Source organism: Scyliorhinus canicula, chromosome 11 (genome assembly GCF_902713615.1).
Source record: "Scyliorhinus canicula chromosome 11, sScyCan1.1, whole genome shotgun sequence".
In the NCBI taxonomy this organism is placed as follows: Eukaryota; Metazoa; Chordata; class Chondrichthyes; order Carcharhiniformes; family Scyliorhinidae; genus Scyliorhinus; species Scyliorhinus canicula.
This window is the reverse complement of record NC_052156.1, coordinates 73,741,920-73,814,008: the sequence shown is the minus strand read 5'-3', so window position 1 is coordinate 73,814,008 and position 72,089 is coordinate 73,741,920. Positions and strand designations below refer to the sequence as shown.

At 45.7% G+C, this 72,089-nt stretch overlaps 2 protein-coding genes across 9 annotated transcripts in view; one reads left to right on the top strand and one right to left on the bottom strand.

Moving 5' to 3' along the window:
* The window catches only part of sumf1 (sulfatase modifying factor 1), a 244,552-nt gene extending 227,068 nt beyond the window's left edge, over positions 1 to 17,484 (top strand). For all 4 annotated transcript variants that reach the window (XM_038810755.1, XM_038810753.1, XM_038810754.1 and 1 more), the window contains one exon: positions 17,054 to 17,484. In XM_038810755.1, coding sequence (XP_038666683.1) covers positions 17,054 to 17,167 — 114 coding nt within the window. In that variant the 3' untranslated portion in view covers positions 17,168 to 17,484. The remainder of the gene's footprint in view (positions 1 to 17,053) is intronic.
* A 17,204-nt stretch (positions 17,485 to 34,688) lies between these two features.
* On the bottom strand, positions 34,689 to 59,806 carry setmar (SET domain and mariner transposase fusion gene). 5 transcript variants are annotated; one of them, XM_038810742.1, is made up of 4 exons: positions 59,542 to 59,804; positions 45,572 to 45,725; positions 43,798 to 43,968; positions 34,689 to 36,004 (listed from the first exon to the last, which is right to left on the bottom strand). In XM_038810742.1, exons 1-4 carry the CDS (start codon positions 59,574 to 59,576, stop codon positions 35,210 to 35,212), a joined length of 1,155 nt encoding a protein of 384 aa, XP_038666670.1. In that variant the 5' UTR covers positions 59,577 to 59,804; the 3' UTR covers positions 34,689 to 35,209. The 5 variants fall into 5 exon arrangements, with proteins under 5 accessions (XP_038666670.1, XP_038666671.1, XP_038666672.1 ...); XM_038810743.1 differs by lacking the exon at positions 45,572 to 45,725 and having other exon boundaries at positions 59,542 to 59,806; XM_038810744.1 differs by lacking the exon at positions 43,798 to 43,968 and having other exon boundaries at positions 59,542 to 59,803.
* Positions 59,807 to 72,089: the final 12,283 nt, after the last annotated feature.

Sequence of the window (72,089 nt, the reverse complement as noted above, 5' to 3'; positions counted from 1 at the left end):
CTAAAAGGTCTGAAGGTGGATAAGTCATCTGGACCGGATGGACTATAGGTAGGGTCCCAGAGGAATGGAAAGTGGCTAATGTAACACCACGATTTAAGAAGGGAAGGAGGCATAAGACGGGAAATTATAGGCCGGTTACCCTGACTTCGGTCATTGTTAAGATCTTAGAGTCCGTTATTAAAGATGGGATCGCGGAGTACTTGGAAGTGTATGATAAAATCTGACTGAGTCAGAACGGCTTTGTCAAAGGGAGGTCATGTCTGACAAATCTGTTAGAGCCCTTGAGGAGGTAACGAGGAAGTTAGACGAAGGGGAACCAGTGGACGTGATTTATTTAGATTTTCAGAAGGCATTTGACCAGGTCCCCCGTAGGAGATTGTTAAATAAGTTAAGAGCGCATGGTGTTAAGGGTATGATCCTGGCATGGATAGAGGGTTGGCTGACTGGCAGAAGGCAGAGAGTGGGAATGAAGGGGTCTTTTTCAGGATGGCAGCCGGTGCTAGTGCTGCGCCTCGAGGGTATGTGCTGGGACCACAATTTTTCACAATATACATTAATGATTTGGAATAAGGAACTAAAGACACTGTTGCTAGGTTTGCAGATGATACAAAGATCTGTAGAGGATCAGGTAGTATTGAGGAAGCAAGGTGGCTGCAGAAGTTTTGGACAGGCTAAGAGAGTGGGCAATGAAGTGGCAGATGAAATGCAATGTGGAAAAGTGTGAGGTTATGCACTTTGGAAGGAGGAATTTAGGCACAGACTATTTTCTAAATGGGGAAATGCCTGGGAAATCAGAAGCACAAAGGGACTTGGGAGTCCTTGTTCATGATTCTCTTAAGGTTAACGTGCAGGTTCAGTCGGCAGTTAGGAAGGCAAATGCAATGTTAGCATTCATGTCAAGAGGGCTAGAATGCAAGACCAGGGATGTACTTCTGAGGCTGTATAAGGCTTTGGTCAGACCCCATTTGGAGAATTGTGAGCAGTTTTGGGCCCCGTATCCAAGGAAAGATGTGTTGGCCTTGGAAAGGGTCCAGAGGAGGTTCACAAGAATGATCCCTGGAATTAACAACTTGTTGTATAAGGAATGGTTGAGTACTCTGGGTCTGTTCTCGTTGGAGTTTAGGAGGATGAAGGGGGATCTTATTGTAACTTGCAGGATACTGCGAGGCCTGGATAGACTGGATGTGGAGAGGATGTTTCCACTTGTAAGAAAAACTAGAACCAGAGGACACAATCTCAGACTAAAGGGACAATCCTTTAAAATAGAGATTAGGAGGAATATCTTCATTCAGAGGATGGTGAATCTGTGGAATTCTTTGCCGCAGAAGGCTGTGGAGGCCAATTCACTGAGTGTCTTTAAGACAAAGATAGATAAGTTCTTGATTAATATGGGGATCGGGGGAATGGGGATGAGAAAAATATCAGCCATGATTGAATGGCGGAGCAGACCCGATGGGCCTAGTGGCCTAATTCTGCTTCTATGTCTTGTGGTCTTTATGCTAGGTATGACTCCAACCAGCGGAGAGTTTTCTCCCTCATTCGCACTGACCTCAGTTTTGCCAGGACTCCTTGATGCTGCACTCAGTCAAATGCTGCCTTGATGTCAAGGGCCGTCAAGCTCATCTCACCCGTGGAGTTCAGCTGTCTTCACTTATGTTTGGAAGTTGTAAACCAGTCTGGAGATGAGTGGTCCTGGCCTTTTGAGTGAGATCGGTAATTGTGGCCGGATTCCATTGTCCTGGTTTTTATGAGCAGGTCAGACCGAGGCAACTTTCCACGTTCAGAAGAAGAGTCATATTAGACTTAAAACGTTAACTTTGTTTCTCTCACCACTGATGCTGCCAGGCCTGCTGAGTTTTTCCAACATTTTCGGTTTCAATTATAGATTTCCAGTATTTTGCTTTTCTTTCTGAAATTAGGAAATGCACACAAGAGGTGGTAGAAATTTCGAACTCTCTTCAACAAATGGCAATTGCTGTTGGATCAGTTGAAAATTTTAAATCTCAGATCGAAAGATTTTTGTTAGCCAAAGGTATTGAGTTAATATGGAACACACATGGCCATGTGGAGCTAGTTTGCAGATCAGCCATGATCTCATTGATTGGTGGCACAACAGGCTCAATGGCCCACTCCTCCTCCTGTATTCCTCCTGTAATAGTGAGAAGGCTTGCCAAAACTATGAAAGAAGAGCTTGCATCAAGCGGTTATCCGAATGCAACCATCATATGCCGAAGGAAATCGTTGTGGTTTGCACTCAGTCTTTGAAAATATGGGGCTGAATTCCCCCCCTCCCCCCCCAACCAACGCCGGGTGGGAGAATCGCCGGGGCGCCACGCGAGTCCCGCCATGCCGCCCCGGCACCCGCACACCCCGCCTCCTGGTGCGGCGAGATTCACGGCTGGCCACTGGGAGAATCGCCGCTCACCGTTTGTAACACGACAGGTTCCTGCCGGCGCCATCCACACCTGGTCGCTGCCAGCGGGAACAGCGTGGGAACGCTGGGGGGGCGGCCTGTGGGGGGGGGTGAGGGCGGCTCTTGCACCGGGGGGGCCCAAAAGGGGTCTGGCCATGCGACATCTTGCGGGGCGGCCGCCTGGAGGATGGCAACAGCGCATGTGCGGGTTGGCGGTGGCCAACCCACGCATGCGCGGGTGACAACGCGCCGCGCCATTTACGCGGTTCCGCTTTTACGCGGTGCAAGGCCCAGCCGATTAAATGACGCAACGCCGCTCCTAGCCCCCCGGGGGTGGGAGAATAGGTGGGGGGAGCGGGCTCTGCCGCCGGAGTGAAACACTCCGATTTTCACTCTGGCGTCAGGACTTAGGAGTATTCCTAAGGAGTATTCTCCGCAACGGCCGACGCCGGCGTGAAACCCGGAGTGAGGCCGCTCCTCGCCCCCTATCCCTCCGCTGCCCCGCAAGACTTGACGGCTTGATCTTGTGGGGCGGCGGAGGGGAAAGGGTGCGTCACTTAGAGACGCCAGCCCGACGATCGGTGGGCACCAATCGGAGGCCAGACCCCTCCTGAGTACGGCCGTGGTGCTCGATATCCTCTCCGCCCCCCCCACAGGCCCCAAACTTATCTTTCGCGTGATGTTCACGCCGGCAGCGACCATGTGTGGTTGCCGCCGGCGTGAACAGGTAGGGAACGTCAGGCCGCTCGGTCCATCCGGGCCGGAGAATCGCGGATTGCCGTGAAAAACGACGACCCGCGATTCTCCAAGCGCTGTGTCGCAAAATGCGACACGCCATTTTGGGGGGTTGGAAGAATCGCGGGGGGTGCCAGAGCGGTCCTCCCGCGATTCTCCCACCCGGCCTGGGGAGCAGAGAATTGCGCCCTTAGTCTCCCGATAGGAGAATTGCGCCCATGGAGTGGTGAGAAGGCAGATACAGTAAGCAGTCAGAAAGGCAAATTGTATGTTGGTCTTCATTGCAAGAGGTGAATACAGGAACAAGGATGTCTTACAGCGACCACTTACTGAAACCACACCTGGAGTATTGTGTGCAGCTTTGGTCTCCTTATCTCAGGAAGGATATACTTGCCACAGAGGAAGTGCAGCGAAGGTTCACCAGACTGATTCCTGGGATGGGTAGATATCAAATCATAGCATCCCTACAGTGCAGAAGGAGGCCATTTGGCCCATCGACTCTGCACGGACCCTCTGAAAGGGCACCCTACCTCGGGTCAGGCCCCTACCGTATCCCCGTAACCCAGTCCAACCTTTTGGACACTAAGGGTCAATTTAGCATTGCCAATCCAACCAGTCCACCACATCTTTGGACTGTGCGAGGAAACAGAAGCACCCGGAGGAAATCCACGCAGACACGAGGAGAAAGAGCAAACTCCACATAGTCAGTCACCCGAGGCAGTAATTGAACCGGGACCCTGGTGCTGTGAGGGAGCAGTGCTAACCACTGTGCCGCCCATTATTGTATCAGGAGAGATTGGATCGTCTGGGCCTGCATTCACTGCAATTCAGAAGAATGAGAGGGGATCTAAATGAAACAGATAAAATTCTGACAGGGCTGGACAGACTGGATGCAGGATATAGTTTCCTCTGGCTGGAGGGGGGGTCCAGAACAAGGGGTCACTTTCTCAGGGTACGGGGTAGGCCATCTAGGACTGAGATGAGGAGATACTTCTTCACTCGGAGGTGGTGAACTTGTGGAATTCTCTCCCACAAAAGGCTGAGGAGGCCAAGTTACTAAATATATTTAAGAAGTAAATCAATAGATTTCTCGACTCTGAAGGTGTCAAGGGGTGAGGGGAGAGTGCAGGAGTATGGGTTGACATAGAGGGCCAACCATGGTCCTATTGAATGACGGAGCAGTCCTGAAGGGTCGAATGTCTTACCCCTGCTCCTATTTTCCGTGTTTCTATTTCCGGTTCCATTATCCACAGATTAAAGTGGTCTCAGATTAACCAGAATTTACTCGAAAAAAGTCCTCCCTATCTCTGCCTTGATTTCTTTTGAAGAGACATGTGGGACTAGAACTGGGTGCAGAGGGAGAAGGAATTGAGGATATGGGTTGCTTTTCTTGGACGATTGAACTGGTAAATTATTACCTTTCATTTGTGAACGAGCAGACATAAAACAATTTCACTGGTGTGTCTGATCTGCTACAGCTCCCAACTGTGCAGCTGTTCAGCACTTCTAAAAATAGAGTTCATTAAAATCTGGTTCATTGTGGCTGAAGTGCTATCTTTCTCACTTTATTTGTGATCATTCACAGCTCACACAATTAGTTCGCTTGCAGTTTCTGTCTGATAAACAATTCGCTCTCCTGCCTCAGTTTCAAGCTGTTGTCCATATCTCACCTTTCCAGCCTGAGCCATCAGATAGATTACCTTCTTAACACTTGTTATTTTACCCATAATCTGATCATTCAGAGGTGAGAGTGTGCAGCAGAGTAGCTCTAATACACATTTCATTTCATTTTATGTGGGCAAGGGTCAGGTCACATTTTGTACCTCGGTTTCTGTCAACACACTGCAGATTTTCAGCATTCACCAGTTAGCTTCCTGTCCAACTTCCAGGCACTGTCCAACTAACCAGTTCACTGACCCTTCAATCCTCAGACATTGATCAGTTCACCAACTCTTTAATCCTTAGACACTGACCCTACTATCCTCAGACACACTGATCCTTCAATCCTCAGACACACTGACCCTTCAATCCTCAGACACACTGACTCTTCAATCCTCAGACACCGACCCTTCAATCCTCAGACACACTGACTCTTCAATCCTCAGACACCGACCCTTCAATCCTCAGACACACTGACTCATCAATCCTCAGACACTGACCCTTCAATCCTCAGACACACTGACCCTTCAATCCTCAGACACACTGACCCTTCAATCCTCAGACACACTGACTCTTCAATCCTCAGACACCGACCCTTCAATCCTCAGACACACTGACTCTTCAATCCTCAGACACCGACCCTACAATACTCAGACACACTGATCCTTCAAACCTCAAACACTGACCAGTTCAAGAACTCTTTTCAGTTAATTGTTCCACATGCTTTTCTCCTCGAATGTTGAATATTTGAAGAATTCTCTCATGACTTCAGTAACATTTTTGATTTTGACACAGTAAATTGCACCATATACATTTACATAAATGATAACCGAATTAGTTCAAATATCAACTGCTGCATATTTTGTTTTCCAACCATATCGCCATTATCCTGCGCAATAAAATGTCATATTCGTTGAATGAATTACACAATTATAATAAGGTTTTGGACTAGGCAAAGGAGGTTTAACAGTTTGTGCTTCCAAGCCTATAGACAGATTGCGTGACTGCCCCTTGACGGCCAATTAAATACAAATATTTATGTAAAGATATCAAAGGGTTGACCAATTTGATTCACCAATAACTTTGGATTGTAACTGAAGTCAGAGAGTATACTAATCTTATTTGGACATCTAAATTGATGATAAAGTTAATTACATTGGCACGGGAGAAGAGAAGGATCAAAACAGAAAGGAAATAAATTATTTTGTGTATTCTGTGCTCTAAACGGGCTTGAACCCAGTGAAAACTAAACTGCTCTCTTCAGAAAATGGACACTTTTAACAAAACTGTACGTGGCAGAAATATATTCACAATATGTGCCTCATAGTGGGACAAGCTTTTAAATTCCTCAGTCCAATTTTAGATTGTGTGGATCTGGCAGTGCACTCATGATGCAGCCTTCAGCAAAGCCGCAAGATCTGCTGTACCGTTAAGAGGGGAGGCGAGGCAGGTCCTCACGGGGATGGGATGGAAATAAGTATCAAATCTGACTCACTTCAGCCCACCACCTTGTCTTTGTCTATTCCACAACATTGACAGTAATAGCCTGTCCAGCTTAGCACCAGGCACTATGTTGGCAGCCTTTTGATGACTGGGCCCAGCAGCTCCAGCGTGCCCGAAAAATGGCGGTAACAGAGCAGCTAAGGAAGGAGTGTGGGGCACAGTTCACCACCACACAGGTCCTCAACAAGCAGTGAGGGAGAGCATGAAGATAGAAGAAAAAATGGAAAAGTCATGAATTTCTCCAGAAATCAATCAAAACAAAGCAGGCTCTGGGCACCAGAGAGTGAGCTATCTTTAAATGGGGAAAAGGCAAAAGGAAAATAATTATCAGTTGGCTATCGGTGTAGTTAATGCGCATTTCATTTCTTGCTGAAAGTAGTAGTCAGCCGCATGATCAAACGTATACGTAACAAATTGTAGATATTTTTTTCTTGTGTGTTCGCGACATGCAATCACATGCTATGCTCACTAAATGAAGTGCGTAACTGCAATCTATTCGAGTCGGGTATTGGAGTTTTGGTTGTGTGTGGTCACCAAGTCTAAGCTGAACCAGAATAAGCTGCCTCTTCAGGTCCAATTGAGTCCAGCTTTTCAAGTTAAAATATCAATTATTTTAAATATTTTATCTAACAATACAGTTTAGATTGTAATGGAAATCAAGGGCAGCACGGTGGTGCAGTGCACTGCTGCCTCACGGCGCCGAGGTCCCAGGTTCGATCCCGGCTCTGGGTCACTGTCCGTGTGGCGTTTACACATTCTTCCCGTGTTTGCGTGGGTTTCGCCCCCACAACCCAATGATGTGCATGGTACGTGGATTGGCCACACTAAATTGTCCCTTAATTGAAAAAAATGAATTGGGTATTCTAATTTTATTTTTAAAAAGTAATGTAAATCAAGCGAACATATCAATCTTATTTGCATAATTCAGAGAAAAGGGGATAAACAAGACCACAAGATAATCAGAGATAAGGAAGGCTATTTGAGCACTTCAGGGCCAATCTGGATAGATGATGTCCCTTTGCTTTACAACATCTACTTGATTCCTAGTTTTTCAATCTCTACTACTCTAACCAGAGTCCATTGCAGCTGTCAATCACTGCTTATGGTTATAACAAAGAAGATCAGGATAGGAGATTGCTTGATAATCATTCAATCACCAAAAGAATAAAGTTCCATACACATGGCATCCATGAAGGATTTGTAGTCTTTTTTTGCAGTTCGAGAGACTGCATTATAAATGATAATGTGCATAATTTCCATTGCTGCAGAGTTGAGGCAGCAAAGAAGATTTCCTGTCTGGGGAAAATTGGAAATCACCCAACTACAAATTGGCCCTTTGCAACATTCCTTATATTTTATAGTTACAGGCGGCTCCCTTAATGCTCCGATTAGCACTTCCTCAATACTCTGCTCCCTCAACGCTCTACACACTGCTCCCTTAACTATACAAATAGGGCTCCCTCAATACTTTGCTCCCTCAACACTCTACACACTGCTCCCTTAATTCTTCAAATAGGGCTCCCTCAATCCGTTGCTCCCTCGACGCTCTTGTGCGCTGCTCATTTAGCACTCTGCACACTGTTCAGCATTTTGCACCTAACCGTCTACACAAAAACAGGCCAAAGAGATGTTCTTTCCTCCAGGATTGGCCTTGATGAGACCTCTTCTCTTCTCATCCCCATGGCCAAGTGCACTAGGGCAATGCGTGCGTATTGTGCATGCTCAAATAACAAAGATTAGAAGGGCAGTGGCAAGAGGCAACACTGCAGCAGTCGCCCAGTTGCTGCCCAAAAGATACGGAACAAAGGGTGTCCCAGTAAGTCAACGAACAGGACACGGAATACAATGTAAAATCTTGGGTCATTTCTATAAAATATGGGATGGTTGGTTATTTTGGTGCTTTGAGACATCCTGAGGTTATGAAAGGCATGAGAGAAATGCAAATCCTTCTATTATTTGTTAATTCTTCGGATTTGGTATGTGGGGAAGTAATAAATTAAGCATATACCACATTTCTGTACTTTGAAAATACCGTTTTGTTAGTCCCTGATCTGCCCAATCGGTAGAATTAAAAATGATGGGATATTGGCCCAAAAGTCAAGGCAGGGATTAAATAGACTTTGAGTTCAGAATTTTCTACATTTGCATGTACGAGGAGGAAGGAAGTAAATGGAATGCTGGATTTGATTCTAGGGAATGAGGTGGATCAAGTGCCAGTAGGGAAAATATATTGGACAGCGATCATACTATCATAAAGTTTGGACTAGCTGTGGACAATAATAAGAGCAATTCAGAGTAAAACAAATTAATTGGGAAGGCAAATTTCAATGGGGTGAGAACAGATCTGGCCCTGGTAAATTGGAATCAGAGATTAATGGACAAAACTACAATTCAAGAATAGAACATCTTAAAAGAGAAGTTATTTTGGATAAATGCAAGGTACATTCCCACACGAGGGAAAGATAGAACAAACTAAGCTCCTTTGATGATAGATAGAGTAAGATGAAGCAGACACATGTTGTCTATGACAGATGTCAGATTGATAAGGCAAATAAGAACCAGAATAAATATAAAAAGTTTAGAGGGGAAGTGAAGTAAGAATAGCAAAGAGAGAGTATGAGACGATACCAGCAGCCAACATAAAAGGGAATCCCAAAAGTGTTCTATAGGTATATAGATAGGTAAAAGGATGAGTAGGGCAGGTTAGGGACCAAAAAGGGGATTTACGCATGAGAGACAGAGGGCATAGCTGAGGTACCGAATGACTACTTTGCATCTGGCTTTACCAAGTTAGAAGATGCTGCCAAATGAATGAGAGACAGGTGAGGCTCTGGATGGGCGAAAAGTGGACAAAAGGGAGGTATTCAGAAGGCTGGTTGTACCTAAAGTTGGTAAGTCACCGAATGCACCAGAGGATACTGGGGGAAATAATGGACATTGTGGGGGCACTGGCCATTATTTTCCAATCAATACAGGATGGTGCCAGGGGACTGGAGAACTGTAAAAGTTACAACCTTGTTCAAAAGAGGCTGTAAGGATAAATCCAACAGGGCAGTCAGCTTAACCACTGTGGTGGGAAGGCTTTTAGAAACAATAATTCGGGACAAAATTAACAGTGACTTGGCCAAGTGTGGATTAAATAAGGAAAGTCAACACAGATCTGTTAAGGGCAAATCATATACACTAATTTGATTTGAGTTTTTCAAAGAAGTCGCAAAGAGGTTGCTGAGGACAATATGTTTGGTTGATGTAGTGTGCATGAGCTTCCAAAAGGTGATTTTTAAAGTGCCACATAACTAGCTTGTCAGCAAAGTTGAAACCCACGGAATAAAAGAGACAGTGGCAGCATGAATATGACGCAGGCTAAAAGACAGGAAAAAAGAGAGGAGTGATGAATAGTTTTTTTTTGAATGGAGCACGATATATAAAGACGTTTTCCAGGGATCAGTATTAGGGCCACAGCCTTGCTTGATCTATATTAATGGCTGAGACTTGGGTGTGCAATGCACAATTTCAAAAGTTGCAGGCAGCTTAAAACATGGAGGTATTGCGAACTGTGAGGATGGTGAGAGACTTCAAGAAGACATAGGCAGGCTGGTGGAATGGACAAATGAGTGGCAGATGAAATTTGGCACAGATGTGTGAAGTGGTGCATTTTGGTAAGAAGAATGAAGAAAGTAGATATAAAATAAAGGATGCAATTCTAAAGGGGGAGCAAAAGCAGAAGAATCTGGGGTATATGTGCACAAATATTGAAGGTGGCAGGGCAGGTTGGGAAATAAATTAATAAAGCATATGGAGTCCTGAGCTTTATAAGAAGAGACATAGAGTACAAAAGCAAGGGTGTTATGGTGAATCTTTATAAGACACTGGTTCGGCCTCAACTGGAGTATTGTGCCCAGTTCTGGGCACCACACTTTAGGAAGGATGTGAAGACATTTGAGGGGTGCAAGAAGAATGGTTTCAGGAACGATGAACTTCAATTACGTTGATAGATTGGCTGTTTTCCTTGGAGAAGAGAAAATTAAGAGAGGTGTTCAGAATCCTGAGGGGTCTGAGCAGAGTAGATAGGGAGAAACTGCTCCCGTTGCTGGAAGATTCAAGGACCAAAGTACATCAGTTTAAAGTGTGAAGTTCCTTCACGGTCGCTGAGTCAAAATCCTGGAATTCCCTTCGAGGCAGCACTGTGGATATTCCTACAACAATGGACTGCAGCGGTTCAAGGAGGCAGGTCACCATGAACTACGCAAGGGCAATTAGGGATAGTTTCATAGAATTTATAGAATTTACAGTGCAGAAGGAGGCCATTCAGCCCATCGAGTCTGCACCGGCTCTTGAAAGAGCACCCTACCCAAGGTCAACAACTCCACCCTATCCCCATAACCCAGTAATCCCGTAACCCCACCCAACACTAAGGGCAATTTTGGACACTAAGGGCAATTGATCATGGCCAATCCACCTGGTCGGGCCAGCGACTGCCACATCCTGTGATTGAATGTAAAAAGTGTGATTGCCAATAGAACCCGAAGCATAAGGAAACACTATTTCATGTTGCAAGTGGTTAGGATCGGGATTGCACTGCCCGAGAGTGTAATGGAAGCAGATTCAATCCTGGGTTTTGAAAAGGATTTGGATAATTATCTGAAGAGAAATTAATTGCAAGGCTGCAAGAAAAGGCACCAACTGAACTAGCATTGTCATGATGAGTCGAATGGTCTTCTGTGGTGTAACCATACTATGAGGGCATAAGATGAAGAGATTTCAGGGGCGGAATTCTCCGCTCCCGCGATAAATTCGGGAAGGCCGTCGTGAACTCGGGCGAGTATCACGACAGCCTCGGAGGCCGCTCCTCTCACCTTATTCACCCCCACCTGGGGGGGCTAGGAGCGGCGCTCCGTAACTCTCGGCCACCGGGCCTTGACGCTTGCGCAAGGTGGCACGCCGAGAATGACTCGACGGCAGCACCTAAGTGACGTCAGCTGCGCATGCGCAGATTGGGCAGCTCCAAACCGCGCATGCGCGGCTGACTTCACGACGACTCAAACCCGCGCATGCACGGTTGCTGTCTTCCCCTCCGCTGCCCCGCAAGATGTGGCAGCTTGATCTTGCGGGGCGGCGGAGGGGAAAGAGTGTGTCGCTTTGAGACGCCGGCCCGACGCTCGGTGGGCACCGATCGCGGGCCAGTCCCCTCCCGAGCACGGAGGTGCTCACTTCCCTCTCCGCCCCCCACAAGCCTCAAACCAGCATTTGGAGCCGATGTTCACGACGGCAGCGACCAGGTGTGGTTGCCACCGTCATGAACCAGTCAGGAACGCTCGGCCCATCCGGGCCGGAGAATCGCCGGTCGCCGTGATAAGCGGCGATTCTTCCGAGCGGAGGGTGGGAGAATCGCGGGGGGAGCCAGGGGGCGTGTCGTGAGTCGCCCGGCCCTCCCGCGATTCTCTCACCCGGCGTGGGGAGCGGAGAATTCCGCCCCAGATGTCTGGTCTCAGTTTTCAAAAACAGCTTCAGTTTAATTTTGAGAAAAATTATTTCTTGACAGGCTGCTGCGATTTTGGTGATTAAAATGAAACCAACCAGTAAATACAGCACTTGGTGCAAGGAGGCTCCAAAAGGCACTGGTCTCGCCTCATTACAATCAGCTGCTTTTCCAGTTTATTTAAACTTTATCCACCCTGAACTGTTCCCTAGGTCCAAGCAAAGTTCTAGTATTTCAACCTCCACTATAATTGCCTTGTCCCAAAACCGCTCCAACTCTTTCCACCTTCAAAAACCTAGCTCTTTTACCAAGCTTTGGGTCATTTGTTCTAATGTCTCATTATGCGTCAGAGTCAGGTATTGCTTGATAGCGCTTCTGTGAAGTGCCTTCCCACGGTGCTGATTTTGTCTTTCAGTTTTTAAATTGTCAGTAGCACCATTTCAGTAATAGTTACCAGATGAGAATTGATGGATTAAGCTGTCTTCTTTCATGAATGTTCAGGGTGATGTTCCTTTGAGGTAGGCCCTCACTGGAGTTTTGACTTAATTAGTGCTGTGATGTTTGTGTAAAATAGATTTGTGTTCACATGCTAATCAGGCAATGATAGCACCTTGCAGAGCCACACATGGAGGAGTGGTATTTTTAACCACAAGATGCAAAAATGGTGCTCAGGTCTTATGGGGACAAATGGACAACACCTGTTCCTATTTCTTATGTGGGCAGCATCACCTTGTACCAGCTTGGAGAAGTGAAATCTTTTTTCTTATATAAATTCAGAGTACCCAATTACTTTTTTCCAATTAAAGGCAATTTAGTGTAGCCAATCCACCTACCCTGCACATCTTTGGGTTGTGGGGGTGAAACCCACGCAAACACAGGGAGAATGTGCAAACTTCACACGGACATTGACCCAGAGCCGGGATCGAACCTGGGACCTCAGCGCCATGAGGCAGCAGGGCTAACCCACTGCGCCACCGTGCTGCCCTGAGAAGTGAAATCTTGAGGTCCAAACGTTCATGTCGCGAGTACACCCTAAAAACCTCCAGTAAAGCAGAGGCACAAAGTAAATAACTCTAAAGTTCCCTATCAAATAAAATACACTGGAAGGATGGCGTACATTCAACAAATACATAACGTTCTTGAACAAAATGGACCCAATTCAATACCCTCCCCGTGTCAATTTCGGTGGCGGATGGGGTGCCCCGATTAAGTTCTGTAGAAGCCTTTTAATTTGCTTTAAATGTCTTTTTTTCAAATTAGACGAACACCGATTCAAAGATGTGCAGGTTAGGTGGATTGACCATGCTAAATTGCCCTTAGTGACCAAAAAGGTTAGGTGGGGTTACTGGGTTACGGGGATAAGTTGGAAGTGTGGGCTTAAATCGGGTGCTTTTTCCAAGGACCGGTGCAGAAACGAAATGGCCTTCTTCTGAATTGTAAATTCTATGATCTATTACCAGCATTGCCACAAGGGCAGGTATGATGGGTGGTAACTACTGGTCTTGCTGATGATGCCAGCATCTCATGAATTAATGTTTTCAAATGGCCCAATCCAAGGACTTGATTGCGTAATTTAAATGTTAATTCAAGGTCTCAAACTTTGGAATTCCCTCCATAAACCTCTCCTTCTGTCTCTCTTTGTTTAAAATGCTTCTTAAAACCTACCTCAGACCGAGCTTTTGGCCATGGGCTGCAATATGGCCTTATGTGGCGTTGTGCCAGATTTTGCTTCAACACAATCTTGTGAAGGTTTGAACATTTTCATTCCAGGCTCTATATGGAGTAGACATAAAAGATCCAAGGCATTATTTTGAAGAGCAGGGGCGATCTCTCCTGCTCTGGCCAATATTTATTCTACAAACAACATGACTGAAGCAGATTATCTGGTTATTACCTCATTGCTGTTTGACAGGGCTTGCTGTGTGCAAAATTGGCTGCTTTGTTTCCCTCATTATAACAATGGCTAAACTTCAGAAGTCCTCATTGGTCATAAGGTGATTTGGGACATCATTTTTAAACGCTAGTCCTTCCTACATTCACCATGCGCTAAAACAGATAACAATAGCATAGCCAAACTAGCTCCTGTCTATAGTATGTCTGCTTTGAGATCACTGCAATTCTGCTTTGAGATCACTCAAAAAAAAATAGAAAGCAGGCCAGACTTAAACAATTGAATGTTGAAATCTAAGTGGATTATTTATTTTTGAATCTAAGAATCTAGAGCTATTACTTGGAAAAGTCAATCAGTGCCAAATGTCTGGGGAATTGGATGTCTTATTAGCACAGGAAGATGTAGATTAATTAATGATGCTATCATTTTCCAGCAGTCACCTTGATGCTGTTCAGGGTACAATGAAGTATGTTGCTGTTGACTTTGTACTTTGACCAAAAACCCAAGTTTACTTTTATTTTAAAAATACCACAGCCGTCCAGTTTTAGATAGAGGAAATCTATTTCTGGCCTTAATGTGATAAGGGTTTGAGTAGGAAAAACTGACAGGAAACCAAATGTCATCTGTGAAAAAGAGACATGGTTGCTAGGTAATGTTACTACACTCAACTGTTTAAATTAGATTCAAAACAGTTGCTCACTTGGATTATTTACATTGCCTATCTGTCTTATTTTTTAGCCAGCCCTTAGCCTGCCTACAGCTGGTCAGCTATGGTTAACGGTAATTTATTTTGGCTACAATCAGTGAAAGTAAGAAAATATTGTGGTCTTCATTTATGTAGGTCAGTTCTAGACTGGAAAGTGAAACTTTTTTTTATACCATGTTAGCTATAAATAAAATGTGAAACAAAAATGTGCAGAACTCTTGTTCTAAAAGCAGCCGTGGGTTAGCATTTAGGAGGCAAGAATGGGATGTAACCCACATGTGCCATTTCGGAAGGGCAATTAAGAGTCCACTCCATTGCTATGGTTCTGTGGGCCACAATCATGGAAAGTCTAAGACATCTCAATATTCTTCCCCAAGTTGAAGTATGCATTTAGAGGAAGATCTAAGATGGATCCCCAGCAATATAAGCCACATTTTAGGATGTTGATATTTCTGGGGGGGGGGACGTTGGCTCATGTGAAACAGGTGCTTGATTAATCTATCATGGGCTGGATTCTCCCATCCCTCAGCCGTGTTTTTCTCGGCGGCGCATCGTTCGGCAGGGACAGGTTTCTGACACCCGCCCCTAGTCAATGGGTTTTCCCATTGTAGCCACCCCACACTGCAGGGAAACCCACGGGCAGGGGTGCGCTGCTGGAGGGAGCAAAACATTCCAAAGCCAGAAGAATTCCGGCTCATTTTTTAAAAATGTATTAATGTGACAAAGTATTTTGTAAATTTCTCATTCCGCTTTTTCTATTCCCTTTTTCCGTTGCCCCTTTGAAAACCGCTGTCAAAATATAACTAACAGCCTGTTGGGGGCCATCTATTGATTATGCCAACTGTAAGACATTCCCGATCACACATCTGGTTGCAGGCACACACAGGGAAGCGAGGGATAAAGTGCCTTTGCATCAAAGGTCTTTCTGAATAAAATGAACATCACTGAAAAATGGGTAATTTGTAGAAAATGTACTACATCGATTAGATTATGTTACGCTTTTATAAACAGAATTAAAATTGTCAGATTATATTTTGTGTGTATTCAAATTGAATGTGGAGTCTGTTGTGTTCTCACCGCTGATAATTAGCCAAATTATTATTATTTTTTAAGAACGGATCAATTTTAATTATGGAAGGTTTGTTATTTGGACAGAGCTGTACTATTGGCCAGCGCTGTGAGCATCGCTGGCAAGGCCAGCATTTGTTGCCCATCCCTATTTGCACCTGAAATTGAGTGGCTTGCTGGGGCCATTTCGGAAGGGCAATTAAGAGTCCACTCCATTGCTATGGGTCTGGAGTCACATGTAGGCCAGACCTGGTAAGAAGGGCAGATTTCCTTCTCTGTAGGGCCAGCTTTTACATGGTGACCAATACTGAGCCTAGCTCTGTCTTCCAATTAATTGGATTTAGAATCCACCATGGTGGGATTTGAGCCCATGCTCCCTGGGTAGTGGATTACTAGTCCAGCAACATTACTTTCAGGTGGTAATGAGCCGAACGGCAGAGCAGTTCTAGGAGCAAAATCATCTATTCTAGTTCCTGCGTTCCTAACAAATAATAGACCCACAATGCCTCTTCTAATGGAAAGTGGGAGAATGCCTGTCTGTTTCCATGATCAGGGACATTCTACTAAAATTATATCCTCATCAGTCACACTTTCACCTCAACAGTCACAATTTCCGAGCTTCTGCATTTCATGAATGGCAGAGTTTTAACAATGGTGCAGGTACAGAACGACCTGCATATTCACTTACACTTATCTTCCAAGGTGGCAGGACATGTTGATGAAGCTGTTTGAAAAATAAAATCTATGTGGGATCCTTTACTTTATAAATAGAGACACTGGACTGAATTTTAGTTGCTATGGGGAAACAGGAACACGTGCTTGCAGGCGTTTAAACCCCAAAAACTGACAATAAGTCAGGCACATGACATGATTCTGCCCACTTCCGGGTTTAACCTCTGGGTTGGCAGGTGAATGGGAGATTTCTGTGGAGCTGTCGGGTAATTCAGTTTAACACAGAATCCCCAATTAGCAGAGGATTTAACCCAACATTCCTCCTTTAACAACCAGTGCACAGGTTTCCTTAGGGTAAACCAGGCAAGAGCACATTTGAGGGCACTGCTTCAGTGAAACTGACAGGCTGGGAAACCTTCAAGGAGTGAAAGTGAATAGCTGCAGCCCTGCCTAGGTGAGAGGCAGGTTCTCACAGAACCTGTTCTGTGTATGTGATTTCACCAATTGACCAGCTCTTTCCGACTTCTTGGAACTTTAGTCACCTTGATTTGTATGTCCCTGTTGTGATATTGGAGTAAATAGGGAGAAACTATTTCCGGTCCCTAGTTGATCAGTAACCAGAGGAAACAGATTTGAGCTGATTGACAAAAGAGCCAGAGGGGAAATGAGGATTTCTTTTGCCGCAATGTTGTTACAATGTGGAATGCATCACTTAAAACAGAAGCGGATTCAGTAGTAACTTTCTTAAGAAGATTGGCTAAATACTTGAACATGAAAACATTTCATGGTTCTCGGGAAAAGCATGGTGTGTGGAGGAAACAGGAGTTTTATATCTAGAAGTTGTGATGAGCCAGGAGAGAATCTAAGTGTGCACAGACAATCCAATAGTTATACCAATCCAGCTCTAACTTTCAGATGTCTTTTTAGTCCTATTGCTATAGATACCGCTGTGCTGCTCGTAGTCAGAACACACCCGACAGTTCTGCCTCCAACCTGGGTTTCCGCTGTGCTGCTGATGTTCTGCCAGATTATATTGGGTGAGCCGTTTCCTGGGGAGAGCCAACATGAACCTGAGTATCAGCCTTCATAACAAAGAAGCTGAATACATGCCAAGAATGAACTTGCCCTCTCAGCAGTCGGCAACTGGAGCTTCCTGGACTCTACCAATAAGTTGATGAATGTACCATTCTCTCATTCTAGGATCTTTCTATTCGGATGGCATGAAGTAAAAGGCACAGCAGAGAGGCCTTGATATATTTGTCCTTTTCACTAGTGTCAGCTAACACCTTGCGACTCACTTAAGCAGGATTCTATCGTTGTTCATGCCAAAATAAAATCAATCCTCTTGCTTAAAAATGTCACAGTATGCTGCAAACTGAAGTAACACGGTAAAGCTGAGCTCAAAGCATTTTTAGACCAAACTTTCAGTCAATGGCCATATAAGACCAAGTCTGCTCTTCATCCGATGATGATATCGAATTGTCTAATGGAGGTTTGTTGTTCTTCTCAATAGTTTTATAATTTCTAAGGTACACTTTACATGGTATAAGTTCAGTCTCCAGTACTGGATTAAGAAGGTGCTAATTTTATGGCATAAGATCATCTTTATATAAATTATAATATTGATGATATGTAAAAAAAGAAATAGGTGGCATCTCTATAACCCCTTCAACTTGCTCAGCATTACTCAAAGGACTTCATTGTCAATGGTTTCTTTTTTGAAGTGTAGTGATCGTTGTAATGTATGGAAACACAACAGACAATTTTCATGCAACCAGGTCCCATAAGCAGCTGTTTTACCTAAGCTGGCTCAGAGATATATATTTGACACTCCTCTTCAACTAATGTTGTGGAATCTTTAACATCCACCTGAGAGCTGAGCCCGGCCCTCTGTGTAACGTTTCACTTGCAAGTCAGTGCCTCCAGCTTCCTCAGTCATGTACGGGAGTGTTAGCCCAATATTATTTGCAGAGGTCTCTGGACAAGGCATTATACCCACAAGCTTCCAATTCAGAGGCAAAAGTGAATTGCTGGTCACTGCTGCTTGCTAATGCTTGCTAGTGTGCTATGGTACTGCAGGTACTTATCTCCCTGGCACAGGAGAGGAAAGGGGAAAAACTGGGAAGAAAAATGTGTTTGGACGGTGGGTTGGGCATCATTTAAATATCAGTCCTGAATTGGTAATCAAGTTGGTTACTGACTATCAATAGGAATGATAAGGAAGTATGCTAATGAGTCTGTCATTGGGATGGCACAGTGGTTAGCACTGCTGCCTCACAGCACCAGGGACCCGGGTTCAATTCCGGCCTTGGGTGATGTCTGTGTGGTGTTTGCACATTCTCTCCTTGTCTGCGTGTGTTCCCTCCCACAGTCTCACTGCAGGTTAGGTGGATTGGCCATGCTAAATTTCCCCTTAGCGCAGGTTAGGTTATGGGGATAGGGTGGATGGGGAAGTAGACCTTGGTAGTGCAGACCCGATGGGCTGAATGGCCCCCTTCTGATTCTATATGGTCTCACTGAGGATAGATGATTTGACGAACAGAAGCTGGGATTGTTCCAATCCACTGCTACTAGATCTCAATTAGTATCCTTCATAAATTATTTTACATTGATATTTGTATTTGAATTGTAAAATGGAAACATCAGAAAGTGGGATTGCAGCACAAGTATTATTTAAACTACAAGAGAGAATCCCTCGTGTGGTCACATACTGATGACTATCAACATTTCAGTTTTTTTTTTCCAATTAAGGGGCAATTTGGTGTGGCTAATCCACCTACCCTGCACATCTTTGGGTGTGGGGCTGACCCATGCAGACACAGGGAGAATGTGCAAACTCCACCCAGACCTGGGGCCAGGATCAAACCCTAGTCCTCGCCACCATGAAGCAGCAGCACTAACAACTGTGCCACTGTGGCACCCATTTTCAGTTTAATCTGTTATAAAAACTTATGACATATTTGGGGTGTAATGGTAAAAACGTATATCCTGAAACAAGCAGCAACTCAAACCAAAGCGGATCCATTTGACTCCAACATTGGCAACTGACTTGACAAAGTGGAACACTGCATGGGTATATCTATTCATAAAAACAGAACAAATCCAATCTAGCCAATCACTGCCCCATCAGTCCACTTTCAATCACTAGCAGAGTAATTGAAGGTGTTCTTGACAATGCTATCAAAGGGCATTAATTCACTAATAACTCTGATGTTTAGTTTTGGTTCTGCCAGGACCGTTGAGGCTCCAACCCCTATTGGTCCACATATGGAAAAAGCCGAGTCATACCTAGCACAAGGGAAGATAGTTGTGGTTATTGTAGACTAGTCATCACATCCCAGGGACATTGCTGCAAGAGTTCCTCAGAATGGTGTCCTCGGCCCAGCCATCTTCAGCTGCTTCATCCTTCCCTCCATAAAAAATGTCAAAAGTCTGGACGTTTGCTCATGATTGTGCACGGTTCAATTCTATTGGCAATTCCCCAGATAATAAAGCAATCAATGACTGCTTGCAGCAAGACTTGGGCAACATTCAAGCTTGGCCTAATAAATAACGAGTAACCTTCCAACCACAGAAGTGCCAAGCAATGACCACCTCCAATAAGACAAAGGCTAACCACTTCTGCTTGATATTCAATAGTATTACCATCTTCATCCTGGGGATTGTCATTGACTGGAAACTTAACTGGTCCAGTTACCTAAATACTGTGGCTACAAGAGCAGATCAGAGATTGAGAATTCTGCAGTGCGTAATTCACCCCCTGACTCCCCAAAGTCAGGAGTGTGATGGAATATTCTGCACTTGCGTGGATGAATGAAACTCCAACAACACTCAACACCATCCAGTACAAAACAGCCCGCATGATTTGCAGCTTACCGATCACTTTGAACATCGACTAGCAATTCTGGAACATCCTATCTAACAGCACCTTTGCAGCACTTTCATCACATGGACTCAGTTCAAAACGATGCCTTATGTTCTGAAGGCCAATTAGGGATGAGCAACAAATGCTGGTTTAGTCACATTTCATGAATTATTTTTAAAAACCAATGTATGCGTACGTGCAATTGGGTTTGATAACATTGAAGATAAATCATTATTTTTGCAAGAGCACTGTTTCTACTTTTTAATTCTGTCTTTGCTGTGTTTGAAATTGTGGATTCTCAAACTCTCAAGCATGAGAATAACTTGCAAGATTAGCTGTCCTCTATTATATTGTATGTGTGTAATTACATGATATTCTAAACATATTTGCCACGATTCTCCCAAACAATTTCCGAGTTAATTTGTGGCGGCTTTTTCAGGCTCTGTCGGTGAGTTCCCCACCGCTATTCAATGACACTCGTCATGATATGCAAACATACAACCAATGAACATTCAGAATAGGACACAACCAATGGGCAGTCAGGACATTCAGAGATGACATCACCACAAGGGGGCATGACATAAACATTATAAATGGGATGAGGCACTCACACCCTGCCTCTTTCCACAGACAGACATCTAGAGAGTTAGACAGGGTTGATCAGCAGCATCACACCCCAGCACGTGACTTAGAGCAAGCTGGTACAGTTAGACTGAGTTACAACAGTTAGATTAGCAGAGAGTCAAACTCATTTGAGAACTGTGTTAATAGTTCAATAAACACGTTGAACTCATTTCAGAGTCTGGAGCATCCTTTAGTTAAGACTGCATCAAGTAGCAGCCTGTGTTAAACAAAGCAGCATAACCGCAACAACACTTAGTCACTTTTTTGGGACCTAGGGAATTTGTCACCGGTTTATCCCACATTTAGAATTTTCTTTTAGCACTGGGGAGCTGAACTCAGAGATCTGGCCACCATTTGGAAAGGGTGCCCTGATCTCTATGTGAGCCTTTGGGTCCCCCTCTCCTCCACCCATGGGCAATGTCCCCACCCACCCCCCCCCCCCCCTACACACACACACACACACACATGGACAATACCCCACACCCCCCCAAGTGAGGACATCCTCTTTAGGCCCCCCAAGCCCCCTTACAGCTCCCCTTCCCTTTTAGGACCCCACCCAACCTCCCAGAGGCCCCTCCTTACCTGCCCTGCACTCCCCTGCCCTTCAATCCCCCCACCCTCATTTCATGGGCATGGCCCCCTTCGTCACCTGGCCCTTGGCAGCACCACCCTGGCACTCGGGCACACAGGCAGTGCTCTTGCTGACTTGGCAGTGACATCTGGGCGCCTTGGCAGTGCTAGGGTTTAGGGGTGTGGCAATTTTGTTCAGCGGATCAATTATAGCAGTAAGGAGAGATGGCATCCTGGAAGGTTCTTCAAATGAAGTCATATGGGTTGAACTTAAAAAGCAGCCCCCCAGGGTGGCAGTGCCAAGGTGCCAGACATGTTCCAGGGGGAGGGCCAGGGAGCCACCCTGCACTTACCTGACCACCCAGGGGTCTCCAGTGGTCCAGGACTCCCCAGGTGTCATTCTGCCTGGTCTATGTTTGTGTGGACCAGCAGGGCAGCCAAAGAATTGAGGGAGGCCGCTGGATCCAGTGCGGGTAGGTCGTAAGTAGGTTTACCATTTGGGGCGGGGTTGCGACTCCGTCTCGCGGAACTTCAGAGAATCCTGGGAGGCGCAGAGCCTGTCGGGAGGCTCGCTGGAGGCCTTTCCTGTCATTCACCGCTCAAGCGAGAGCACAACGTGGCTGGAGAATTGGGCCCATTGTATCTGAATGAACATCCTGTCATTTGTTTCCATTATAAATTCCCTTTTGACATAATAAAAACTACGTTTGATGTCATGGTGTAATTGCACCTCCCACCACTGTTAGTGCTGTAGTGCACCAGTTTTATGTCTCCCCCTCATAAGCCTCGATGACAGAAACCTTCAAACCTCAATCAACTCTACTTTCTGAAATTGCTGTGTTTTATCATTTAGATGTGACCATTTAACTTGTATTGTGCATTTAAAGTGGTAAAACATCCCAAGCACTTCACAGGAACATGAACGTAACATGACACTGAGCCAAATAAGTGGGAAAGTGACCAAAAGCTTGGTAAAAGAGTCCCCTGAAGACTACACTCAATTTTGACTCGCTGAGTGTAACGTTACAAGGGGAACGACTGGTCTCCAGCACTTATTTCTATTTTTCTTGATCTGAATGACTTTTTACCAGAGCACTGAGTGCTGGTGACCTGATGGGGGCGGAATGACTCACAGCAGCAAGCTAATCATGAAAACTAGCTCTCAGTGTGCTTTGTTAATTCAGTACCTTCACACAGTTGGGGCTCAACAACTCCAAGCTACAGGACTAGCAGTTTAAACAACAGTACTACAGAATAAATAAAGGGATGTTAAAGTCGATAATTGTTCAGAATTTGATTTGCAGTAAAAAAGGGTCACTGAAGGTGACAGTAGCTCATTAACATCAGCTATCTTCGTGGCAGGTAAGTATTACTCTGAAGAGCTCCTTGGAGTTTGTGGCGCTGGCTGATTATAAACGCATGTTTGCTCTTCAGTGCCCTTTTCTCATTTATGGGAATACTGTTTTGCAAATGAATGCCATTCCATGCCTGAACCTACCTGGCAAGAGTTTTCACAGAAACACTATTGTGTTTGCTGCTTCATTTTTGTGTCCTAGAAATTATGTCATGGGCTCTCAACAGGCAGAAAAACATGCACTTATATTGCCCATCACAACCAAGGCACTTTATAACCAATAAAGTATTTTTGTAGTATCATCACTGCTATAATGTAGGAAACATGGCAGCCAAATTAGTGCAGAGCAGGATCTAAATAATCAGTATTTGGTGTTAGTTGAGGGATACATGTCGGGGTAACTCCCTGCTTCAAATTGTGCCAAGATTTTTTTTTACATCCACCTGAAAGGGTAGATATGGCCTCAGCTTCATTTCTCAGATCAAAACAAATTGCCTTGTGCTACACTGGGCAGTGCCAAGGTGCCCACATTCCAGGGAGAGCACCAGGGAGCCACTGTGCACTTACCCTGATCACCTAGGGGTCTCTGGTGGTCCAGGAGACCCCCCCCCCCCCCCCCGGGGTGCCATTCCACCTGGTCCAAGTTTGTGCGGATCAGCATTGACTGGCGCCTGGCTGCAGCCTCCCTGGGCCCAATCTATCCATATTATGTGCTCAAGTCACTGGATGGGGAGTTGAACCCATGACCTTCTGACTCAGAGGTAAGAGTGCAACTGCTAAGCTCAGTGGGCTCAGAGCTTGCTTCTGGAAGCAATTTTGCCCCAGGGAGCACCGACCCTGCACTGCAAGCAAGTATCTGGAAATGCTTCATTCTGTGTTGGCGAACAAGTGAATCAAGGAGCAGCCTGAGATTCAGAGCCCACAGCAGTGCTAACACCACACTGTAATTCATTGCAGAATGGTCGTGCTCACTTTATGTCCATTGCAGACAAAAATTCCAAATCAGTGGGCACAATGTGCCATGGAGATCTTAGTACTGCTTTGCAAGGGAGTATTGTGCCACCCCCAGTGCGAACTACGTGGTATTGTGTCAGGCAAAGAGAGCTCACAGGGATGTCGCTAGCATTTGCACTGGAAGGCTGTGAATGTGTACTATCCAGACATCACACAACACAACCATCTGATGGAATATCAGAATACTTCAATTAGACTATGCAAATCAAGGCGACAGATTTATCAATCAGCAAACAATTGTGAAGCTGCAAACTGGCCATGCACTAAAATTGCTCAAAAGCCCAGTACCCAATTTGCAGGAAAAGTAGTTTTATTTAAATACTTCTGCTTTCACAAATTGCCTGGAGTACTCTGGAGTGTTTTAGGGAGTGCTATGAGTTCTTGGATTCACCAGCAAGTGTTGCCGCCTCCTCACTGGGAGGGCAAAGGAGTAGGCAATCTGTCCATACTGTAATGTTCTTGTCGGATGGCCTGATTTATTACAAGTACACTTGTAGCTAAAGTTATAATCGATTTATTAACTTTAAATGTGGGTAAACTACATACAAGACAACAGATGAAAAACAATAAAATAATGCAAAGCAACCTCTTCAACTTCCTCCAGCCAATCTGAGGTCAGCTGGCTTTAACATTCACTTATATACTAGTGAGACTCCTATGGTCAGTCGGTGAATTACAGCACAACCATGATATCATTACATCCCTTTCTTTTAGAAGAATAAATTAATACATTATCATCAGTATAGTTGCATGTGATATCATGAGCTTATGAGTATTAATTTTTTTAAACTGATTTTGCAACTATACATATATATATAAATATATGTATATACACACACACAAGAACAGCAAACATAGTATGTACAAATAGTTCAAATCTACAAATTGAGTCGATCACGGTTTCTTTTGATTCTGGTTGATCTCAAAATTTGACCTTGCTACTCAGAACTTGTAGATTTAATGTTCTCCATGATATTCTCATGCTCAGGAACTGCTGAACTATCTAACACTGCAGCTTGCATTGATTCTGATATAGATTTGTCATCCATCACGTTGTGAAAGTCTTCTCTGGTTTTCAAGAGTGCGCGATGATTTCTTCTTAAACCCAACTCTTCCTCTGTCTGTACATTGTAGGAACAAGGTGCTACTTCTTCAAGTACAATAGCTTTTTTCAACCAATTGCCCGAATCTTCTACTCTCACAATGTCATCACTACTCGGAGGTGGTAAAGCTCTAGACTACCATATAACTGCATTTGTTTCTCTTTAATGTTTTGAATTTTCTGTAGTACCACTGCATTCTCCTAATTCTTCACAGGACTGATGTACTAGTGATGAATCCAAGCCCTCAGATACAATTTAGAATGGGATGGAATAAACTGTTCTTCACCACCGCACTCAGGTCACAAGCACCATAATATTTAATGCTTGAACCATTATAACCGTTCAAAGATATTTTATGATTTCTTCTAATCGGCTGAATTTTTAGACTTTTTGTATCAGTCATGCTGATTAAATTGACTTTGGCACCAGTGTCTAACTTAAATTGGACCACTGTGGAATTCACTTTGAATGGTAGCAGCCATTTGTCCTCATCAACCTCATTTATTTTAAATAGAGTATCAGTTTGCATTTTTTTACCCGCTGGAGAATTTTTGATGCCTCCAAAAAAATATCCTTCTGTGTTATTACTTCAACAAACAAACAATGATATTTCATCACAGGAGACTGTGTCTTCCACTGTGCTGACTGGTCTGGGGTTGAGCTGAGAGTAACAATTCTGAGCAAAATGATTTTTTCCTTTGCATCTGGAAAAAAACTTGACAAACGCTGGACACTGCCTTAATTTGTGCCTTTGACCACATATTTTGCACAGAAATACTTTGTCATCCTCTTTAACCTGTTTGTTGGTGTGTGAGGAGCTGCAGGAACTTCTCCACCTTCTAACAGAAATTTCCCACCTTTTTGGAAAAAAGCTAGCAAACAGAGTTTTCTCTTCCAAGAAGACACCACCATTTTTGGGAAACATTTCAGAATGCTGTGCTGCTAGCTCCTGAGCCATAATCAGCTCCGATTCCCTCAGCAACCGTTCCCTCAGCTTATTTTCATTCACACCAAACACAATCTGGTCCCAAATCATGGAAGATTCCACCACAGAAAAATTACAGGTTTAAGCTTTTAACTTTAAATCAGTGATGAAATGATTTATGGACACTCCTGTCTTTTACAAACATTATCTAAATACATAGCGTTCATAAATTTCATTCTTTCTGGGGCTGCAATGGGCATCAAACCTTCAAATGACAATTTTTTAAACTATCTTCATCATTTGCAAATTTAAATGTATTAAACATAGCAATTGCTTCTGGCCTTGCCTTTTTTAAGAGCATCATTACCGTATGTGAATCCCATTGATCTTTTAAATTTACTGCAGGAAGAAACAGATTAAATTGTTGTTTGAACACTTTCCAGTTACCATCCACTTTACCATGACAACTGAGACTCTGGTGGCTTCAACGACTCCATGCTGTTAACTCTGCAGTTTGCAAAATCTTAAAATCTCTGTGGCAGGCTTTTTTTCAGTGTTTAATACCATCCAATCCTGGTACCATGTGGTGTTCTTGTTGGATGGCCTGATTTATTACAACAACACTTGTAGTCAAAGTTATAAACGATTTATTAACTTTAACTGTGGGTAAACTATGTACAAGACAACAGACGAAAAACAGAAAAATCATGCGAAGCAACCTCTTCAACTTCCTCCAGCCAATCTGAGGTCAGCTGACTTTAACATTCACTTATATACTAGTGAGACTCCTAGTGGTCAGTCGGTAAATTACAACACAACCATGATATTACTACACATACAAAAGCTGCAGTAAGTGTGGGTACAACAGTGGTAGTGGCTCTGGCTCTGCAGCACGACAGGAAGATAAACTAGAGGCTGATGAGAGGGCATATTCTACCAAGCACTTTGCCAAATTGCAGCTGGATTCCTCCAAAGTACATTCAGTGCCTGAGCTGGCAGCTGAGAGTCTTGGGTCATGTATTGCGGTCTTTTTGTTGGTGCCATGCTACAGCTCTCTCTCTGTATTCCTCCTTGGGCAGCTTGGGCTGGCTGTCTAAAAGCAGGAACTCAGGGAAGGTTGGGTGAGGGAAATAGAAGTGGGGAGGGGGTAAGGGTGGGGTCTGTGGGTTGTCCAATTGCAGCTTACTTGTTATGTCAGATAGTAGAATGAGAGTGAACTGGAAGGGGAAAAGGCAGGGTAATTGGCGGCGCAGTGGTTAGCAGGTTCGAACCCGGCCCTGGGTTACTGTCTATGTGGAGTTTGCACATTCTCTCCCTGTCTGTATGGGTCTCATCCCCACGACCCAAAGATGTGTAGGATAGGTGGATTGGCCACACTAAATTGCCCCTTAATTGAAAAAACTAAGGAAGGGAGATGCCACCATCCTCAATGTTTCCAACAATGCCCAATGGCATGGAATCTGTCACTCCCGACCACGTGATACTAAAAACCATCTCCTCCCCAGAGCTGAGGAAAGGCAGGCTTTCTTGTGTCTTGCTGACTCTCTTCTGGTCCTTTCTGTTGTGTGCCACCTTGCCTTGCTGTGTAGCGGGAAGAATTTCAACAACTATCAAGTACTGCGAATGAGTGATTTTTTTTCTGCCATAGCTGAATAGCTGGAGATTTGTGGAGGCAGGGAGAGGCGAGTACAAGTCTGGCAGTATTAATATGTGTTTGAGGGTGAAGTAGAATATCTGGGCATTGGGCGCATACTCTAAGTGTTTGGGTGTGCTGCTGGGTGAGGATTATTCTGTGGTGGGTAGGAGATGAAATATGTGTATAAAAGCTGGAAACTAAATGTCAAACCCTCTGTATGTTTTGTTCACTTTTGGATTATGGGCATCGTTTGAACGGCCTGCATTTATCGTTCATTCCTCGTTGCCCTGTGGATTGAACCACTGACATCCAATAATGAATGTCTCAGCAACAAAAAGCAGCTCAAAACTGTCGATTCAGCGTTGCCTTTACTTTCAGAAGGAATCCTGTTTGAGTGGCTCAGTGAGTGCACCAGGTGATGTGTATGACATTCCCAGATCTGATCCCTGATTATCGCCATGATGGTTGATCCAGGTAGAACGCAGCACAGCTGGTGCTACATTTGGCTTTGGCTCCCTGAGCTAAAGAGGTCAGTAAGGCCTCCCTACCATCCAGAAACCCCTGCTGGAAAATGCCAGTACATAAAGAAAGGAGGACGCTCAGCTATTCTCTCCCAGTTCAACAGTTCTCCAAAAGCTTGCATTCGAAAATTGGCTTTTTGAGTGAAGTACTGCAAGGTTGCCAACAAAAAAGGAAGACGAGAATTATTGAGAGAGTGATAAAAGAACAGAATACAGACATTGCATTTTCTCTACTCTCTGTAGGAGTTATCATCATATTAAACTGTGAATAAGGGGAGGCTGGTGAAGCTGGCAGTTCTATAAATACTGGAATCACCTCGAGATCTAACAGCAATCAAATCGGGGATGATTACTGGACTATTTTCACAAGTGAGAAAACACATTAGTAACCCTTTAAATGACACATTGTTCCACTTATTACAATCCATAGAATCCCTACAATGCAGAACGAGGCTATTTGGCCCATCGAATCTCCGCCGATGCTCTGAAAGAGCACCCTAACTAGGTCCACTCCTCCCTATCCCTGGAACCCCACGTACTGATCATGACCAATCCACCTAACCTGCACATCCTTGGACAATGGGAGGAAACCGGAGCACACAGGGGAAACCCACGCACACACGGAGAGAATGTGTAAACCACACGGATGTGCAAATGTCCACAAGGCCAGAATAAAACCCGGGTCTCTGACACTGTGAGACAGCAGTGCTAACCACTGTGTGACCATTCATGGGTTTCTCAGCCTTTGTTTTAAATGTTCTTCTTTTCCTCTTTGCTATTTAGCAACCTCCCCCCCCCGCCCCCCCCCCCCCCCCCCCCCCGCCCAGCTGATAGCATTGAGAGCTTTCTCCCAATTCTGTCCCCAATATGCCACTATGCAAAAACTGCTTAGTAGGTGTTGCTCTGTGTTGAGAAATGACAAATTATGCTTTGGATCACAATTACTAACGCACTCACTGTGCAACTGTCTTTGCAATCACTGGTCTGGTATCAGCTTGTATCCTCAGATGACTGAAGCCACCCCATTATATCCATTTTCTTTCTGGAATAAGGTAATACATCCCCTTCACTGTCTATAACTGGTATCCATAACAATTTGAATGGCTATATCATATCATTTGGGTGAGTATATGGAAATGCCAGCCCTCCCTTTGATCCAGCACTTCTCGGCCTTTGTTTCTCTAATGGGTCTGATCATGCTAAACCATTTTCAGCAAAATGTATTTTGAACATTTGTTCTGCAATCATGTTTATTTTGTCATGGTGGAACAACACCACCTGGAGGTTCCCCTCCAAGCCACTCACCAACTATATCGCCGTTCCTTCACTGTCGCTGGGTCAAAATCTTGGAGCTCTCTTTCTAACAGCACTGTGGTTGTACCTACACCATATGGCCTCCAGTAGTTCAAGAAGGTGGCTCCCTACCACCCTCTCAAGGGCACTTAGGGATGGACAATAAAAGCTGGCCTGGCCAGTGATGCCCATATCCCGTAAAAGAATAAATATATTTTTAAGAAGCAGGTCGTTTATCACCTGTGCTGGAAAAAGCCCTAGGCTGAATTCTCCACCGGTGGGATGCTCCATTTTGCCAGCAGTCCGGGGGTTTCCCGACAGCATGGTAGAAAAGCTCTTCAGGTCCCTCAGCCAGGCCAAAGCCTTAGTTGGCACCGGGGACCTCCACCCAAGCAGTACTCACCTCTGGGCTATTAGTGAGGCAAAGACTAGAACATCTGCCTTCATCACTGTCTGCAGCACTGGCAAGTCCCAAACTCCAAAAATGGCCACCAACAGGTACATCTCCAGCTGAACAACCAAAATCCCCAATATCGTGTCAAAAAAGACCCAGAAACTAACAAGTTTGGAAAAAGTCCAAAAACATGTGTTTTGCCGGGATTTGCCGACTCCCTAGAGTTCCGCTCGCATCTATCCTCCACCCCCGAGGAAACCCACTCATACGAACTCTAGTCAGGTGCGCCCTGTGCACCATCTTGAACTGGATCAGGCTTAACCTAGCACATGAGGAGGTGATGTTAACCCTGTGAAGAGCCTCATTCCCCACTGCCCCCCCCCCCCCACAAAAACTCTCCCACTTCCCCGTTACTTTTTCCAAGAAAGCCTACTCCGTCGACAACATCTGCCCATAAATATCTGAAATTTTACCCTCCCCTAACTCAACCACGAACAGGATCGCATCCAAAAGCGAGGGCGATTGTACCGGGCAAATGAAGGAAGCTCCTTATGTAAAAAATCGCAAACATGAAAGTACCTGAATACATTCCCTCTCGGAGCTGGAACTTGTCTAAAAACTCATCTAAGATGGCAAATCTTCAAGAAACATAAATCTCTCCAACCCTTCCCTCTTCTATGCTCTGAATGATGAACCCAGGCCAGACGGCACAAACCTATGGTTCCTGCAGATCAGAGCCAACAGAGACATGGAGTCCAGTTTAAAATGCTGCCTAAATTGATTCCAAACTCTCAAAGTGATTATCACCACTGGGCTCGAAGTGAATCTAGCAAGGGAAAACGGGAGTGGGGAGGTAACCAGAGCTGTCAGACTCAACCCTATGGACGAATCCTCCTCCATCCCTCCCCATATAGAATCAGATCCCTGAGCCACCCCTGCACCTTATCGATATTTGCCGCACAATAGTAACAACAGATTGGGAAGTGCCAACCCTTCCAGACTGCCTGTTTTTTGCAGAAACGTCCTATGAACCTGAAGAGTCTCACCAATTCAAATAAAAGTAGATATCAATTTATTAACCCTGCAAAAGAAAGCTTTGGGATGAAAGACTGGGAGACACAGGAACTAAAACAAAAACCTCGGGAGAATACTGGTCTTCACCGTCCGAACTCTTCTCGCAAAGTTCAGAAAGAGGGTGTCCCACTTTTTTAAATTGGCCTTCACCCCATCCATCAGGCTAGCACAGTTATGTTTATGGTGCCAGGCCCAGTCATGGTCCACACAGATTCTCAGATAATGGAAGTTAGTCCTGGCTGGTCTAAATGGCAACCTCCCCAGATCGTTCCACTCTCGAGTGGGTTCACCGGAAAATATTCACTTTTAATATTCACTTTTGCCCATAGTGAGCTTGTACCCTGAGAAGGAGCCAAAACTCCTGAATAGCTTCATTATCTCCTCCACATTGGAGAGTGAGTACATGATATATAGATCAAATTATCCGCATATAAGAACACTCTATGCTCCCCCCCCACTATGCTCTGTCACCCTCCATCTGGTGGACGACCTCAATGCAATGGCCAGCGGCTCGATTGCTAATGCAAATGAACACATCGGCCTTGTACCCCTATTAAGGTGAAAATAACCCGAGTTCAGGGCATTAGCCCTCGTGATGGGGGCCCTGTACAAAACCCTAATGCATGTTATGCATTTTGGCCCAAAACCAAACATCCGAAGGATTTCCAAGAGGTAACCCCACTCAACACTAGCAAACGCTTTCTCAGCACCCATCGAAAAAATCACCCCTGGCCTGGGCCTTAAGGAAGGTGACAACACAACATTTAACAATCTCCTAATGTTGGCCGACAACTGCCAGCCCATAACAAAACCAGCCTGCTCCTCCAAAATCACCCCAGAGTAGGCTCCAAAAGCATTGCCAATAGCTTCGCCAACAACTTAGCATCACCGGTTAACAATGAAATAGGTCAATACAACCCACATTCCATGGGATCCTTATAATTATATCCTTATAATATCTATATTATTAGGTTGGAGGGACTCAAAGCCCCCAAAGTCGGAGACCTGGCTTATTAACAACGTAGCTAACTTTCTGTTTGGAGAAAAACAAGTTCGCCTTGAGAGGGTCACTGTTAGGGTTTGCCCTAACTTCGTCGACTTCTTTGCAGAAAATTAGCTGTCAGCAGAAGGGGGGGGGGGGGGGGGGGGGGGAGTTAGTTTAGTTTAGAGTAGGGGGTTAATAAAAATGGGACCTGTAAGGGAGCTAGATGGCATTTTGCACTATGTTTATAGACTTATGTATATTGTTTATTTTGTCATTGTTGTAAAACAAAATATACCTCAATAAAATGTTTATTAAAAAAAAAAGGAGCCTTGGCGAGTTCCTGCAGTGCATTTTGTAAATGGTACACACAACAAAGTTGTAGAGGGAGTGAATGTTTGTGGAAGGGGGAGCAATCAAGCGGGCTGCATTGTCCACGATGGTGTAAAGCTCCTTGAGTGTTGTTGGAGCTGCACTCATCCAGTCAAGTGGAGAGTATTCCATCACACTCTTGACTTGTGCCTTGTAGATGGTGGACAGGCTTTGGGAGGCAGGAGACGAGTTACTTGCCACAGGATTCCTAGCCTCTGTCCTGCTCTTGTAGCCACAGTATTAATATGGCTAGTGCAATTCATTTTTTGGTGAATGGTAGCCCCCAGGATGTTGATAGTGCAGGAGTCAGTGATGGCAATGCCAGTGAATGTCAGGGGGTGACGGTTAGATCTTTTCATGTTGGAGATGATCATGGAGATTAGCCTGGATATTGGCCAGGTCATGCTGCCTTTGGACATCGACTACTTCAGTGTCGGAGGATGTTGTAATGTAGGAAATTTGGCAATCAAATTGCACCCAACAAAATCCCACAAACAGCAAGGTGATAATGACCAGATGACTAGTTTTTTGTGATTTTGATTGAGAGATACATATTGGCCAAGATACCAGGGGTAACTCCCCTACTCATCTTTAAAATTGTATCGTGGGGCCTTTTACATCTAGTTGAGGAAAAAGACAAGGCCTCAGTACAAAATCTAATCTGAAAGACAACACCTCGGTCACTGAAACACTCGTATTATCCTCGACAGGTCTCAGCATAGACTATGAGCCCAAGTCTCTGAGGTAGGACTGAAAACTCACTGAGCCACAGCACAATCAAGTGGCAAAAGGTCTCCTACTTATGGTGTCCAGTCTTGTTCTGAACATTCTGGTTTTTAGCCGGTCTGGCCACTGTCTAGTACTGGATGGCTTTATATCTGGTATTTTGTGCCTTACTACACACTTCAATGAAGCAGCTATCCTTGTTCCTCACCCCATCGACAGCAGTCCCAAAGGCAGTGGAACACACAAGACAGGGTAATTTTCATCCTTCCATACCCCAGCCCATTATCTCTCACATCATCCCCACACAGTATTAGTGGCCTCCAAAAGTGGCCACAGTATTCCCACTATTTAGGGTTGTGCTGTCCACTATGTGCTGACAACCTATTCCTGGTCAGTTTACTGTGCTTCTTGTAAGTTGCAGCTTAATTTTGACTCGTTTCCGTTCATTGTGCACTGCATGTGTCAGCCGTCATATCCATAAAGATAACATGGCCTATCAAAAAGAGGTTAATGCTGCAAACTTTGTATGGGATCTTGGGATTATGGCTGTACTGACTGAACTACATTGCATAAATATAATAGGCAGAGCTGTAAATGGCCTGACTATTTCAGTTGCCTCTCTTGGGGAGCTGAAAGTAGTGCTGTTATTAATGGAATGTGGGACAGTGTATAATGTGTGCTGTTAATTGAACAGCCCAGTGCCCCACATCTCTTAGATAGATTTAGCGATAAACTCCAGCCACTTAGTTATATCAAAAAGAAACAGTTGCATTTATATAGTGCCATGATCACAGCTCTTAAAGACATGCTTTGCATACAATGAATTGTTTTGAAGTTCACACTAACTACACATCCCAGAATCATAATACTAAACAATGCAAGACACAGAGACTTAAAAACTAATACTGTCTAATTAAAAACCTACCTCTCCTGACCCAAGCTCGAGATGTCAGGAATGGATTGCAGGAGTAAATTACTGGGATGGATTCTCATTGTCCGACACTGGTAACGGATTTCCCAACTGGGCAGAGAATGGAGCGCCGGCCGTAAAATGGGATCGACGCTGAGCATCCCATTCCAATGCTTCCAGCAAGCTACACATCCCGCGCCGGCAGGAAGATGCAAGTCATCGATTTCTACCTGAACCACCCCCTACCCCCATTATGCACCAATCCCCCACAGCGGGAAATATTCCTTGCGGGATTTGGTGCAAGTTTTCTCAAGCATAGCCCTGACGCGATGGACCCCGTGGTGGATCAATGCATAACTGAGTCCATCGGAAGGCCTCCATCCCCCCAAAACACATATCCTGCCACCCTACACGGCCCCTCACCAACTTTTGAGCCCCCCCCAGATCCCCATCCGAGAACCCCCATCCCCATCCCCCCCCCCCCCCCCCCCCATCAGAGACCCTGCCTAAAACCTGGTAGTAGAGTGAAAAATCACTGCATTTTCACTTACCCCTCCCTAACATCTGCTGCCTCAAACAAAAGTGTTTCAAGCATCAGCTGTTAAAGTGTCAGAGGCTTCCACGAAAGCCAAGTGCTTGGTGGATTGTTGATCTATCTTTCCCTTCATGTTTGAATGCATCTCAAGTACCCTGCATTGATGCAAACCACAATGTTTATAAACACTGTTGCTATGATTGACAGCTCCTCACCACATCAAAAAGAGCCAAGCGTCTTCACTTTCTCTTTTTCACAGCATAAAAGCACTCCTCTGGCAGGCCCATGTGGGCACCCTCATCTCCCAGCTGCTTCATCATGGGGATGGATGTGGCCAATCTTAATCAGTGGCCCCCCAGGTGTTTGCATTCCTCAGAAGTACTACCCCGCTGCAGAGGAAACAGTGAATCAGCACAGCTCACCCCAACTAGAGGCCACCTGCACCATTGTGTTTGGAACCCACCCTGATTCTCTGCCTTTCTCATGGTAGAGGCCTTACCAAATAGCGTCCCCCCCACTGAAGTGCGAATCGCATGCAATTCAGTCCTGACAGCAAAAGAGAATTCTAGCCCATAACTTACCAGTTTGCCAACAAACGCAAAAAAGGGTAAAGTTCACATGCATATACCATGTAAGTATTCAAATCAAATGGCCAACAACAATGTCTATTCCTCATTTTTATTTACTAAACGGAAATGCAGTTCACAACATTTGGATTCCCAATTGGTCGGTGGTTGATGTATTAGACAACAATGAACTAGAAAACAAAGCCATTGGAAGCCTTTGTGAAGGTTCAACCCCAAGCCTCATCGCCGTCCCTTTCGCCCTTGGCCACGTAACAATAATCAGTGAGATGAGTCACCACGAAAAGATGAGCTGATGGGTGATAGAGGTCATCATAAATGGGGCAATTTATTCTGTCACACATATATTTGAATACTCATTCATGAATTAAACATTCTCTCTGATCGAAGGATCTAGAGATAATCCTAAAAGGAAGCAGTAAAATGGTCATTGAAATAGCTCATAGAAGTGTTTTTACTGCAAGCTAAACAAATGGTTGCACAGAATCTGTGACCAGTTATAAGTGAACCAATTAGTATTATTAGAGGTGTATACTACAGAGAAGTGCCAATCACAAACACTGTAGCATAAATCACAAAGCCAAATCTCGTAAACCAATGGCTAGATCACATTCGACTGGTCCTCCAGGTTATAGAGTGAACTGTCAAAAGGCAGAAAACCAGTGCATGATTGTGCACCACAGTAACATGATTTCAGGGCACGACCCTTTCCACTGGACCTTTCTTTAGTTGTACCTTCCTTCTGAAGATTGTTGAACTTTCCAGAGTAATCATATGACAGTTCCTCCTCAGCTGCAATATTACGAGCTGCAAAAAGAGCCAACCTCGGAACCAGGGAGTTGACACGGACAGGAACCATGTACAGATTGGGATCGCAAGAATGATTGAGGAATCGGCCAACATTGCCAATGTGGGTAGGATCGACATATGTCTCTAGTATTTTTCCATTGCTCAGGTGTTCTCTAACAGCTATGATAAAGTTCATGTCAACACAATTTTGGGACCGAATTCGCCTGCTGGCTTCTGGTAAGCTGATGACTTCACCCCCATACTCGCACACAAATCTCCCTCTCCTAATCGGTTCCAATGTGCGAAGACCCCATCCTTTCTTGGAAGTCTTGAACACCTGCAGTTTAAAGGTGAGGCCTCTTTGGACAAGCCTGTTCTTGCAGGCCTCACTGCACTTGCACATAATGTTACACTCAAACACCGGCCTGGAGTAGCCCGTCTCCTTGAAGTCCACCAGACAGAGGTTTTCGTCATAAGCTCTTAGGTAGCGTTGTAGACAAGTGCAGGCATCCTGCTCACAAGAAGAGACGAAACACTCACATCCTGGAAGGGATATTTCAGTGGGATCAAGATCTTCTTCTGGTCCAGCCACGTTTTCTGGTGTGTACTGCAAGACAAAAACAAAACAGTCTTGAAAATAAATTTATTTCACAAAAAAAGGCACTCAATCATAGTCAGTCTAAATGCATTACTCAATTACTTTAAGCTTTCACTTACAAAGCTTTGTACCTTTAAATGCTGCTTAAATACATCCACGCTGCGCCGATACGTTGTACAGACATTAGCGTTTGGGAATTCAGCATCCAACTACTAAAACAAAAGGCAGACAGCATCTGCTCATAATGGAGTCACTTTATTACTCCTATTGGAATGAACCTTTCAGCAAAAAGTGTTTTGTGCATTAAAAAAAAAGGGACGATATAACGTATAAAAATTAGAATTCCAATTATCGTCCAACACAATAACCTGAGCAACAACACCCTAAATACCACATCCCACACCTCATCGCCAACATCTCATGACCTCTAAAGCCAGATTTGCTCCTTCACTTAAATGTAAATTACAGCAGCCTGACCAAGGGAGAATTAGATTCCAGCTGACTGAGACCTCATTACCTATTTCTAAATCTGGATCTCGGTGTCTCTCAGTAGGACTTAATAATCTTGGCCTTAATTAACTTATGTAAATATGACTTTCAGATTAATGCCCTTGGTCTGTCACAGTTGGTCCCCGGGCTGGGTATGATGTGATATATCTATTGAATGAAGTGTGAAAGCAGGCCAGGCACATTAACCCCGGAGACCGTGTCCCTTTTCTTGGAAAAGGGAGAAACTGGGGAAAGGAGAAAATTATGAATAGGATAAATCCAAGTTTCGAAGTGCACTAGAAAAGAGGTTGTGCATGATTGAAATTGCTATTTCTAAAAATGGCACAATTTGTCCAGCACGTTGGGAAGGAGAGGTTATGTTAAAAAAAAGGTACTCAAGCATAGTCAGTCTAAATGCATTACTCAATTACTTTAAGCATTCACTCAAGTCTCCCACACTGCTGCTGAATCAAGAGGGAGGAGCTGGACAGTGACCAGCTTCTCCATGTGGCACTCATGCTTTTTAAAATTCATTCTGATGATGAGCACCACTGGCAAGATTGGTATTTGTTGCCCTTTCTTAATAACCCTGAATGGATTGCCGGGCAACTTCAGAGGGATGTTAGAAGTCAACCACGTCGGTGTGAGACTGGAGTCACATAGAGGCCAGACTGTTTAAAAACGGCAAATTTCTGTCCTGTTTATAACGATAGCTTCGTAGTCACTTATTACGCATACCACCTCTTTCAAATTCACACATTGCCATGGTGGGATTTGTCTTCATGTTCACTGGCTTATTAGTCGACTAACATAACTGCTGCACTGCTCCAGCTTCATTTCCAAAGCCAGCACTATTAGAAGTAGAGGGTAAAATCTACAGTCATCAGGAAAAAAAACTTGAGCTTCCAAAAAGTGTAACTTTTTTTTAAAAAACACAGCATTCTTTGTAGCAAACATGAGCTGAGGCGAGCTGCATTCATCACTCCAATTATAAATGGTGCAAAAGGAAAGATTTGGAATTTGCTGTAACAGGAACTGGAACTGGAACAGGAACTGTGACCACTTTGAACAAAATTCCAAGGTTCAAATCAATTCTGGTATTTAGAAAATTGTATGACAAATATAGTAAACCCAAACATTTTTTTTAAAAAATCAGCAGCACAATAATTGATTACTAATACACAAGAAATGTTGTAATGTGGGGGAGTGTTAGATTATTTTATATGAATTGAACCTGCAGCTTTGTGATGTGAATTCATTCTTTTTTTTAAAATAGCCATGTCAAATAGCCTTCACTTCACCGTCAGTTTTATTCAAGTGACATTTTTCTTACCCAGTGTGATGAATGTAGAAATTGTTATATATTAGATTTCACATTTTGTGGCAGTAATGTTATTATAAACCCTGGTTCAAACAGGTAGTATGTCTGCTAAAGCTGCAATTAAAGATTGTAAAAGGTGAGGTAATGATTGATTCCAATCACTTGGTTACAGATAAAGGGCTAATGGAATTATGTTTTGTTTGCTGGAGATTCCCTGGAGTGTAGAAATTTATGAGGGAGTGGTGTTTAGTCCTAGCTGACAGGTCATGGAACTTAGTGGGATACAGATGATGTAATTAATGGGAGGATCCAGGTCTGTCTGTAGTTTTGCAGACAGTTATAGGATTTCAAGTTGAACAGCAGTTTTTGCCAAATGCTGTTAGGTTGAGCAGAAGTGTACTGGATCTGGTCTTGAAAGGGTTTCTTTCCAAAAGTCTCGACACAGCTAAGCAAGTAACCTGTTTGATAACTATTTATAAGTGGCATTTGAAGCATATTGGGTTGCTTAATTGGAGTTAGTAGCAGGTATAGATAGTAAGTTAGGTACAGAGAGTAAGTTTAAGTTTTTTCTTGTGTTTAAGAACTGTTTAATTGTTAATTGTAAAGCTATTTTCTTTGATGTTAATATGGTTAATTCTGTGTTTAAATTAAAGTTTGTTTTAATATATTGGTCTGAGTCATCATCCTGGGGTGAAGTATCCTTTCCTCACAATTTCACAAATAGAAAAACAGTTTGGGATTCTCGTCTGATATTCTAACAATAGTTGAGTCTGGTCTGGTATCCGAACACTGGCCATTATGACACTCTTCAGTAGCTGGATGGAATTGGCACTGTGATGCAAAGTGACTGGACTAGTGAAATTTGCAGCTTCTGGTTAATCCAGGACTTGACAAAGAGCAGTGGTTGTTGTTCGTCCTCCTATGTCCCATGTTCAATCAATTCACAACTTAGGGGAAAGTGGAAAGATTTGCAGCTTACATTCATCGTTCAATTCTATCGGGTCAGGTTGCGTCGGTCGGACAGCCACTCATACTGATAGCAGATCACAATCCTAATTTGAGATCCCAAGATTTTAAGAGATAGAAATCACAGGATCCCAATGGACATCTGGAATTACAAATGCTGGGGAAAGCCCATTGCAGCAATGGATCATTAACGTTCAAGACTGTTGGTTTGCTGATAGTCTGGCATCAGTTCTTTTTGTGTTGGGTTAACCTTTGTGTCCAATGTAAATAAGATTTACGCTATGGAGTGGAGACTCCACTTTTGACTCCAAGTCAGATCACTGCAGATCAGGGTATAACTAACAGGGTATGTCCAGAATGAAGCGTTCAGTGCTGCCACAATGTGGGTTAAGCCCAACTTCAAAGTATTGACACCATATTTTTCCATTTGCCACACTACCAATCCTATTGGTACCTAACACGCTGCCACATTAGAACAGATTTTCTGATCATTAATCATGTGGTGCCACATTTCCTAAATTGTAGCAAGAGGCTACATATTAAAAGTATTTCATTGTCTGTAAAGTACACTAGAACAGCTCAAGCTGTGAAAGGTGCTAGGTAATTGCAAGCATTTCATTCTTTCAGTGCTCACTTTTCCAACATTCTGTGCCCGGTGGTGTTCGCATTTATTTTACTTATTACATTTACGGCTAGTGGAGGCAGTTTTATTATCTCAACAGTCTCAGTTCCATCCCTAGTCTCAGTGGTGAAAGGACATGGTGCCAACCTGCTGCACCACTCTATCACATAGAATACTAAATCCTCAATTGTAAACTCACACATATTATCCTCAAATCAGTCCAGATACTTACTAGGATCAGGAAGGTTGTTCAGTCCATCCTACTTCATCTAGAAAAGTGCTACCATCTCCATCATGACTGTTTTTGAATAATTCTATGGGTTTTATCTCCACATTTCTGACTGGGAATCCATTCCATAATCCAATCATTCTTTGTCGAGATAAGAAGGAATCAGTCAGGAATTTGCCTTTCACTAGTTTGAATCTGCAAGCTCTTGTCTTACGGCCACAGTTTAGCATCAAGTACTGTCCACTTTATTCCAGGTGATCAATCAAGGGTCTTTAAGACGTGGCGTGATAGAGCTCAGACATAGAATTATAGGACCTTTCAGAACAGGAGATCATTCGACCCATCATGAGCCTGCCATCTCTTTGAAGGAGCTGCCCAATTAGTCCAACACCCACCCCGCCCCACCTTTTTCCAATTGTCCTGCAAAATATTTCTGTCGCAAGTATATATTCAATTCTCTTTTGAATGTTACTACAGAATCTATCTCCACCAACAGTAGATTAGCCATAATGCTAATTCCAAGATGTATCTGAAAACGTTAGATTCCGCTCAGCTCTCTTAGAACACCATTAAAAACGACTGAAGATAGAAAAAGTTGATCCAGATCATCCACAAGAGTTTTGTGTCTGTCAAATGTTAGCGAAATGATCGGCCCCCCCTATCAGACACTCGGATGGGAAACTGGATTGCTCACTAAAGTTTGGCAGGATTTTTGTTTTATTTATTCACGGGATGGGAGCATCTTTGGCTGGGCCAGCATATATTGCCCAACCCTAATTGCCTTTAAACTGAATGGCCATTTCAGAGGGCATTTAAGACTCAACCACGTTGCTGTGGATCTGGAGTCACACGCAGGCCAGATCAGGTAAGGATGGCAGATTACCTTCCCCAAAGTACATTAGTGAACCAGGTAGGTTTTTACAACAATGGTTGCATCATTGTTAGACTTTTTAAAAATAAATTTAGAGTACCCAATTTTTTTTTCCAATTAAGGTGCAATTTAGCGTGGCCAATCCACCTATCCTGCACATCTTTTGGGTTGTGGGGGCGAAACCCTCGCAGACACGGGGAGAATGTGCAAACTCCACACGGACAGTGACCCAGGGCCGGGATTCGAAACCGGGTCATCAGCGCCGTAATTTGTTAAAATTTTAATTCCAGATTTGTATTGAATTCAAATTTTACCATCTGCTCTGGCGGAATTTGAATGGGGGTCCCAGACATTACCCTGGGTCTCTGGATCATTAGTCCAGCGACAATGCCACTACACAAGCGTCTCCCCTTGTCAAATAGTCTGCAATCTAATTTTGTCCAATTAATTTTCTTTCACTAATCGTCAGGAATCTGATTGGTGGCACAAAAATACCATGGTTAAATTGATTGCGCAAGGAAGCATCTAGAGGATGCAAGTCTGACATGGCTAGCGTACCTACGGTGTGATCCGTTGGATATTCCCACAGGGCTTTAAGGTAGAGAGTTCCAAAATTTTGGCACAGCAATAATGAAGTGTCCTGACCAGTGTCTGTCCCTCAGCTAACATCACTAATTTGATCATTATCACATTGCTGTTCACAGAATCTTGTTGTGTACACATTAGCTGTCCTGTTTCCTACAATACTTCAAAAGTATTTCATTGATTATAAGGCACTTTGGGATGTCCTGACTTTGTGAAAAATACTATATGGGCGGCACGGTAGCACATTGGTTAGCACTGTTGTTTCATAGCACCAGGGTCCCAGGTTCGATTCCTGGCTTGGGTCACTGTCTGTGCGGAGTCTGCATGTTCTCTGTGGGTTTCCTCCGGCTGCTCCAGTTTCCTCCCACAAGTCCCCAAAGACGTGCAGGTAGGTAATTTGGACATTCTGATTTCTCCCTCGGTGTACCCGAATAGGCGCCGGAGTGTGGCGACAAGGGGGTTTTCACAGTAACTTAATTGCAGTGTTAATGTCAGCCTACTTGTGACAATAAAGATTATTATATCAATTCAAGTCGTTCTTTCTTGCATGTCTGAGCTTATCAATTGCTGTGAGGCGCTTTGTGATCGTCAGCGAAGAAGAGCCAAAAAGCAAAATTCTTCATGCTGGTGCTGACCTGGAACACAACAAATTTCCATTTCTACTGTTGCATGTCTTGGAAGAAAAGTACAGTTCAGTGTCGATGGACTGGAGCCAGCACTGGCTTATTCACTCCTCCTTCTCACAATTTAATCCTCACTTAATTCCCTCATTTAATTTTCTGTTTTCTGCGTTCCGGTCATGTCATTATTAGCATATATTATTCATGTTTAAAACCTCTGCTCGGGTTATTTTGTTGTGTTGTTTTATTTAATTTTAGGGATTAAAGCTGCTGTGATATTCTGTCCTTAGGAAGCCAGCTTCCCTTGCCCTGTGGTCACATTGCGTACGTCACCAATGCTGCTGCCTCGCTCCAACAGGATGCCGCAAGCGGTTGATTGACAGTTTAGATATTGTACGCACAACTCAAATGTTGTCGTCAGTGCAAGTGTGGTTTGTGACTTCAGATATCATCACTACTAGCAAGCTGCTTGAAGGGCCAGTCAATTAGTAACAAAATCCTACGGGTCCACCAGCGACAACTTGATAGTCAGGATACAGAGTGTGATTCAGGCCGTATCGGAATCTTACAGCACAGGAGACAGCCATTCTGTCCGTAATTCCTGTCCTGGATCTTTGAAAGAGCCATTTGATTAATCTCATTCCCCCGCAAAATACAGCCTTTTAAAATATACACAAGTCACTACTGAATCAGACCACAACTCACGCAGCAGAACTTGGCCGCAGTCCTACAGGAATTCCTGTGCGGTCATCGCTATTCTCACACTCGACACCACCCGATGACAGTATGTCAGCCTCTTTCTCTCCTCACCTTACTGTGCCCGCAGTAAACTATTAATCACCTTCACCTCTTTACCCATTTATCAGCCTCTCTATTTGATTAAAGTGTCAGCTGTGGCTTAGCCGGTAACAGTCAGATCTCAGTCAGGAGCTCGAGAGTCCATGCACCGCTCGAGAAACTGGAGCACAGAATCCAGGCTGATACTGCAGTGTAGCACTGAGGGAGTGCTTCACTCTCAGAAGTGCTGCTTTTCAAATGAAACTTTAAATTGGGGCCCTCTCTGCCCTCACAGATGGAAATTTAATATCCTAGATTCTTTTTGAATAAAAGTGTTCTGCCAAGTAATAATAATCCTTCATTCAACAACACTAAAACAGATTATCTGGTAATCTATTGCTGTTTGTGGTAGCTTGTTGTGCCCAAATTGGCACCTGCGTTTCCTACATTACAACAGTAGATACAATTCAAAAGATCGCCATTGGCTGTAACGTGACTTGGAACATCCTGAGTTCATGATAGGCACTTTAGAAATGCTGGTCTTTCAGGAGCGAAGGGAAGGCGGCTCTGCCGAGAGGATAAGAAAGTACAAATGGCATCTATAGAAATATGTGAGCTCTTGGGAGAATACGAGCAGGCTTATCTTTCAAATAATACAATGTGCAATGGCACAAGCAGATATGATAATATCAGGGTCCGATAACAGTTGGATAACACTTAGCTGCAGTCTTGGTGAGAAGGGAAGCTTGATAAAGAATAGGATACAAAGTGAGGTGGGAGGAGCACCAAGGCCAGCATGGCCTTTTTCTTTCTTTCCAACTTCATACAATCATAGACTTCACAGTGCAGAAGGAGGCCATTCGGCCCATCGAGTCTGTACTGGTTCTTGGAAAGAGCACCCCACGTAACCCCACATTTCCACCCTATCCCCGTAACCATGCAACCCCAAAGTAACCAAAGGGAAATTTAGCATGGCCAATGCACCTAAGCTGCAGTCTTTGGACTGTGGGAGGAAACCGGAGCACCCGGAGGAAACCCACATACACACGGGAAGAATGTGCAGACTCCGCACAGATAGTGACCCAAGCGGGAATCGAATCTGGGAGCCTGGCACTGTGAAGCCACAGTGCTAACCACTATGTTACTATGTTGCCCACATCTTCGTTCTGACACAAAGAAGTAACTTCATTTTGACAAAAACTGGCAAATACAATGCTACATGACACAGCTGGATGAAGGAGATGATGAAACAGTGTGGGCTGAATTGTGTTAAAACATAAGTTTCCATCTCGCGGCCCCAGCAAAGTGCCTTGATCACAAACCTTGGAAGAGTGCCTCCTCCTCGACCAGCGTAATTGTGCATCACTTCCACCCACCACAGCACTCTGAGGGCCTCTAAACCAAATCGCCAGTTTGCTGCCAAATAATTGGTAGCTTGACGCCGAGGGGCTCACACTCACGGGGAGAGAGGCCAAACTCACTTCAGGCAGGACCTGGAACGGTATAGACAGTAGGTGGTCATTCCATTCCTCTGGGCAAGATCAAAAAACAAACCAATGCAGGAAAACATGGAAGAGAACGGCAGACGGGGCAGAGAGCGAGACAGGTAAATATGTAGAATGCTAATACTCTGTGCCATCCATTCCTCAGTTTGGGTGGATTGAGACTAAAGTGAGATGAATTTTCATATTATAACATGGAGATCACAAATAAAAATATAAAGTACCATTACTGGCACTTTGATAGTAATGGACCCGAGAGGAACATGCCATCTGGAACGCGCCACCACCATGCCATTCCCCCTCTCACCGTGATACCAATCAATCCAGTCGAAATGGTACTGAACAAGAACTGTGGTTGTAATCAGCTAGAATGTGCCCACCAGTAGCTTCTCCCGCACTGAGAGGCTGTTCCGGATCGATGGGTTATATACCTTCTCAGAGGGGCAGAGCCACAGGTGGAGCCAACAACAACATCAACACAACAACAGTAACAGTGAGTAAATACAATAATATAAACAACAGCCATACGTGGCTCACCGCACACCGTCAATTATTTTACCCTGGTGTCACCACCCTGCCGCCTGCCGCTCCCCCCCCCCCCCCCCCCCCTTGCTACCTCCCATTCCCCACAATGGTCAAATCCCATAAATGAAAGGGAAAAAACTTGGATAATTTAAAGACAAGGCTTGTGGTGACTGTAATATGCTGGGAAGAACGGGCGACCTTGGACCTTGATTCCCAAAGCTCCTCACCACTGAGATTTCTCTTTCTTGCAGGAATGAGAAATTTCCGCAGTTCTGCTGGATTTCAGATATTTAGATTTTGGAATTTCATCATTCTGACCATATCCCTGACCTCCGCTTCCTCCGTAGCCCGGGCGGGGCTGAACAACTGAAAGTGAAAGCATCAGTTGGAGACGGAAGATAAAGGAGAATTGTGAGTTTTCACAAAGAGTCATCCAGACTCAGATCAATAGCTCCCTTCTCTCTCCACAGACACTGTCAGACCTGACCTGCTGAGGATGTCCAGAATGTTCTGTTTTTGTTTCCGATTCCAGCATCTGCAGTAACTGGCTTTTATTTTAATGCAGAATTGTGAGTGGAGGAGCAGCGAGCGCGTGTGAGACAGATTCTGTGAGGAGCTGGCTCTTCCATTGCTGGTTGCTCTAGCTCCTCAAACCAACGGTTCTCTCTCCCCCTCCCTCACTTGCTGCTCCTCCAGAGACAGAATCTATGATTGGAGTAGCACCGATGGCCGGAAGAAGGAAGCCTGTGATTGGGGTTGAGGAGCTTTTTTTCTGGCCGGTCCCACACTGTCCCCACCCAGGAAATGTTCGGCTACAGTGTCGCCAATCGCTTCGACCAGAATCTAAACAAACAATCTGCCACATTCAACATCCTCCAAAACATCGAAGGCTATAATTTATAGAATCCCAACAGTGCAGAAGACGGCCATTCGGCCCATTGAATCTGCACCGACCCTCTGAAAGAGCACCCTACCAAGGCACACTCCCCCACCCTTTCCCCGTAATTCCACCTAACCGTTGGATACTAAGGGGCAATTTTAGCATTGCCATTTCACCTAATGTGCTCACCTTTAGGCTGTGGAAGGAAACCAGAGCACCCAGAAGAAACACACACAGACATGGGAAGAATGTGCAAACAGCATACTGACAGTCACCCACGGTCAGAATCGAACTTGGATCTCTGGCGAATTGAGGCAGCAGTGCAAACCACTGTGAAACAGTGCTGAATAAGAAAAAAAAAGGAGCAGCTCAAAACCAGAGTGGGGCTGACGTTAGGGTAGGGATCTGTCCCGGACCAGAGTTGGGTTACGGATCAGGTTCTCTCTCTCTCTCCCCTATGTTTGTGTTTCCATTTCCAGTTTATTTCTCTTCCCCCTAATTGCTCTCATACAGGTACTATTTCTTCCTCTACATTGGGATGACCAAACGTAAACAGAGTGACCGCTTTCTGGAACATCTCCATTCTGTCTGCAAGCCTGACTCCAAGCTTCCTGTAGCTTGTCATTTTAATTCTCCCCAAGTGGCCCACATTTCTTGCTCCCTCTCGGACCTTTCTGTCCTTGACCTGCTACAATAAACCAATGAAGCGCAATGCAAGCTCGAAGAACAGCACCTGGGGCGGGATTCTCTCAGCCCGGGGCCGGGCCGGAGAATCGCCGCGACCAGCGGCAATTGCGCCACGCCGCCCCAACGCGATTCTCTGCAGAGCGAAGGCGTGGTCGGCACAGCGGCGGTAGGGGGCCGCGCCTGCCGATTCTCGAGACCTCGGCATGGAAGGGTCCGGGGGCAGCCTGGGTGGGGGGGGGGGGGGGGGGGGGGCTCCATTGTGGCCTGGCCCGCGATCGGGGCCCACCGATCGGCGGGCCGGCCTCTTGAGCTGGGGCCTCCGTTCTTCCACGTTGGCCCCTGTAGCCCGAAACCATGTTGCATCAGGGCCAAAGCGGAGAATGGAGCCACTGCGCATGCGCGCATAGGCGCCAGTGCCACTGCGCATGCGTGGACCCCATGGTGCCCAATTGATGCCAGGATCAACAGCTGTAGCGGCATGGGCTACTCCAGTGCCGTGTTGGCCCCCTGTAGGGGCCAGAACTGCTGATCCGAAGGCGATGTTGACGCTGTCGGGAAATGCAACGGCGTTTCCAACAGCGTCAACACTTAGCCTCAGGATCACAGAATCCCGCCCCTCATCTTTCATCTCAGCACTCTATAGCCTTCTGGACTCAACAGTGAGTTCAACCATTTTTGATCATAACCTCTACCCTCCATCATGTTCTATGTGGGCTTTTCTTTAAAGTTTTTTGTTTGCTGGCTGTTACTTTTTCCCTTCAGTTTGCATTCAGATGACTGCTGTGTTGCCATTCATGCCTCATCTTTGTTTCACCACTATACCCAGTAACACTGGCTGCTGCATCATGGAACGTTTTTGTCATTTCATCTCTCTTGCCCGCCACCCATCATAGATCTTACCATTTGTTCATCCTGCCCCCCTCCCCTATTTTGGCTTAAAAACTCTTACAATTCAATTCTGATGAATAATCGACAAGCATGTTAACTTGTTTCTTCACTTCACAGATGCTGCCTAAACCTGCTGAACATTAAAAGCATGTTTTATTTTTATTTCAGATTTCTAGCATCCTCGGTATTTTGTTTTTGGGCCATTTCTTCTGAGCTGCCAGAGTCTAGTATTGCTCGGGAGATCAATCGGCCATTCCAGGGGACTCCCGCCCAAAACGGGCTGTTTGGTAACCCTGTGTCAGAGGCACTGCCCTTCCGATGGGGTGTCGGACCAGTAGTCCATCTGTTTATTCAGCTAATGTAATAGGTCCCATTTTGACCCAGCAGTTCAGAAGAACGCCCTGCTCAACATTCCTCTCAACCAACATCACCAAAAACGGACTAATTAGTCATTTATCTCAGTGCTCTCTGTGCTGTGAACCAAATGAATGTCACGCTTGTTTACATAACAGTGTCTGCACTTCAAGTTAATTTATTGCACTGAATCCCTGTGGGATGTCCTGGGAGATGTGATACGGTACTTTCGAAATGTGAATGTTTTCTGTTCTCAAAGGCAGTTTTCTTGGTGTACAGCACCATCTGCTGCTGTTCTGTTTTTATTATATTTTCCTGCTACAATGAGCCTAAAAATGCTCAGGCCTTCCAGAGATATATATATATATATATATATATTAGTATAGGGTCACCAAGAATCACATCCTCATCATAATCCAGATGTGATCTGTTTAATACAAAGTTGATCAATATAAATTTGTCTTTTCAAATGTTTTTTTCACCCTGTTGCAAATGAAACTAAACGTGCAGTTTTTCTTTTAGGACTCTCGCAGGTAAAATAATGCCACAGCCTTCCACTTGCTCTCACCCTCTAGCCTCCCCTCTGCTAATCTGCATTCCTAAGTACCCAGCTGTAGCCAGACAGAGCTGAATGTTTTCTCCTCAGACACTTGCTGATTGCCATTAAGGGGATGATCTACACTACAGGATGTCCCAGAGGACCACTAAGCTGACATAATCAAGATTGTGTTCGCTAAGTATCCCCTGTTGTTTGGAGAGTTTGTGTATAAGGCACGTGTTAACTTGCCAAGAGGTCAAAAGTTCTGGTCAATCAATGTCATTATTAGTTCGGTATCGAAACTACAGTGCATGCAGTTTGGCATCACCCTGTGGCTGAAATCTGCATTACACTTGCAATGTTCAACTCACCTTTGGTCAGTGTCCTTTATAAATCATGCAAAATACCAAACTATTTCAGACAATGTGGAGCTAAGCTCAACAAATTAAAAATATATATACTTCCTGACATTCATTTGCCATACAAATGCAATGCCAAGCTTGCAGTTTAAGAGTTTGTGCAGCTATATTGCTAAATTGTCATTTATTCTCTTCAATTTATTACAATTTCAAAATTGCTGTAATCCTCGAGATGCCTGCCTTTAGATTTCTCCAACTATTGCTTGGTCCCTCACCTCCCATTTCAGAGCATTTCATTGGCATCACTCCCCATGTCCAACTCACCCCCCCCCCCCCCCCCCCCCCCCCCCAGCCCCCTCCCCAGTTCAAATTCTTTCTTTGAGCCTGCTTTCCATCCCACCCACAGCCCTCCCTGGTCAAAGTCTCTGATGACATTCTGTGCGGTTGTGACCGCAGCTTATTATCCTTCCTCAACCTCTCCGAATCACTGACCACATCATCCTCCACGAACCCTAAGCCAATCCTTAAATTATGTATCTTTTCGAGCTATCTACCGAAACTCAACCAGAGAGTGTGCACCTTCACCTCATTCTGTCTACCGCCAGTGCAATCACTGAACTCTCCATCACTAACTCACCCCCACTGCAATCTTTGTTCAGGACCTTTCCACCTCCGCACTTACCCTCTCCAAGACTCTCCTTACTGGCTTCCAAATAAAGCCCAACACAAACTCCAACTTGTCTAAAACTCCATACCCCACACTGTGTCCCACACAAAGCCCTTCTAACTAACACCTCAATCCACACCAGCTTTCAATGGCTCCTTGTCAGAGTCCTTATCCTCAGATAGCAGGCCCAGCATGGCCCCTTTCCCTTTACCTGGCCCAGCACTGTGTCCCTGCTTGAACTCTCTGCGCGTTCAACTCTGCTGTACTGTCACTGCCAGACCATTTGCATGTCTTCCCTCATGAATTCAATGCCATTCATTCGAATCATGGAATTCCTACAGTGCAGAAGGAGGCAATTCAGCCCATCGAGTCTGCACTGACCCTTCGATAGAGTACGCTCCATAGGCCCACCTTCCCACCCTAACCGCATAACCCCAACTAATCTGCAAATCTTTGGACACTGAGGGGCAATTTAGTATGGTCAATTCACCTAAGCTGCACATCTTTGGACTGGGGAGGAAACTGGAGCATCCAGAGGAAACCCATGCAGACACGGGGAGAATTGAATCCTGGTCACTGGTGCTGTGAGGTAGTAGTGATAACCACTGTGCCACCATGCCACTCTTTCATTGTATGCTTATAATACACACTTGTAATTCCGAATATTTATTATTATTGAATTTCGTTTGCCATTTGTACATGCAATTTAGACAATGTTACATAAAAAAGTGAAAAGAGACCACACCCTCCCTCGAGCTGACTCCACCATTCAATGCGTCCGTAGCTGATCTTGGGCCTCAACTTCATTTTCCTGCCAGCTAACCATATCCTTTGATTCCCCGAGAGACCAAAACTCTGTTTATCCCCGTCTTAAATATAGTCAACGAGGGAACATCCACAACCAATAAAATGTACCCTTCATTTCTTAGTCAGATTCCTTTCTCAACTTTGTCATCAGCAAGCTCAGATTTGTTTTTGATAGTCAGGTAATTAATTGTGAATTACAAGCAACCGATTTTTAATGACTGAACTACGTAAAAGATTATAATAACGGCACCAACATCTCTCTTCTCCCCCCCCCCCCCCACTTCAAAAATACAAGTTAGCTTATTTGGCTAAACACAATTTATGATCTAAAAGAACTGTTTCAGCAGTGATGAGATATGTACCATATTCCATCCTCAATAAACCAATATAGTGTCAAAGTAGATTAAGCAATTTCATTCAGTCAATTTATACAATTAGATTTTTAATCAAATCATATAGTAATTTATGAGTTTGTAAAAGCGATTAACCTTTCTGCACCTGTGTTCAAAAGATACTGAACGCAGACGTACAAGAGTAGGATTCTTTACAACATTTACAGGCTGAAGTCCTGATAATAATGCTAAATAAAATCCCCCTCCTGTTGGACATTACACCTCTCACCAATAGTCATTGATTCCTTATTCCTCCATCTACAAGTTTGCTGATGACACAACCATAGTGGGTCATAGAATCATAGAATTTACAGTGCAGAAGGAGGCCATTCAGCCCATCGACACTGCACCGGCCCTTGGAAAGAGCACCCTACCCAAGCCTACACCTCCACCCTATCCCCGTAACCAGGTAACCCCACCAAATCTTTTGGAACACTAAGAGCAATTTAGCATGGCCAATCCACCTAACCTGCACATTTTTGGACTGTGGGAGGAAACCAGAGCACCCGGAGTAAACCCACGCACACACAGGGAGAACGTGCAGACTCCGCACACATCTCAAAACAGCGGGTCGGATCTCAAACAACAGTGAGTCAGAATACATGAGAGAGATAGAGGACCTAGTGGCATGGTGCAATGAAACCAATCTCTCCCTCAATGTCAGCAAAACTAAGAAGCTGATCATTGACTTCAGGAAGCGATGTGTCATACACACCCCTGTCACCATCAATGATGCTGAGGTGGAGATAGTTAACAGATTCAAATTCCGAGGTGTACACATCACCAACAATCTGTCCACCCATGTTGATGCTACGACCAAGAAAGCACAACAACGCCTATACTTCCTCAGGAAACTAAGAAAATTTGGCATGTCCACATTTACTTATACCAATTTTTACAGATGCACCATAGAAAGCATCCTATCTGGCTGCATCACAGCCTGGAATGGCAACTGCTCAACCCAAGACCGTAAGAAATTAGAGAGTCATGAACAAGTCTCAGTCCATCATGCAACCCCACCTCCCAACCACTGACTCTGTTTTTATCTCCCGTGGCCTTGGGAAAGTGGTCAGCATTATCAAATACCCCTCCCATCCGGGGTATTCTCGCTTCCAACCTCTTCTCTCAGGCAGAAGATACAAAAGTCTAGGGACAAGAGCAGGGGAAGTGAAGCTAATTGGATAGCTCTTTCAGCACAGGTACAATGAGCCAAATGGCTTTCTTCTGTGGTGTATGATTCTCAGCCATGATCACTCATTTAATCCCCTCTCTATCATTTGCTCTTGACTCACTCATACTCCAGTTCTATTCATTGCAAGGCTAAAGTCTGATCTACAGGCAGAGCAAGTACCAGCTTTAACCAGTTTCCCAGGATAGGAAGAGCCGTGGCTGTTTTGGGCAATGTTAGCTTCTGTGGTCAACTCTAACATATCCAGAATTATAAGATGTCACCCAGTGAGGTGGACCCTTCAACATTTAGATCAAATTATTAACAAACTTGCAAAATGTGCAAAGAATTGGCAAATTAATTTCAACAGAGATTGAATACGAGCTATTATATTTGTATAGGTGGCATCTTATTTGGAAAATAAGGATCAAATGGGGTAAAAGTCTTTAAAATTGTGACGGGTTTAGGTAAAGTAGACAGAGGGGGCGTGTTTCCACCTGTGGAGTACAGGCCATCGTTATAAGATAGCCATCAAGGTGTAAGATGGGACATTCAGAATAAGTGTCTTTACCCAAGTAGAGTGGTGAGAATGTGGATCACACTACCATACAGCATAGTTGAGGTAAATAATTGAGATGCATTTAAGGGGAATCCGTAAGCATATAGGGAGAAGGCAGTAGAGGGTTATATTGATAGACAAGAATGGAAGGAGGCTCTCGAGTGGCACATAAATGCGGCAGAGATTGGTTGTGCTGTCCCTTTTCTGTGCTGAATATTCAATGTATTTCCCCAATTCTGACTTTTTCCCTTCAGATGTCCAGTAAAGTGTCAAGGGGCAATCTCAAAGAGTCCACCTATCTCAGAATGCACCTTGCACACCACCTTCAAAGCAATACTCCAATCAGTACAGCTAATAATCTTGCCAGGCCATGAAGTCAAAGTGCTGGTCGTAAAAAGTTCCTAAATGCCCCACTGGTATGTGAATCTTGTTCAGCCTGGTGGCGCTTTTGTGCTGCTTCCAGCTCACGGCAATGGGAACAGGTCCCATGCAGTGTTCGGAGTGTGAACACAGTTCGATTACCCTGGGTTCTTTTTTTAAAATGTTTTTATTGGTTTTTCTCATTTTACGTCAGTGTGTGTGGAGCACACTGTGAAGAGCACGGCCATCCGGTAACAGTCCAAAGATGTGCGGGTTAGGTGGATTGGCCATGCTAAATTGCCCGTAGTGTCCTAATAAAAGTAAGGTTAAGGGGGGGGTTGTTGGGTTACGGGTATAGGGTGGATACGTGGGTTTGAGTAGGGTGATCATGGCTCGGCACAACATTGAGGGCTGAAGGGCCTGTTCTGTGCTGTACTGTTCTATGTCTAGATATAAGACATAACAGCAGTCTTAATCTACCAAACATATTTACAAGCTTCCATCTGGGGGGGGGGGGGGCACGTATAGGTGTGGTCGGTGTGTGTATATCTTTGTTCTGTCCTGGCACCTTTTGGCCCTGCTTTTGGGTCCTTCCTTTGTGGCTATTTATTTGACCATCCGCTGTCTGCCTTATTGGTTTCCACCCCCTTCCCCTTCCCTTTGTGTTTTGTGGCCCATCTGTGGATCCCTACCACCCCTCCCCCTTTCCCCGCTCACATGGCTGTTGGCTACAAACAGCTGGGGAATGGCTTCCATGTTTTGTGGAACATAAGAACATAAGAACTAGGAGCAGGGGTAGGCCATCTGGCCCCTCGAGCCTGCTCTGCCATTCAATGAGATCATGGCTGATCTTTTGTGGACTCAGTTCCACTTTCCGGCCCGAACACCATAACCCTTAATCCCCTTATTCTTCAAAAAACTATCTATCTTTACCTTAAAAACATTTAACGAAGGAGCCTCAACTGCTTCACTGGGCAAGGAATTCCATAGATTCACAACCCTTTGGGTGAAGAAGTTCCTCCTAAACTCAGTCCTAAATCTACTTCCCCTTATTTTGAGGCTATGCCCCCTAGTTCTGCTTTCACCCGCCAGTGGAAACAACCTGCCCGCATCTATCCTATCTATTCCCTTCATAATTTTAAATGTTTCTATAAGATCCCCCCTCATCCTTCTAAATTCCAACGAGTACAGTCCCAGTCTACTCAACCTCTCGTCGTAATCCAACCCCTTCAGCTCTGGGATTAACCTAGTGAACCTCCTCTGCACACCCTCCAGTGCCAGTACGTCCTTTCTCAAGTAAGGAGACCAAAACTGAAGACAATACTCCAGGTGTGGCCTCACTAACACCTTATACAATTGCAACATAACCTCCCTAGTCTTAAACTCCATCCCTCTAGCAATGAAGGACAAAATTCCATTTGCCTTCTTAATCACCTGTTGCACCTGTAAACCAACCTTCTGTGACTCATGCACTAGCACACCCAGGTCTCTCTGCACAGCAGCATACTTTAATATTTTATTGTTGAAATAATAATCCCGTTTGCTGTTATTCCTATCAAAATGGATAACCTCACAATTGTCAATATTGTATTCCATCTGCCAGACCCTAGCCCATTCAATTAACCTATCCAAATCCCTCTGCAGACTTCCAGTATCCTCTGCACTTTTCGCTTTACCACTCATCTTAGTGTAATCTGCAAACTTGGACACATTGTCCTTGGTCCCCAACTCCAAATCATCTATGTAAATTGTGAACAATTGTGGGCCCAACACGGATCCCTGAGGGACACCACTAGCTACTGATTGCCAACCAGAGACACACCCATTAATCCCCACTCTTTGCTTTCTATTAATTAACCAATCCTCTAACCATGCTACTTCTTTACCCTTAATGCCATGCATCTTTATCTTATGCAGCAACCTTTTGTGTGGCACCTTGTCAAAGGCTTTCTGGAAATCCAGATATACCACATCCATTGGCTCCCCGTCATCTACTGCACTGGTAATGTCCTCAAAAAATTCCACTAAATTAGTTAGGCACGACCTGCCCTTTATGAACCCATGCTGTGTCTGCCCAATGGGACAATTTCTATCCAGATGCCTCGCTATTTCTTCCTTGATGATAGATTCCAGCATCTTCCCTGCTACCGAAGTTAAGCTTACTGACCTATAATTTCCTGCTCTCTGCCTACCTCCTTTTTTAAAGTGGTGTCACGTTTGCTCATTTCCAATCCACCGGGACCACCCCAGAGTCTAGTGAATTTTGGTAAACCATCACTAGTGCATCTGCAATTTCCCTAGCCATCTCTTTTAGCACTCTGGGATACATTCCATCAGGGCCAGGAGACTTGTCTACCTTGAGCCCCATTAGCTTGCCCATCACTACCTCCTTAGTGATAACAATTCTCTCAAGGTCCTCACCTGTCATTGCCTCATTTCTATCAGTCACCGGCATGTTATTTGTGTCTTCCACTGTGAAGACCGACCCAAAAAACTGTTCCGTTCCTCAGCCATTTCCTTATCTCCCATTATTAAAACTCCTTTCTCATCCTCTAAAGGACCAATATTTACCTTAGCCACTCTTTTTTGTTTTATATATTTGTAAAAAATTTTACTGTCTGTTTTTATATTCTGAGCAAGTTTACTCTCATAATCTATCTTACTCTTCTTTATAGCTTTTTTAGTAGCTTTCTATTGCCCCCTAAAGATTTCCCAGTCCTCTAGTCTCCCACTAATCTTTGCCACTTTGTATGCTTTTTCCTTCAATTTGATACTCTCCCTTATTTCCTTGGATATCCTCAGTCGATTTTCCCTCTTTCTACCGTCCTTCCTCTTTGTTGGTATAAACCTTTGCTGAGCACTGTGAAAAACCGCTTGGAAGGTTCTCCACTGTTCCTCAACTTTTTGCTCCCAGTCTACCTTAGCTAGTTCTTCTCTCATCCCATTGTAATCTCCTTTGTTTAAACACAAAACACTAGTATTTGATTTTACCTTCTCACCCTCCATCTGTATTTTAAATTCCACCATATTGTGATCGCTCCTTCTGAGAGGATCCCTAACTATGAGATCATGCATCAATCCTGTCTCATTACACAGGACAAGATCTAGGACCGCTTGTTCCCTTGTAGGCTCCATTACATACTGTTCTAGGAAACTATCGCGGATATATTCTATAAACTCCTCCTCAAGGTTGCCTTGACCGACCTGGTTAAACCAATCGACATGTAGATTAAAATCCCCCATGATAACTGCTGTACCATTTCTACATGCATCAGTTATTTCTTTGTTTATTGCCTGCCCCACCATAACGTTACTATTTGGTGGCCGATAGACAACTCCTATCAGTGACTTTTTCGCCTTACTATTCCTGATTTCCACCCAAATGGATTCAACCTTATCCTCCATAGCACCGATGTCATCCCTTACTATTGCCCGGATGTCATCCTTAAATAACAGAGCTACACGACCTCCCTTACCATCCACTCTGTCCTTCCGAATAGTTTGATACCCTCGGATATTTAACTCCCAGCCGTGACCATCCTTTAACCACGTTTCAGTAATGGCCACTAAATCATAGTCATTCACGATGATTTGCGCCATCAACTCATTTACTTTATTCCGAATACTACGAGCATTCAGGTAAAGTACACTTATGTTGGTTTTTTACCTCTGTTTTGAATCTTAACATCTCCAGTTTTATTCCTTTTAGGATTACTGGGCCTATTCACTGAGCTCCCCTCAGTCACTGTACCTTGTACTGTCGCCCTTTTAGATTTTTGACTATGTCTTCTCTGCCTTGCACTTTCCCCCTTACTTCCTTTTGCTTCTGTCCCTGTTTTACTACCTTCCAACTTCCTGCATCGGATCCCATCCCCCTGCCACATTAGTTTAAACCCTCCCCAACAGCTCTAGCAAACACCCCCCCAGGACATCGGTTCCAGTCCTGCCCAGGTGCAGACCGTCCGATATGTACTGGTCCCACCTCCCCCAGACCAGTCCCAATGCCCCAGGAATTTGAATCACTCCCTCTTGCACCATCTCTCGAGCCACGAATTCATCCTATCTATCCTGACATTCCTACTCTGACTAGCTCGTGGCACTGGTAGCAATCCTGAGATTACTACCTTTGAGGTCCTACTTTTTAGTTTAACTCCTAACTCCCTGAATTCAGCTTGTAGGACCTCATCCCGTTTTTTACCTATATCGTTGGTGCCTATGTGCACCACGACAGCTGGCTGTTCACCCTCCCCCCCTCCCCCAGAATGTCCTGCAGCCGCTCCGAGACATCCTTGACCCTTGCACCAGGGAGGCAACATACCATCCTGGAGTCTCGATTGCGTCCACAGAACCGCCTGTCTATTCCCCTTACGATCGAGTCCCCTATCACTATAGCCCTGCCATTTTTCTTCCTGCCCTGCTGCGCAGCAGAGCCAGCCACGGTGCCATGAACCTTGCTGCTGCCTTTCCCTGGTGAGCCATCTCCCCCAACAGTATCCAAAGCGGTATATCTGTTTTGCAGGGAGATGACCGCAGGGGACACCTGCACTGCCTTCCTACTCTTGCTCTGTCTTTTGGTCACCCATTTGCTATCTCCCTCAGTAACTTTCACCTTGACTTGCTCAAGCTTACTGAGTGCGCTTTCTGTCTGTCTTTTATGCAGACCTCAGCTAACCGATGACTCAAAACTACATAAACTTCAAAGAGAAGAATACAATGTGCACCTTTGTGCACCTAAACAGGCCTCAGGTGACTGACAGATAACTGCCTCTCAGCAATTAGGGTGGGGGCAGCTTCAGCCAATCAGACACTAAGCTACACACTGCACTTTTAACTGAAAAACAGCAGAATTAGATTTACCACTCACCTTTCCTGATTACCTCACTGCACCAAACTACCAAGTTGCAATTCCCACTCTGGATGTGCCTCACTCGGCTGTGTCTCCTTGACTTGCGCATGCTTACTGAGTGCGCTTTCTGTCTGTCTTTTATGCAGATCTCAGCTAACCGATGACTCAAAACTACATAAACTTCAAAGAGAAGAATACAATGTGCACCTTTGTGCCCCTAAACAGGCCTCAGGTGACTGACAGATAACTGCCTCTCAGCAATTAGGGTGGGGACAGCTTCAGCCAATCAGACACTAAGCTACACACTGCACTTTTAACTGAAAAACAGCAGAATTAGATTTACCACTCACCTTTCCTGATTACCTCACTGCACCAAATTACCAATTGCAATTCCCACTCTGGATGTGCCTCACTCCGGCTGTGTCTCCTTGACTTGCGCAAGCTTACTGAATGCGCTTTCTGTCTGTCTTTTATGCAGACCTCAGCTAACCGATGACTCAAAACTACTTAAACTTCAAAGAGAAGAATACAATGTGCACCGTTGTGCCCCTAAACAGGCCTCAGGTGACTGATAGATAACTGCCTCCTAGCAATTAGGGTGGGGACAGCTTCAGCCAATCAGACACTAAGCTCCACACTGCACTTTTAACTGAAAAACAGCAGAATTAGATTTACCACTCATCTTTCCTGATTACCTCACTGCACCAAATTACCAAGTTGCAATTCCCACTCTGGGTGTGCCTCACTCCAGCTGTGTCTCCTTGACTTGCGCAAGCTCCCTTCCGACCCCTAGATGAAGAAATTTGATTTTCTCCAGTTGCAGAAATTCCAACAGGTCGGACAGTCAGCAACATTGGGTGGCGTTGCTGATCACCAGCCGAGCAGGATTCTTCAGCAGGTGATTAGGGAGGAAAAGGATAGGGCATCTGTCCTTCCCCCCCCATAAAGAGTTCTGGTTGGCCTGATACCCCGAAGATTGCCACTTGTGGGCACGGCTCCACCCTCGCCCTCATAACCTTGGACATTGCCTCAAAGAAGGCTGTTGAGAACTCGACAAATCTCAACCCTGGGGAATGCCCAGAACAGGTGGTTGTGATTCGCCAGATCACCCTGGCACCGTCCACCTCTCAGAAGAACCCACTCATTCGGGTTCTGGTTAGGTGCATTCAGTGCACCACGTTCAGCTGCATTAGGCTTAGCTTTGCGCATGTGGAGTTGGAGATTGCGGTGTTTAGTGCTTCGTTCCAGAGTCTCCACCCTACTTCTATCCCTAGTTCTTCCTTCTCTTTTTTCTTTGTGTCATCCAGCAGGCAGTGCGCTTCCTCCAATAGTTGCTCGTAGAAGTCCCTACTATTTCCCCCTACCTAAGTCGCCTGCATCTAACAGCTTCTCTACCAGTGAGTGTCCCAGCATCTGTGTGCATCATTGTTTTTGATCTTTATGTGCTATATCTCGTTCCCTTTGGGCAGTTGAAACCTCTCCGTCAGTTTTTCTAGCGTCTCTACTCTATCATCCATGTAAAAGTAACTAACTGTCAATGTCCCCCTTCCTGCCTAAAGGTTGCGTCCATTGTGGCTAGCACAAACCTGATTCTTGCAGATGGGGGCCATGGTGGATATTTCGGTCAGATCAAAGTGCTGCCTTATTTGGTTCCATGCCCCGAACATGGCTATTTTCACTGAGCTTGTTGAGTGCCTGGCTGGCGTGAATGGGAGTGCTGTTGTGGCAAGAACGCTGAGGGACGCCCTATATGGGCGGCACGGTAACACAATGGTTAGCACTGCTGCCTCACAGCTCCAGGATCCCGCATTGAATACCGGCCTCAGATGACTGGCTGTGTGAAGTTTGCACTTTCTCCCCGTGTCTGCGTGGGTTTCCTCCGGGTGCTCCAGTTTCCTCCAGAGTCCAAAGATATGCAGGTGGATTGGCCATGCTAAATTGCCCCATGGTGTCCAAAAGGTTGGGTCGGATTATTGGGTTAAGGTAGAAGCATGCACTTAAGTAGGGTTCTCCTTCCAAGGGCTGGTGCAGATTCGATGGGCCAAATGGCCTCATCCATTCAGCTTCCAGCTCCCTCACCCGGCCTCTCACTCTGCTGTTGCTGCCCAGTGAGTAGTATTGTCGGTTTGGGATGGCCAGGCCTCCCATGTTTCTTTTTCTTTGCAAGGCTTTTTGGGGGGGTCCTTGGATTCAACCCACCCTCCAAACAACCCCAACGCCATGATCATTTTCTTTACTGTGTTTTTAAAAAAGGCCTTCAGGGATGATTACCATGGCTTCTGGCCGGTTTTAGTAATGCAACTTTCAGGAATTCAGGAAAAACATAACATTTGCAAACTTTCAGTGGCATTTATGTCAGGATTGGGATCAAAACAGAAGTTTTTAGAGACAACAAATGACAGCCTCACACTGTACATCTGCGTTTCACCAGTTTAAATTGGTTGAGTTACGCTGCGTGATGCTGCAGCCACTAAAGCAGTTTAATGGGAGATGAGTGAAAGACCTCGGGTTCTGCAAATTAATGCTGCGGTTACCTGCAAGGGAGGCAAACAGTCATTGTCCACTTCATTCAGGACTGGCACTGGCAGGTTCTCCAGGCCGCCGCACAGATCAGAAGCCAGAGCCCGGGCACTACTGGCGGCGGTCATTGCACCCAGTGGCACAGGCTGGGTACAGAGGGCAGGCCTGGGCTCTTGCTATTCACTCACATCCATCCTCCAAAGCTCACTGCTACTCGCGGCCTCAATGTTTCCATTTTCCACACGCACACCGGTCACAATGTTGCCCCGCGTCTGACCCCGCCCTCCCTCCATGCTGCAAGCCCATTGGCGGCCAATTGTGTCACTCATTCCATCCTCCTATCGTGTGCTCCACTCCGCAGTCCATCAGATAAAAGGGCGACATCTTCCTTTAAAGCGACAGCGCTAGGCTGAACTTTCAACACTTCACAACCACACACTTTTCTATAGCGCCTTTCCCAACCATAGGGAGACACGTTACAACAAACAAAACTCTTTTTGAAGTGCAGCCACTGTTATAATGTGGAAACGCAACAGCCAATCGGCACACAGCAATCTCCCCACAAACAGTAATGTGACCATTTGTTTCAGTGATGTTGGACTGAGAGATAAATATTGGCCAGGACACTGGGACGAACGCCACCTGAGAGAGCAGGAAGATTCTGGTTCAATATCTCCTAATTCTGAAAGCCGGCACCTCTGACCGCAGCACTCTTGAGTCAAATAATTCCAACATTGCAGAAGGAGGCCCATCGGGTCTGCACCGACTGAAAGAGCAACCTACCTCGGATCACTTTCCCACCCTGTCCTCGTAGCCCCGCATACTAGCCTGAACATCTTTGAACACTGAGGGAGAATTTAGCATGGCCAATCCACTTAACCAGCACATCTTTGGACTGGGAGGACACTGGAGAACCCAGAGGAAACCCATGCAGACACAGGGAGAATGTGTAAACTCCACTAGAGTGTGGAGGCCAGAATTGAACCGGGTCTCTGGCACTGTGAGGCAGCAGTGCTTTTTTTTTAACAAATTTAGAGCACCCAATTCTTCTTTTTCCAAATTAGGGGCAATTTAGCGTGGCCAATTCACCTACCCTCCACATCTTTTTGGGTTATGGGGGTGAGACCCACGCAGAAACAGGGAAAATGGGGAAACGGGTTGGGATCAAACCCGGGTCCTAGGTGCTGTGAGGCAGCAATGCTAACCATCATGCCATCCACTGCTGCCATGTACTGTCTGCCTCGATTGGTGTAAGGGAGGACTCAGACCCTCAACTTTCAAACTCTAAGATGAATGTGCTACTGGGTAAGTCACAGCTAATTTCTTTGACTGTGTTGTGTATGGCATCATTCACAATGAAGCAAGTTGAGAGAGAAATCTTTGTGATACACAGTCCAGAATATTCTGGCCTTTCCCGCTGGCGAGATCTCCCAGTTCCGCTGCCGGCAAACCCTGCCGTGGGTTTCCCAGCGGCAGGGTATGCATACAAAGGGAAATCCCATTGAAACAGGCGGGACCAGAAGACCCCTCCATCAGCCAATGGCAGTCTGCCTCCGCTGCGGCGGAATATGCTGCAGAGGGCGCGCAAAATCCCACCACACACTCTGGTGCGGAGAAATGCTGGCTAGCCTTACTCTGTCAGACATTCATTCAGAGGCTGCAAAACCATACCGTTGCCTACTGCCAGGTCATCCGGCAATTGAACACCCTGTTAAGAGGCTATGGCCCTTTATTTTTGAAGATATGATTTAATTTCAACTTTCAAGTGGCTGGAACCGTTACAGTTTGAACTGTGACAGAGCAAACTGTTTTAAATGCAAGGGCACATTCCAGGTTGAAGGTGAGAAACAATCAAATCACTCTCAGCAGAGTATGAAGAGAGAGATATTCCCTATAATCCAGATCCTCATCGAAACTCATAAAATTGCAAACTCCACTACAAGTGACGGGGATGTGCTGAGTCACACACGTGGCCCTCCTCCGTAAAACAACAAAATAGGCACTTTTGACCGAACTTAGCCCGCAAAATTCGACTGAAACATCCCCACACCCTCAACAATAATATATACAGCAAAAATGCCAGGAGGCAGCAGCTCAAGAGGCCGCAGGGACACCAAGAACTGCGGCAAGGGACAAGAGCAGTGAGCAAGCGGGTCAGTGGACCCACGAGGCGAGGGGCCCTTGGCCATCCCAAGAGAGGGAGACCGGCGACCCGAAAAGCGAGCTTCCATCCTCCCCCTCCAAGCGATGGACAGAAGACATTCCTCACCAGGGAACTGAAGGAGGTGAGGGACAACATCAAGGCCGAGATAAAGGTCGCAGAGGTGCTAGCTGGCATGCAGGTGGCCCTTGACAGCATGGGAAAGAGACTGGAAGCCCAGGGGAGCACGATAAGGGAGCTGGAAAAAGCATCGTCAGACCAGAGCAACGGAATCGTTACCCTGGAGGCCAAAATCAAGAGGTTGGTGGCAATCCGGGGGAGCCTGAAAGGGAAGGTCGAGGTGTCAAAACATCCAAATAGTGGGCCTGCCGGAGAGAATCGAAGACAAAGATCTAACCAATTATGTGGCCCAAATGCTGGGTAGCCTAGTGGGGAGGGACAGCTTCCCAAGCTGCCAGAGATCGACAGGGCTCACAGGTCGCTCTGACTAAAGCCCAAGGCAGGGGAGCAGCCGAAAGTGGTAATAGCCAAGCTGCACGAGTACCAGGACCGGGAAAGGATCTTTCGCTGGGCAGGCAGACTAAGGCATTTAACTGGGAGCGGCATAAATCCAGGATATGAGGCTGACCTGGAAAAGCGCAGGGCAGAATTTAATCAGGCAAAGCTGGCCTTATATAAAAACAAAATCAGATTCGGGATGCTATTCCCAGCCAGGCTCTGAGTAACATTTCAGGGCAAGGAACATTATTTTACTGCACCTGCAGAGGTGGACGAGTTCATCCATAAGAACTGTTCGGACAGACATGAAGAGAGACAGTGATGAGGAATTGTTGCTCGTTATGCTTTTACTTAATTGCTCTGTTTTAATAACCTTTGCTCTAGAGTAGCCAGCTATCTTTCTCATACCACCACGAGGTTCAAAGCCAAGTGCTGATCAATAACTCAATACACCAGTTAGTAAGATTGAAATCAATACACATTTATTATACACACAGTCAATCAATACTCATGCATAAAACTCTACTAAACTATCACAATTACTAAAAGCCTGTACTTAGCTTCGAATGGCCCACCAGGTCAGAGGAACAATGGCCTTTGTCCGTGTCTGATTCTGTCGGCATCGAGCCGGTACGGAATAGTAGCTAGGAGCGCCTATCTCGTAGCATGCGTTGATCTGAGACTTACTTGGTTGATGCAGCTGCTAGGCAGGTCTCTCCTCGTTGAGAGCCAAGGCCAAGAAGCTGTTAAGCAGGTCTCTCCTCGCTGAGAGCCAAGGCCAAGAAGAACAAACTGAACTTGGGGACGCTATCTTATAGGTCCCAGGGGCTTCGCTCCCTTTTGGGCGGACCCCAGACTTGGTCCCAATTAATTGGACCAGGTCTCAATCGTTCTCATCGATTTTCTCCAATACTGGAGTTGTTCCCTGATCGTTGGGTGGGCCCTATGTGTCCGTTGGCCTGCCTTTGTCCTAGCTCCCACTGGCGCCGGGGAGCCTGTCTTGGTCCCGATTGTTTCAATGTTTCTGATTGTTTCTGGAGATCGCTCATTAGTATGTAAATGGCTACTGGTTTTGGTTCTGTCTGGGTTCTGCGAACCTTAATACACAGGAAACCTTGCACCTGCTTGTGTTCCCTGTACCTGGCCAATTTTCCCTGCACTCTTTGCGGGCATCCATTTTGGAATCGGGACGAGGTGGCTACAGAATGCACAGAGGAGGTGGAGGAAATGAATGGACAATTTTGCGCAGGACTACATCGCTCATAGAAAGGAGGGGGCAAGAGCAGCAGGGTGCAGGAGAGGGTGAGGAGGAGATAGTAGGGACACTAACAGAGCAGGAGTAGGAGGGGGTCAGATCAACCCTGGGAGGGGGGCAACCACACTACCGGGAAAGCTAGTGCTAGGAGGCATGATTGAGAGGGGGCCGTGGTGCATCTCATGCTGAGGAGAGAGCGTCTGGCAGGGGGTGGAAATATGGGGGGGGGGGGGGGGGGGGGGGCGAATGAGAGGGGTGAGGGGAAACAAAATCACAGGGGAACAAAATGACAAGGGGGAGGAAGGGCTCTGGTTTGGCTTCCGCAGGTCACTCTCAGAAATGTGGAACAAGATGGCACTGCAGACAGCGACTTTGGAGGGTCCCTATAAAAAGGGAAATGCCGGAGGGGGAGTGCAGGGGCTCACCCACATGGCATACACACAGGGGTACAAACCCCCCATCAGGAATATCACCTGGAATTTCAGGGGACTAAACGGCCCAGTGAAAACATCCAGAGTCTCCGCCCACCTGAAAAGTATGAAAGCCGACATAGTCTTCCTCCAAAAGACTACCTGAGGGAGAAGAACAACTGAGGGTAAGGGAGGGTTGGGTGGGATATACCTACTATTCCTGCTACGGGATGAAGGTTGGGTGTATCCATATTGATAAGTAAGAGGACGGCGTTTACTGTGACAAGGACGGTTATGGACCAAGGAGGTAGGTACATCATGGTCAGCGGTGTCCTGGATAAGGCATCGGTAGTCCTGGTGAACATGTATGCTCCCAACTGGGATGACACAGACTTTATAAAGAAGACTGTGGCAGAAATCCCCGACATTGACACGCACTGATTGATCATGGAGTGGTGGGGGGGGGGGGGGGGGAGCGATTTTAACTGTGTACAGAACCCACTGACGGACAGGAGGTGGAAATCTGAAGGGGGCGGTCCTGAGATGGGACCTCTTAAATCCAGACAGCGAGGATAACACTTTAATAGCTCTACATAAATTAGTTTATTGAGGACTGAAACTAAACATAGGGGGGGTATCAACGAGAGCCGGGGGGGGGGGGGGTGAACTGGTGGTATGAGTAGCAGCCAGAGAAGGGAGAGAAAAAAAATGTTGGCTTCCCACTGGCCCAGACAATTAACAATAGTACATATTGTCCATACAAGGTCCATGGTGTTGTTGAAAATTAAATCGACTCGATCAGCCTTTTCGTTGCCCGTGACGTCCTGGCAGACCGCCGCAGTGGAGTTGGTGACGTTGGTTCAGCCGATGGTGGTGGTTCCGCTGATGTCCTGGAGTCCGGGAGCGATGGTCCTTGAACAGTCTCCGTCACCCGGGCTGGTGCTGGAGACACCATGGATGGGGAAGGGGTGGCCTGGGTGGGGCGCTGGGGGGAAAAAACCAGGGGGGGGTCTGTGGTGAAGGGGGAGAGGGCCGCACGCCGGTGGGTGCCAGGTCCAGGAGGGAGACCGTGTCCTGCCGACCGTCGGGGTACTCCACATACGCATACTGCGGGTTAGCGTGTAGTAACTGGACTTGTTCCACCAACGGGTCGGACTTGTGCACCCGCACATGCTTCCGGAGCAAGATGGGTCCGGGGGCGGCCAGCCACGTCGGGAGAGGGGATCCGGAGGACGACTTCCTGGGGAAAACAAGAAGAAGTTCATGAGGTATCTGATTTGTTGTGGTACAGAGGAGTGAGCGGATAGAATGTAGGGCATCGGGGATATCCTCCTGCCACCGGGAAATAGGGAGATCTCTGGTCCGGAGGGCCAGTAGTATGGTCTTCCAGATGGTACCATTCTCCCGCTCGACCTGTCCGTTACCCCGAGGGTTATAGCTGGTCGTCCTGCTAGAGGCAGTGCCCCTGTTGAGCAGGAATTGACGCAGCTCGTCGCTCATAAATGATGACCCCCGATCGCTATGTATGAATGCAGGGTAGCCGAACAGGGAGAAAATGGAGAGGAGGGCCTTAATGACGGTCGATGTAGTCATGTCGGGGCAGGGAATGGCGAAGGGGAAGCGGGATTATTTGTCGATTACCGCCAGGAAGTAAATGTTGCGGTTGCTAGAGGGAAGGGGCCCCTTGAAGTCAATGCTGAGACGTTCAAAGCGGCGGGATGCTTTGATCAGATGTGCGCGCTCGGGGCGGTAGAAGTGCGGTTTGCACTCTGCGCAGATGTGGCAGTCACGGGTTACTGTCCTGACTTCCTCGATGGAGAAAGGCAGGTTGCGGGCCTTAATGAAATGGTAGAAACGGGTCACCCCTGGATGGCAGAGGTCCGCGTGGAGGGAACGGAGGCGGTCTATCTGCGCGCTGGACAGGGCATCAGGAGGCTCATTGAGCTTCTCAGGACGATACAAGATCTCGTAGTTGTACGTGGACAACTCGATCCGCCACCGTAAGATCTTGTCATTCTTAATCTTGCCCCTTTGTGCATTATCAAACATGAAGGCCACTGACCGTTGGTCTGTGAGGAGGGTAAACTTCTTGCCAGCCAAATAGTGCCTCCAATGTCGCACAGCTTCGACTATGGCCTGGGCTTCCTTTTCCACAGAGGAGTGGCGGAGTTCGGAAGCATGGAGGGTTCTGGAGAAGAAGGCCACGGGTCTGCCCGCTTGGTTCAGGGTGGCCGCCAGAGCTACTTCTGATGCGTCGCTCTCGACCTGGAAGGGGAGGGACTCGTCGATGGCACGCATCGTGGCCTTTGCGATGTCCGCTTTGATGCGGCTGAAGGCCTGGCAGGCCTCTGTCAATGGCGGGAAGGTTGTGGTTTGAATAAGGGGACGGGCCTTGCCGGCGTAATTGGGAACCCATTAGGTGTAGTAAGCGAAGAAACCCAGGCAGTGTTAGAGGGATTTGAGGGTATTGGGGAGAGGGAGTTCCATCAGGGGGCGCATGCGTTCGGGGTCGGGGCCTATCACTCCTTTACGCACTACGTAGCCGAGGATGGCTAGACGGTCGGTGCTAAACACGCACTTATCCTTATTGTATGTGAGGTTAAGGAGTTTTGCGGTTTGGAGGAATTTCTGGAGGTTGGTGTCATGGTCCTGCTGATCATGGCCGCAGATGGTGACATTATCAAGATACGGGAAGGTAGCCCGTAATCCGTACTTGTCGACCATTCGGTCCATCTCCCGTTAGAAGACCGAGACCCCAATTGTGACACCGAATGGAACCCTAAGGAAGTGGTAGAGGCGCCCATCTGCCTCGAACGCGGTGTACTTGCGGTCACTCACGCGGATGGGGAGCTGGTGATTAGCGGACTTAAGGTCCACCGTGGAGAAGACTTTGTATTTCGCGATATCGTTTACCATGGCGGAAATACGGGGGAGAGGATACGCGTCCAGTTGCGTAAACCGGTTGATGGTCTGGCTATAGTCGATGACCATCCGGTTTTTCTCCCCAGTCCGGACCACCAGCACTTGGGCTCGCCAGGGACTGTTGCTGGCCTCGATGACCCCTTCCTTCAGCAACCTCTGGACCTCTGACCTGATGAAGGTCCGGTCCTGGGCGCTGTACCGTCTGCTCTGAGTCGCGACGGGTTTGCAATCGGGGGTGAGATTAGCAAACAAGGAGGGGGGGTCCACTTTGAGGGACGCGAGGCTGCAGACAGTGAGGGGGGGTATAGGGCCGCTGAATTGGAAGGTCAAGCTCTGCAGGTTGCACTGGAAGTACAGTCCTAGGAGTGCCGGTGCGCAAAGGTCGGGGAGGACAAGGAGTTTGTAATTTTTAAAAACCTTCCCTTGGACCGTGAGGTCCGCGATGCAGCAGCTGGTGGTGCGGACGGAGTGCGAACCTGAGGCTAACCCGATTTTGTGTTTTACAGGATGGACAGGGAGCGCGCAGCGTCTTACCGTGGCAGGGTGTACGAAGCTTTCCGTGCTCCCGGAGTCCAGCAGGCAGCCCGTCTCGTGGCCGTTGAGGTGGATCAGCGTCGTTGTTTTCGCGAGCGTGCGTGGCCGTGACTGGTCGAGTTGAATGGCTGCGAGCCGTGGAAAAGACCATCCTCGTAGTCGTCATCGGCCGAGTAGTTGCTAGCAGAACCTTGCCAGTCCAGGATGGCGGTGCCCAGGATCCGCACGTGGAGTCGGGGCCCCAAGATGGCGGCGCCCAGGACCCGCACGTGGAGTCGGGGCCCCAAGATAGCGGCTCCCAGGATCCGCACGTGGAGTCAGCACCCCAAGGTGGTGGCGCCCTGGACCCTCACGTGGCGAACGGGGCCCAAAATGGCGGCGTCCGCGGGGCCCTCGTGGTTGCTGGGGGCTGGGTTAGCGGTGCCGGAGGGCCGATGGGAGCGGCTGAGAGCGGGGGTACAGAGGCGCGCAGGCCAGGCGCAGGGGCCCGGGGGTGGCGAGGAGAGATTTGCGCGGTGCGCTGGAAGGGCCCGGAGGAGAGGGGGAGGCGCGCAGGCCGGGCGCAGGAGCCCGGGGGTGGGGGGGAGAGATTGGCGCGGTGTGCGGAGGGGGGGATCCCCGGTTGCTGCGCGGTACAGCAGCGACTGATTTGGCCTGGCAGACGGATGAAAAGTGGCCCTTCTTCCCGCAGCTCTTACAGAGGGCGGAGCGGGCCGGGCAGCGCGGGCAAGGGTGTTTGGCGAACCCACAGAAATAGCAGCGGGGCCCTGCGGACTTGTCGGGGCGTCCCGCAGCGCAGGCCTAAGGGGGGTCGGGAGCGGCGGTTGGCGGTGGGGACCCAGCCTCTCGACCAATCGGGGAGCCGTCACATGACTGGTCTCAACCAATCGGTCGAGAGGCACATGACCGACCCGGGCCAATGGTAAGCCAGTGTTCTGCAACAATGGCAGACAGCTATGCAAATCATACCACCACACTGCCTAAAATAAACTTCATTGGTCAAGGTATAATCTGTAGCTACAAGGATTGGACCGAGACCAGCAGAGGCGGGGCTACTGATTTTTGGAAATTGTATAACTATTGAACCTAAAGCAATGTAAATCAAAGTTGGTTTTGGCACTTATTCAAATCACGCTCTCTCGTACATTGACCAAGCTTGAAAAGTAAAGCTGTCTTAACCAGAGTTTCTGACTCCATGAGTCTTTGTCTTAGCTGAGCCGTAATTAAGGGACAAGATCCTCTCAATACTCAGCTCAATACTCAGTCTCTGAAAACATTCCTACAAACCCTAGAATGGGGTAAACAACAGGCATGGCCAGCGAACTGGGAACACTGGAACAAATGGGGGCAGTGGACCCATGGCGGTCATGTACCCAGGTGAGAAGGAATTCTCATTTTTCTCACCACTACACAGGGTGAGAAAACACAGCACTACATCCACATTGACTTTTTTGTAGTGGGGAAATCAATGCTTCCAGAGATAGTCAGAGCGGATACGCCACGATTGTAATCTCCGACCACACTCCATGTTACATGGATGTAACCAGTGGCGGACTGGCCAGGGTGTCAGTTTGCCCGATGGCAAGTGGGCCCCTGATGAAGTGGGCCCCCTATATCAAATAAAAATGCAATAAAGAAACAAACACAGACAACTCTTTTAGTAATAAAAAGGAATAAGAAAAAAAAGAGAACAGTACACAAATAAGCAGTGCATGAAAAGGAACGAAGCAGGGGAGGTAGTGGAAGGATGTGGAATAGGGGGGCCTGGGTCGGGCATAATTAAGAAAATTCCATGTTTTCAGCAAGAGTGTGTGAATTTAAAGATAAAGTTACAGTTCGTGATTTGAGATGGTTGGCAACTTGAAAGGATATCAAGCAGTACATAGGGTCGTGAGGTCACCGAAAAGGAGAAGCGGTACCTTTGACCGTGAATCATGAGGTCAAACATATTGAAGTGATAAGCCATGATCGGTAAACTCAAAGGGTTGCGACTTGTAACACTACACTGGTATCAAACTGGACATGTTAACTTTGGTCGTGGGACCATTCGTAATGTCTTACTATAGTCGGACCAAACTTCTAAGTTTCAACAGTTGTCTCAGTTGTTTGCTGGTGTGAACACTGGACAGTGGATTGTCTCCTCTTCTGAAGCTGCATAGGCCACAGTAGTATTGACTAATGAACATAGCCTATTGAAGTGTAAGTAAGTTATTTTATATTTTTTATCAAGTAGGTGTTTATCTGGCGTTCCTTCAAGTTATTCTTGCAATCATAACTATTCATTTTTCCCAATGTGGGCTATTTTTAATTAAGTTTTTATTTCAGGAATATTACCCCTACCAGCATGGAAAAGAAAAAGCATAAATTTGGGTCACTAAAACGCAAAGAACAAAAAGAAGCAGAAAGGAAGGAATCAGCCAAGCGATGTAGGCCTATTACAGAGTTTATAATACCACAAGCACAATCCACATCAATATCCAGTTCTGCAACAAATAATCAAGAAGCAAGAAACAATGTTCATGGTGATGATGCAATGACATGCGAGTTGCAAGAACAGAGAAGAGCTACTTTGAATGTAGAGACAAATACAAGTGCATCCATTACTAATCAACCCAGGCCCAATATTTCTTCTGGCTTCCTTGTTCCGGTATCTGTACTGCCTGTAGTTGCAACATCTGAACACATAGCTTCAACTAGTGACAGGGAATCAGATATTCCTTCAAGCATAAATGACTTGGTTTCTGAAGCACATCCTGTAAATGAACCTACTCAAGAAAATGAAAGATCAATTACTTCAATATCCACCACGAGCAAAGATAAAACAGTTTTTTGCTGAACATCCACTTCAGCCACTTGATGATCTGCCATTTGATGTTCGTTTGTATGAGAGGAAAATTATGAATGACTCAGTCCCAAGAAAATGGCTAACATATAACAAAGAAAATAGATGCTTATATTGTTCATACTGCTCAGCCTTTGAGTTTCCCAACACTTGTAATCCATCACCCTTTGTACGTGGTTTTAGTGACTACAGGCGTATTAGCCAGAGCTTGACTTTACATGAATCGACAACAACAAATGTCAGAAATGCTCAGCAATATATCAGTGTGGTTAACGATGGCACCTTAGATAATTTTTTTGCAGCATCACTAATTAAAAGCCCGAGGGGCAACACGGTAGCATGGTGGTTAGCATAAATGCTTCACAGCTCCAGGGTCCCAGGTTCGATTCCCGGCTGGGTCACTGTCTGTGCGGAGTCTGCACGTCCTCCCCGTGTGTGCGTGGGTTTTCTCCAGGTGCTCCGGTTTCCTCCCACAGTCCAAAGATGTGCGGGTTAGGTGGATTGGCCATGCTAAATTGCCCGTAGTGTCCTAAAAAGTAAGGTTAAGGGGGTGGGATTGTAGGGTTCCGGGTATAGGGTGGATACGTGGGTTTGAGTAGGGTGATCATGGCTCGACACAACATCGAGGGCCGAAGGGCCTATTCTGTGCTGTACTGTTCTATGTTCTATGTTCTATTGAAGCAGTGAAGTATTGTCATGAGGATTATAGACATCATAAAGATGTTAGGCAAGCAAGCACTTCGTTTTCGAGGTCACAGAAATGAATCGGCCTACACTCTAGATAATGAGGTTCTGAATCATGGCAATTTTTTTGCTACAGTGCAGTTGATGGCAAAATATGACCCCATTATGGCAGCTCACGTTTCTGCAGTGCAAAACAAGTCTAAACAAAGAATCAAATGATTAGAGCAACAAGGAAAGGCTCAAAGTAAAGGCCGTGGTGGACTTGTTACATATCTGAGTAAAACAACTATAAACATGTTAATCAAAATTATGAAGAATATGATACAAGAAAGAATTAGTCATGAAGTTTCTCAAGCAAAATATTATTCTATTCAGGTTGATTCAACACAAGATAATTCATCCATCGATCAATTTCGCATTATTATTCGGTATGTGCTTAAAGGTATTATCTGTGAGCGACTACTTTCAGTTGTGCCAAATAATGATGGTACAGGACAGGGACTTTTTGATCTATTGATTGAAACATTACAGCATCTTAAAATTGACCCGCAAAAATGTTTATCTGATAGCACAGATGGCCCTGCAAGCTACCATGGCCAGTATAATGGTTTACAAAGTAAAATTGCTGATGTGGCTGATCAACATGTTCATATATGGTGCTATGCCCATGTCTTGAATTTGGTGATAACTGAAACAACAAAATGTTGTGTGCCTGCAGTTTCTTTTTTCAATTTGCTCCAGAATATAGCAACTTTTGTGAAAGCATCATACAAGAGAATGGCTGTGTGGATAGAAGTTGCTGGAAAACATCTAGGACAAGAAAAAATGAAACGATTAAAGCTAATTGGTGAGACCAGATGGTCAGGAAAATCCAATGCAGCAACAACTATATTTGGGCGTTTTGATGATGCCGCTGCCAGTACTTTCGTAAATCTATTGACATACTTATCAATGATACAAGATTCAGAAAAGTTTGATGCAAAAACAAAACATGAAGCAAATATTGGAATTGTTTTCTTTTACTTCAAAGTCTTCTAAAGTTTGAAACCATATTGACAGCATTTACTTACTTGTATATATTTGAAACTACAACCCCGTTATCACGTTATCTACAGACAAGTGGTTTAGATATGTTTACTGCATGGGGTTTGGTAGATTCAGCTACAACAAAGTTGAAGGAACAGACAAGAACATTTTATAACGTTCACAGCAAGGCTTTGGAATTTGTAAATAAATGTAATGACAGGATTTCACAG

Excerpts from the sequence above, each read along its gene's own strand:
- setmar (XM_038810742.1), bottom strand. The coding sequence starts at position 59,576 with ATGAAGTGGACAATGACTGTTTGCCTCCCTTGCAG. Across the intron at positions 45,726-59,541 it reads ACTGTTTGCCTCCCTTGCAG|CACTGTTTCACAGTGGTTTG; the intron begins GTAACCGCAGCA and ends TTTCTTATTCAG. Across the intron at positions 36,005-43,797 it reads GGAGGAGGCACTCTTCCAAG|TACACACCAGAAAACGTGGC; the intron begins GTTTGTGATCAA and ends TTTGTCTTGCAG.